At 33.4% G+C, this 57,287-nt stretch overlaps 3 protein-coding genes and 1 long non-coding RNA gene across 7 annotated transcripts; 1 reads left to right on the forward strand and 3 right to left on the reverse strand.

Moving 5' to 3' along the window:
• Window positions 1-67: 67 nt before the first annotated feature.
• Window positions 68-1,683, forward strand: LOC132741563 (uncharacterized). The gene is made up of 2 exons (XR_009627292.1): window positions 68-247; window positions 991-1,683. It is a non-coding gene; the product is annotated as an uncharacterized LOC132741563 (long non-coding RNA).
• Window positions 1,684-2,788: 1,105 nt separating this feature from the next.
• Window positions 2,789-18,907, reverse strand: LOC132741567 (17-beta-hydroxysteroid dehydrogenase 14-like). Of its 3 annotated transcripts, none has more exons than XM_060729771.1 (10): window positions 16,817-18,907; window positions 15,151-15,892; window positions 13,867-13,905; window positions 13,289-13,374; window positions 11,980-12,046; window positions 9,965-10,056; window positions 8,673-8,777; window positions 7,428-7,495; window positions 6,693-6,774; window positions 2,789-3,278 (listed from the first exon to the last, which is right to left on the reverse strand). In XM_060729771.1, the coding sequence occupies exons 2-10, from the start codon at window positions 15,251-15,253 to the stop codon at window positions 3,129-3,131; spliced, it is 792 nt and encodes a 263-aa protein (XP_060585754.1). In that variant the 5' UTR covers window positions 15,254-15,892; window positions 16,817-18,907; the 3' UTR covers window positions 2,789-3,128. The 3 variants fall into 3 exon arrangements, with proteins under 3 accessions (XP_060585754.1, XP_060585752.1, XP_060585753.1); XM_060729769.1 differs by having other exon boundaries at window positions 15,151-15,254; window positions 16,817-18,906; XM_060729770.1 differs by lacking the exon at window positions 16,817-18,907 and having other exon boundaries at window positions 15,151-15,254; window positions 15,740-16,277.
• Window positions 18,908-20,958: 2,051 nt separating this feature from the next.
• Window positions 20,959-34,652, reverse strand: LOC132741566 (17-beta-hydroxysteroid dehydrogenase 14-like). Of its 2 annotated transcripts, none has more exons than XM_060729768.1 (10): window positions 34,549-34,652; window positions 31,749-31,852; window positions 30,035-30,073; window positions 29,456-29,541; window positions 28,436-28,502; window positions 26,197-26,288; window positions 25,296-25,400; window positions 24,346-24,413; window positions 22,806-22,887; window positions 20,959-21,619 (listed from the first exon to the last, which is right to left on the reverse strand). In XM_060729768.1, the coding sequence occupies exons 2-10, from the start codon at window positions 31,849-31,851 to the stop codon at window positions 21,470-21,472; spliced, it is 792 nt and encodes a 263-aa protein (XP_060585751.1). In that variant the 5' UTR covers window position 31,852; window positions 34,549-34,652; the 3' UTR covers window positions 20,959-21,469. The 2 variants fall into 2 exon arrangements, with proteins under 2 accessions (XP_060585751.1, XP_060585750.1); XM_060729767.1 differs by lacking the exon at window positions 34,549-34,652 and adding an exon at window positions 33,699-33,851.
• Window positions 34,653-40,190: 5,538 nt separating this feature from the next.
• LOC132741568 (17-beta-hydroxysteroid dehydrogenase 14-like) lies at window positions 40,191-51,062 on the reverse strand. The gene is made up of 10 exons (XM_060729772.1): window positions 50,981-51,062; window positions 49,666-49,769; window positions 48,888-48,926; window positions 48,430-48,515; window positions 47,772-47,838; window positions 45,165-45,256; window positions 44,114-44,218; window positions 43,179-43,246; window positions 42,460-42,541; window positions 40,191-41,572 (listed from the first exon to the last, which is right to left on the reverse strand). Exons 2-10 carry the CDS (start codon window positions 49,766-49,768, stop codon window positions 41,423-41,425), a joined length of 792 nt encoding a protein of 263 aa, XP_060585755.1. The 5' UTR covers window position 49,769; window positions 50,981-51,062; the 3' UTR covers window positions 40,191-41,422.
• Window positions 51,063-57,287: the final 6,225 nt, after the last annotated feature.

Genomic DNA, 57,287 nt, shown 5'->3' on the forward strand with positions numbered 1-57,287 from the left:
GCGGTATACATATTTATTTCACAATCCATGGTCTTTTTATATCATTTTTTATCTTACAACGTTTTCAGCGTGTAATCAAGTGTTCACGTCTGCTGTCGGAGAAGTGTCGTCTGTAAAATATCCAACAGGTGCTAGACGTGAAGACTCCACGTGTGAAATTTACATCGTTGGAACTCCTGGGAAACATATTGAGATGATTTTCAATGAATTTGCAATGTCAGTGGATGGAAATGAATCATGTTTGCACGTAAGTATACATCCTATGTGAGTTTATCGGGACTTTATCTATCCCCTCTTAAAGTATGTAACAAAAGGAATCAGCAAGTACACGTCTCTTGTTTATCATTATCTATTTATATTTGTGGCGGCCATAGCTTAGTGAGGTCCCGTGTATAAGTGCTTAAACTCTTGGCACATTAAAGAACCAGGAGAAGTTTCTGACATTAGGGCATCTTTTTGTATCTTTCACAATCCTCCAAAATATAAAATGAGTAATACTCTTCTGGAGGATTCGCCCATATGGGCAACCGGTGGCGAGTATGAATAAACTCAAATACAAATTGTATATCCAAATTATTCGCCTGGTCTTGCTCCACCAAACATATACCTATTTCTTACAGTCATTTTGATGATTTCAAACATGCAATTAAGAACTTTCTAAAGATTTAAGAAAAGTAACTCATTTTTTTATATAACGGTATTAAGACCTTAAACATCGCTGGGACATGCAGGAAAGATATCCATCAAAATTCAAATTCTTTCATTTAATGCTAACAACTTATTACGAACTCTTATTTTCATTTTGTTTACTGTCGGATTTTGCTTATATTTTGCATAAACAAACACAAAGTTTGATTACGTAAAGACTTGTTGAAATGAATTTGTAAATAAGATCTTCGGAATAAAGTACCACGTTATTTTTTTCAATTTAAATCTATTCAAATACTAATTTAGACTGAAACCATGGTTTTTTGTTTTTGTTTTGTTTAGATAAAAGATATAGATGCAGACGAAGAAGAGGTTTTCTGTGGACAATTGTCTCCCTTCATGTGGGAGTCACGTGGTTCTGACGTCAGAATTCAGTATGATCAGACTTCCGGTAATGGCGGATTTACTGCTTCGTACTCAGTGAAAGACATTTAAAATATGAACTTTAGATAAATTATCGATTTGTGAAAATAAAACTGTTACCCGTGTTGCTAATGCTTACATAAAATAAATAGCCTTTATGTTTTTTTAAGTTTTCACGACAAAAGTGATGCCCTGCGTACACCGCCTCATCAAGTCATTCAGCACCTTTCATCTTCGAATTCGCTACGTTTCAATAGCCGTCAGAAAAAAAGTATATTCTTGATAATAAACTGTAGCTTTTCATTCTTAAAAAGAATACATTCAAGCAAAGGTGAATAAAGTGCTGATACAAACGTACTTATATACTAATGTGACTTTTCCTAGACAAAGTGTCTATTATGTTCTTCAGCAATAAAAAATAACATTTTTTTACACCAAAACATATACATAATTGATTATTTTGAATCATCTATGAAAGAGAGACCTTTTAATCAAATATTTTGTTCACAATGATATTTTGTTTTTGATTATTTTGTCTTGAATTATCATAGTCTTTCTTGCCCTCATCTGTCATATTGCCTTGAAATGAAATAAAATTGTCAGCCATATCGAGTGATGTTTTTGTCTCCCCCTGTCTATACCGAATACGGTATTTAGTGTGGTGCTCCAAAACTTTTTTTAGCCTCACTATTTCTAGAAAGGGTGTTGCTTTCAACCGTCATCGCAAAACTGACGAGCTGTTTAAACTGCCCTTTATCCATGGGGATTACTTTATTGTCAAATATGTTTAGGTAGATGGACAACAACAAACACACTCACTAAAAGAGATAACAGTCGAGCTAAAAACTGGTGAACAAAACAAGATCCACCGCCAGGCGGGGACCACGTTCGAATTTTTCTCACTTAAAAGTTTTATCACATTGAAGAAAGATTATTGCGCTTAAGAATATTCTCAGAAAAAAAATAACGGTCTTAAATTATAATTCGAATTTCATTTTTGCATTGTCGGTCACGGTCATTCAAAAGTTAAAGTCACGTTTGAATTAATCATCATTGTCAGTTTTGCCATAAGTGTTATTTTATCCAAGAATTAACAAAATCCATAAATAAATAACAAAGTTATGCAAACTTAATACAATTTCAATAATTTCACATTGACGATAAATGTCAATATAAGGCTAAGGTCATTTCAGAATCATTTAACACGTCAGTATATTCAAATGTGTTCTTTTGTTCAAGTATAAATCAAATCTGTGAATAGACAACAAAGTTATGACTATTTAAACAAATGTTAATAATTTGACCTTTAAAGTTAAGATTAATTAGCGGTCAAGGTCATTTCAAAATAATTCAACATGGCAGTTTAGTCATATGTGTTCTTTTGTCCAAGTATAAAACAAATACTTAAAAAATAACAAACCTATGAAAGTTAAGCAAATTTCCATTATTAATTAAACATTGAAGGTCAAGGTTAAATAAAGATCAAGGTCATTTCCGAAGACATCATGCTGATTTTGTCATATGTGTTCTATTGTCCAAGTATGAATAAAATAACAAAGTTATGATAATTTGAGCAATTTTCAACAATTTGACCTTGAAGGTCAATGTAAATCGAAAGGTCAAGGACATATCAGAATAATGGATATATCAGAATAATTCTAATTTTAGTTTAGTTATGCGTTCTTTGGCCTAAGTATCAAATCTGTGAAAATATGACAAAGTTATGAAAATGTCAGCAAATTTCAATAAGATATAATTACAAGAGTCTACATTGAAAGAAGTATTTACAAAATGATTTATTAATTGAAAAAAGTAAAACCATGTTCATACAACCAAATTCCATATATTACTTACACACCGAATACTTAAATATATATTTGTATATGCAATTCTCTTGTATGATAGATCTATATATTTTGTTCAGGTTTTTTTTATGTCAGGGGATCAACATGTATACGCGCTTGACAGAAGGTCTATAGTCAGTCTGTTTGCTTATGTTTCTGACAGCATCATTACTGATTTTACAAGTCCTTAAGATAAGTGAAGATGTCACACCATCAGCAGGGTAGTCCCGTATTTTTATTTCCGTATCCAATTTCACATCCCCCTGTACACATCAGCTCCTCTCCCGTTGTAAACGTGGCATCCACGGCCAAGAAAAGGCAAGCAAGTCCTATCTCTCGGGGTTTACCTATTCTTTGAATAGTCTGAAATAATAGACTGGAAATAACGTTTACTGCAATATTTTCCCGCTAAAAAATTCTAACATCGACTAAATCGTAATAAATCGGTCATTTCCGGAACGGTATTTGGTATTAAATATTTTTAACCTGTTTATAAGGAATATGTGATTGTAAATAATCTAATAGCCAAGATTTTGAAAAAATAACGTCCCGAAGAAAAAAAACCAAAAAAAAAACGATTTGCTGCGATATTGGCAGAGGTAAAGATGCTTTTGCGGCAAAGCATTGCAATATGGCTACAAGACATAGTAAGAAACACTGATTAATCCATATTTCTAGTTAATAAGATTAAGCTGAAATTTAACTGTTGTATAATTCACATGCCCTCCTTATAATGTACCATTGTCAAATAAAAAGAATGAAGGATTAAAATTTTAAAAAGACAAAACAAAAACTGAAAGCGTTGATGGTTTTATTTGACATGAGAATGACCGGACAGCGACAGGAAGTATTGTCTACAGAAGGTGGAAAACACGTCATCGAGTCTGATATGCCGTTATTAATGCAGGCCTCACACTGTCAGGACATTGACACAAGATGGACATAAGAATATGAAATTTTTAATATCGTGCGAAGATAGCCCCGAAATTGGTCGACAGTCTCTCAACTGCCGAAACAAGTACGATTCCTACAGAAGGTCACGCGATCGCATCAGAACCACACACGATTCTTACCGAAGGTCAGGCGATCGCATCCGATACACACACGAAGTCACCTAAAAGATGCAATTTTTTACAAAGTAGTTTACGAGCAGGACACGCGAAGGTCACACGATATGTTCCCGACGTCGTATTATGAGTACGATGCCTTCGTACGTGGTTACGAAGGCGTCAAGTGACCTTCACCTCCGGATGGTATACAACCCATGCCAACCGCGGCATACTTCAGTTGCAGATAGTATTGGGAGCTAATTTAACTACGTTTAGACTTTATTCTGACTCTTCATATTACTATCAAAAACAATTGTATTCACACAAAAATCTATGATAAAAGTGATGACTTTGATTATGATATAGTAAACTATTCACATTTATAAGGAGACGTACTGCATGCATCATCTGACGGGGTATATGTATCTCAGTAAATTAGATTCGCTAGAGCTTTTAGCAAAGTGAAGGATTTTTGCAAGCTAAATATTTTTATTACTAGCAAGCTACTCAAACAGGGCTACCGCTACTATAAATACGTAGATATTTAACAAAATTTAACAATCGTAACTTTGATTTAATCTCAAAATTCAGTAGTGATTCAAAAATGATTTAATTGAGATGTTATTTACAAACTTCGCAAGGTCTTTGGTCATTGTTGCCTTAACTAAAATTATTAACAGTTTAACCAAAAGAGGTTTTGACTCTACTTTTTTAGATATACCGCATGCTTAGTGTTCAACACTTAAAAAGTTGGTCCTTTCCTCTTTTGAATACATCTGACGGACCAATTGGATTTCTCTATGATGGACAGTTCTTAATGCCCTTTTGGACTGAATTGTTTTAATGTTCGTCTTCTGCCTTGCTTCGTCGGGCCCTTGTTGGTGATTTTTTTGTTACTCTGTCTTCCTTTAAAGTATTGAGTACTTTTGTTACTGTCATATGGGTATTCATTTATATGTACATGTATCTACATTATCATCTCGGTGTTTTACTTATTTTACCTTTTGAAACCATAACAACTGTTATAAATTTACTTGGCGGGGATTCATTTTATTTACACCATCTCGTTTATAGGAACATCGTGGGCTAAGAGTGATGTTTGGTGCACTATTAACCGGTTTAAACTCCCCATCAGTGCTAATGCTGCTGACCGGTGCAAGGCGGCGCCCCTTTTTCTCAGATGCATGTCTTTGTTATTTTATACTGTTTTGGTGACACTTTTGTCGGCTTCCCTCGTTGTTTTCACGTCTACGGTAAGTATTTGCCCTTTTGCCCCTAGTTTTATTTATTTAATGAATCAATCATTTATTTGTTTTCTTTGATTTCTTTGTCGTTTACCATTATTTCGTCTTATGTATCATTTAAGTGATAAGCCTATCCGTGGTCTACCTTGCGCCCTGTTCGTTTTTCTGGGGTCCTTTTGTGTTACTTGGTTCTTGTTGCTTGGTTGTGTGGGGGTCGCGTTCATTGAACGTTGCCTTTCCTTGTTGATATTGTTTATCATATTTGATAAAACTTTATCATACCACCCAAAGTGGGCCTGTGGGCTTCATTATGTTTTTTAAGGTGTCTTAAAAGTAACAATGCTGCTGCCTTCTTTTTTTCGGTTGACTCATCATCAAAGCATGTAATTCTGCAGAAAATAAACTGAAAATAATTGTAAATTAATTGCAAATAATGGAAGCTTTTGATGTCTCTGTAGAGATGTGCAAGAGTGACAGATGAGGAAGATGGTCTAGCCGTTTAACTGTCCACCATGATAAACATGCAACGCTTGAGCCACTAAAAATTGCTTTCTTCGGCCTCATCGTAGTCCCATCTCGATGACATCGTACCAAAATACGATGGTGACACGACAGTATTGCGGGGGCTTCACGTAGTCGTGTTCCCTTCTTTAGACTGTAGGTAATCTTCGTGTTTATTTCGTAGTGTCTTCCTGAGGCTAAACATGCTTGATTGCACCGATAATCACAAGAAAGGACGAAGACTACACGAATCGACAAGATGGCTTCACGACGGCCTTACGAAGGGCAATATTGCCATACGAATTAAACACGAAAATGAACCTTTGCAATGTCTTCGGGCAATTTTTTTGGCATGCCAAAGATTTTGGAATCGCTCACAAAGTTGCTGCCAGGGCTTGTAATATTAAGCCGGGGATCATACGATGGAAAAAGATGCCCTCACGAATGGCACGATGTTATTACGATCAGACCCGAATTTGAACATTTCCTTATTCGTGTGTCCATCTGATGCCAAATTCGGGACAGTGTGACGCCTGCATTAAAGTTGTACTGCACAGCAAAACAATGAAATCAGTTTCGTAACAGTGACACATAAAACAACATGTTGGCGTTAGGAAATCTGATTTGTAGCATAAATCAGATATGTTATCCACATCTTTGTTTGTTTGTTTGTTTTGGGTTTTACGTCACATCGACACAGTATAGGTCATATCGCGACGTTCCAGCTTTACTGGTAGAGGAAGACCTCAGGTGCCATTCCGTGCACGAAGGGGTACCTGAGTAGAACCACCGACGTTCCGTAAGCTAGCTGGATAGCTTCCTCACATGAAAGAATCCAAAGTCCCTGTCGGGATTCGAACCCACAGAGGTGAGGCGCAAGTGGTTTGAAGTCAACGACCTTAACCACTCGGCCACGGACGCCCCTCTTATCCACATCTCTTGTATCTATAATTATATCTGCATGAATGTATCATTCAACTTACATGACAACTTTCCAGCGTTGCAATAGTCTCCTTCGGCCAAACCTCGCGTAGTAATGGTGTTTCTATAGCCCCTGGAGCAATACTAGAATAAAAGTACGCATAACAATTCAGAATTTAAAGCAACATGCCTCCAGATTCATGCTTATTTTCATGACAATTTCTAAAATGTATTTAATAAGTGAGCAAAGACAATAATTTACACATTGTGAAGAACACTTGCAACCCTATAGGATACCAAAACAGGTCAAAATAAGCAAAAATAGCGCTTACTACGTTCGTAACGCAGTAGAAATATGGTATCCCACACCACATGTACATTATTACCTGAATCTTAAATCTTTTTCACTTTTCTTTAAATTATAGTACATTTTACTAGCGTTTAATTTTCTTGAAATATTTTGGCTGCTTTATTCAAAATGAACTATTTTACTTTACATGAACATCAAATAATACTATAGTTTTGATGCGTGAATTATTTGCTGTAGATATATTACACGGTAGGTATATGAAGCCAATGTCACGAGTATTATATTCGCCTCATTCTGTTGTGTATTACATTTATCGGACATGACGTCATTTTTATTGAACTTTGCTTTGCTATCGTCAGTTTATGAAAAAAGTGCAAAATAAATAAGATCTTACAAAAGAAGTATTTGGACCATCAAAATAGGGAATATATTTCTTTACAGTGAATGAATGCATTCACTTTTTTAGAATGAAGAATTCATAACTTACGAGTTCACTCTCACTCCATACTTGGCCTCGTCAATAGCCAGTGCTTTTGTCAGTGCTTTCACGCCACCCTTTAATTAAGAAAACTCAAATATAAGACAACTCAAATACGTACGTCATTATATAGTTTTATTGAACGAATATATATATACGAGTATAATTTACAAAATGTAGAAAAAATGGTAACATATGAAAAAGAACATTAAGCTTGTTTTAGCATTGCTTTAACAAATCACTAAGCTGGCTTAGTTCCGATACCGTGTTCCGCGATGGTACAATGGTGATTACGCGATTGCATTATGGTGCAAACGTGATGGTACGATGGTGATGACGCGATGGTACAATGATAAAAACTCGATATTACATCGCGTTTCCACCACCGTACCATCGCAACATCGCTATTTCACCCTCGTACCATCGTGTTTTATCATCGTGCCATCGAACCATCGCGTTTTCAACCGCCTCCGTGGTCGAGGGGTTAGAGTCGATGACTTCTAATTCAGTTACCTCTCTGGCGTGGGTTCGATCCCCGGGAGATGCTTTGGTAGTTTAGCGCGGAGGAAGGTAGTCTAGTACTGGTGTAACTCTCCAGGAACGATGGTTAGGAAACTACCCCCCTAAATGACTGAAATACTGTTGGAAAAAGGCGTAAAATGAAACAAACAAACAAACAAACTATTGCACGCTCGTGCATCGCCAGTCAGGACGAAATAAAAAAAAACACGATTGTCAAAACGGAACACCGTATTTGTAATTATGAATTGAATTTCTTTTCAAGAAATGTGTGATTTGTTATATGCAATTATTTATCATAATGTTAAAGCGAATTGGTCTATAACGGAAGATGTGCTATACCGTAAATAATTATAGTGAAAGTATTTAGTATTAAGCATAATAAGGAACCACGAAAGAATAATTCATATATGTTGTTGGAAAGTGTGACATTCATGATCCAATATAACATATCTATACAGTACAGAGCAGATAGATCAAAGTATAATTATACATTATATTATAAATATAAAGATAATTAATTGTTCTAGAAAATTGTTCTAGAAAAACCTATTACTTTTCATCATAGACTAATAAATGTTCATACTAAATAACTTAGGACTTTATCAAAATTTTTGGAAAAGAAATATTTCAAAGGAACATCCGAATAATACATTTCCATTGTTTGTATCAATGCTAGAAACAATTATGTTAATTGCACCCCTTGTAAACCAATTCACTTTATTAAAAACTTACTTTTGTAGCGCAGTAAGTTGTTGAATTCTTGAATGCAGCATTGGCACTGATACTTGATATGTTAACAATTGAGCCCTTTGTTTTTCGTAGATATGGGAGCGCATACTTAAAAAAGAAGACAATATAAACTTTCAAATATGTAACATCGCTTTTCATTGGATAATCGTGATATTTTTATATAATCTATATACACGACTGCTGTCAATTTATGAAGTAATGTTAGATTTTTTCTCAAATAATGTTATTCTGCCATACTGTATCGTAATAAAGATGCCTAACACGTTATATGGCCTAGTGAGTCGGGTTATATAAGCTTATAACGTCTTCACTTAACCATATAACCTGTCTAATAAAATACAGGCATACACTTATGGAAAATATGATACATTATTGAAGGCTATGATCTAAATATAGGTATCACCTCGGTCAATATGTCATCTGCCGGTGAATATCACATCATATTCAAATATAGCTATACATGTATGTGTACGATAACCTACCACACATAAAATCTCTTCTTGTATATTTGATAATGGTCATTGCTTTCTTGTAAATGTCTAAATGTTTACATCTGTTTTGATAACCTACCCTGCTTATCTTTTAAAACCTTCCCTTGACTATCTACCTTGCTTATATGACTGACGTTGCTCGGCTACTTACAAAATAATATAAATATGAAAACCTGCTGTTGCCTAAATAAAAACCTGTCATTGCTTATATGAAATCTACCGTTACGTATATGATCACCTGCCGTTGATAACATAGAAATCTATCACTGCTTATATGTAAACCTGTCATTGCTTATATGAAAATCTGCCGTTGCTTATATAATAATCTGTCATTGCTTATAAGATCATTTGTTGGTGCTTATATAATAACCACCCGTCGTTTTACTTGCTTACATGAAAATTTGAAGAAGCTTATATGATAATCTGCGTACATAATAATATGAAAATCGGACGTTACTTAAATGAAAACCCGTTGTTGCCAAAAAAGCCTTCCATTGCTTAAATGAAAACCTGCCGTTACCTATACATATCATAATCTGCCGTTGCTTATATGATCATTTGCCGTTGCTTATACAAAACAGCGATTGCTTATATGAAAACGCAATTTAAACCTTTTTTGATTACATACAGATGAATATCTCTTTATGATATGTCATATTATATGTATATATCATTCTATATGTGACTGATGCCTCTAAGAGGCCCAGCATTTTCAATAAACTGTTTAAACTGATATCTAATTTGTTCACGTGATAACATACCGAAATTACATGGAAAACTAACCTTGCTTGCAGTAAAATTACTAATTAAATTATCCTCTAATAGGTCCCGGAAGTTTTGTACAGATATCTCGTCAATACTTTTTGGACCATAATCTGAAAAAAAATCAGGTCAAAGGTCAATCAGTTTTCATCATATTTTTCAGTTTAGAATAAAAATCTTAATTTAGATCTTACAAAGTATTTCAATAATCAATTCTTTAAAAGCCCTATTTTGTTTATATAAAAATTCAAAAAGTTATACATTTCAAATACCGAATATAATTAAATCGTAATTAAAAAAGAAATTGTAAGGAAAATGATGACCAAGGGTTAACGGGGTAAGTGATGGTGTCTAATTGCTTAAAGCGACGATCAAATGCTCTGGTTGCAAAAATGGCGGACAAAAAAGCTTTTTGGAGTCAATGGGGCAATTTTGTTTGCTTTGAAAAAGCATTTATCACTTTATAAAAGAACGTAAAAAATAGCGATCGTCCTTTCGCATAAAATGTAAAACATATGCTCACGGACAGCTACCACCACCAACACAGCCACACCGGACCACCGGAAAAGTTATCTAAAAAAAGATCCTCACGCAAAAGATTCAACGAAAAGTCTAAAAGTCACGGCCCTGATTCGAAATGTGCAAAAGAATGGAAAAATGAAGTGCAGCCATTCAATCAAATCTAAATTAAAGCGTTTGTGTGAGCACTTTTTGTTTTGTTTTCATTTTTGTTGCAAATAAATGAAGCACTCAGAAAGGAGGGAAAGTGGACCTTATTAATATTCGGAAACTAAACCCCGCCTTCTATGGAATGTTTATGGAGCACTCAGAAGGGAGGGAAAATGGACCTTATTGATCAATATTCGGTAACTAAATCCCGCCCACTATGGAATGCTGAAGGGAGGGAAAATAGACCTTACTAATTACTATTCGGAAACTAAACCTCGAACACTATGGAATGATTATGATGATATAAATACTTTGGGCAAAACAGATTTGCTATACGGCATACGACTGAACTGTTTCTTTGCATATCCAGTTTGAACAAAACTAAATATTTTGTGCATTCATAGCTCCACTAAGGTGAAAAAGCCTGAAACACAAAAGTTGACATTCCTACATAGATTGAGTCATGCATTTATAATATACAAAATAAAGTAATTAACTCAGAATTTCTTTTCTTTTTGATGCGATTTTTAGTCTGATTGAATGAAAAGCACTGCAACATTTTTCATTTTTGTCTCAAATGGTACACAAAACTCGGATAAATATTTCCAGTCACATACAGTCGTAAAAAGACCTAAGTCGACCTGGAAATCGATCCTGAGTCGCCCGATTCACAGTCCAACGCTCTACCCATTGAGCTAACCGGACAACCTAAAGTTGGTCTTTCCTTTAAAACACTACCTATATATTCATATTGTGACATCCTTTAGTGTGTAGAATTTTATATAATATTTGTACTTTGTGTGAAGTCAAAACATGTTTATTTCATATTTACAAAGATACTATGTAGCAAATACTGGCAATTTTCAAATCTGAGCAAACTATATCAACAACTCAGTATATGTATCTTTATCGTCTTTTCCAGAATTTTCCATTTAAAGAGCATAACTTTATCGATGCAAGAATTTCAAACTTAATGTTTTTTTGGACTTGTTGACCACAAGCCCCGTCCGACTTGCACACTGAAAAAATCAAGGACATAAGAGAGATATGCATTAGCTGTTGGCGGCAATTGATTTTACCCCTGCAAACAGTGCAGACCAGAAATCAGTCGGCACATCCGGGTCATCTGATAATGGTATGCAGGCCTGTACTGTACGTTATTTAGTCACTTTTATAACCCACCCGCCCCCGAAAGTTAATGAATGGTCTTGTCCACGATATGAGATGGACGAGTCTATTTAACATAATTATCTAGCATGATATTAACTTTGTTTTTCCGATTTCCCCCGGTAGGTAATAAATGGCCTTGACCAGGATAAAAGATTGGCGAGTCCATTTAACATATTTAGCATGGAACTTGTACTTACAGCAACCAACATTGTTCACAAGGCAGTCAATTTTACCCAGCTTCTTCACGGTTTCTTCCACGCAATTCTGTAGACCAAAAACAATAAAAGTATCAATGAGCCAAATAAAACATTAAAAACTATTTTAAATAACCTAACACATATACCTATTTCCTATATAAAAAGCATTACGAGAAAAAATAGAAAGTACAAAAGACTAAGAATAATATATAACAAAATACTGACTGATACTGTAAAACACAATGTCAAACTGAGTAGAACTTATGAAAAGCGTATTTTGTCAAAATGATTTTAAAAGTTAGGAGTAAATTGGAAAGATTTTTCATTGTGTGCAAAATAAAAAACAGCCCAACAATTACAGTAAAAGAACGAAGTTGTAAAAAAATTTAAGATCAGTGGTTGGCATTTTTGCAAGTACTGGTATTTATTTATTTATGCAAAGAAAGAAAGAAATAAATACTTTAGGAACTTAAAATACCATACAGAAACCATAAAAATGAATGATGAAATATTTGCATATCCTATCTTAGACTTGTTAAGATTGATTTAGAACACATAAATCACTTTAATTTATTATCCCTCGTTAAAGTTATAGAAAAAATAAAATAGAACTACATGTGTACATGAAGTCAAAAAACGTGATATGACGACTTGATACAGCTCTCGACGGGTGCTTTATAACCTATTTTTACATAAAAAGTTTTTAAAAACTGCACACGCAGCGAAATATTAACGTAGAAGAAAGCATGCATTAACGTATAATCACGCGCGCACGCGCCGATTTTCAATGCGCCATATAAAAACGTTTTAACTGCGATGACGGTCCGGTATTCATGTCTGGACTAATAGTTCCACTTTCAAGTAAAATTGCACTAACAGGTGAGGGTTGACGAAACCCGTTTCAAAACGCAGAATTACAGTATCAAACGCTTTTTTTGCAGGAATAACGGTAATGCGCCTTTCTCGTGCATTAGCATCTGCAGAAGCCCCCGAAATAACTAAATAAATTTCTTGTCCTGCGTACTCGGGCTTTTAATCGGTTTTCATATACTTCTGCTTTAAATTTGTTTTTGGTATACATGTACTTCTGCAGATGTTAATGAAATTAACCCACTTATGCACCGCTAAGATGCGCAGTAATATACGGTGACAGCCCGATCGAAATATTAATTAAAGAGCGCAAGAAATATCAACTGTACAGAATCATCTAATATTGTAAAGTTGAAAAAAAATATATATACAGCAAATTATTCTAAAATGGCTTATTGACCCATTAGAACGACTTAAGACTAAATGACACAATATGTACCTTAACTTCTTCCTCTTTTCTCATGTTACAGTGGAAGTATATAATTTCCCCAGGTCCATCAGACTTCATGGCTTTTCCAACGTCGTCTATAAAAAGAATAGTGTGTGATATGAAAACTAAGTTCATTTGTGTCCATCTTCAACTGTAATTTTTATAAATTCGTTTACACATATGTGAACTACGTGTATTTGGGTGCGTCCGAGGCCGAGTAGTTAAGGTTGTTGACTTCAAACCACTTGCCCCTCACCGTTGTGGGTTCAAATCCCGACAGGGACTTTGGATTATTTCGTGTGAGGAAGCTATCCAACTAGCTTACGGAGTGTCGGTGGTTCCATTTAGGTGCCCGTTCGTGCATGAAATAATGCACGGAAGGGCATGCGCACCTGAGGTCTTCCCCACCAGTAAAGCTGGAACGTCGCCATATGACCTTTACTGTGTCGGTGTGACGTAAAACCCAACAAAACAAACAAACGTGTATTTGACATGGCCAATTACTGACTTTACTTACGTCAAGTTGGTTAACTTACGTCAAGTTTGGCTTCTTATAAAAAGAATAAAAAAATAAAGAATATAGTTACCATTGATGTCAAATACTGCTACTTTTCCGCCTTGTTCAACTGAAATGTTGAATGCAATAATAAGTAATGCGTTTTTGGTTTTTTGTTGTTTTTTTTTCTTCTAAATGTCACCCTATGAAAATACATGTAAACGAAATTGTGTAAGAGGAACATAAATGTACAAAATGGTAGATATACAGCGAAAACAATTTTTTGAATTCAGACTTATTCCACAGTAAATTTGGTCCATCTTGAATTATCAAAGATTTTGAATTCTCGGCATATCATCGTCACTTTCTGGATGTTTAAAGTTTGTTTGTTTAATTTTACGCCTTTTTCAACAGTATTTCAGTCATATAGGCGGGTAGTTTCCTAACCATCGTTCCTGGAGAGTTACACCAGTACTAGACTACCTTCCTCCGCGCTAAACTACCAAAGCATCTCCCGGGGATCGAACCCACGCCAGAGAGGTAACTGGATTAGAAGTCATCGACTCTAACCCCTCGACCACGGAGGCGGTCGGATGTTTAAAAGAATAAGTAAACGCTGGTGTGACAGAGACCAACATTACTCCTCTTAAGTAGTCCAAGTTCCAGTGCGCAAATGGACGAAAACGAACGTTTTTTATTTTGAAACTGTAAGAACATAAAGCTGGTCAAATAAGCGGGTTGTGACAATTTTGGCCTGAAGTTAATGTGAAGTCTTGGACTGAAAATGACAAAAGAATATTATATTCAAAAATTGAATATGACAAATAATTGGGGTTGAATTCATACAAGTTTGAAAATAGAAAAACCGTAATTTTGTCGGATAATATCCGGGACAATATTCTTTGAAACGAGCAGTGGTAGCACATTTGTCGCAAATTATGTTAGGATTTTAAATTGGTATATATGTTGAATTTTATCCCAACAGTTTAATTAGCACTGTAAGTCAAGTATCGACTGGCAATGTATCGGGACCTTATGAATGTTCCTAAAAAAAATTTTAAGTCGATTACTTTCAAGTCTTCCCACATGAAAAGCCAACTTCCCCTCAGAGGAGTCAGTGGCGAAGAAAGCAGAACATGCGATATTCTGTCAGCAAAATCTACCATCATATAAAAATAAGTGGAAGGTTCGGTGCATAAACTAAAGAACAAATAATCAAATCAGACGTTCTATTTAAATTTTCATCACATGGTTATTTTATTGTCGAGATTTTGATTTTGGTCAATAATAATTGAAAACGATTTTGAAAACGAAAAAAATGTGTTTAATTTACTTAAGGTATTTACTATATCTACATACATAAACTATCATTTACCAAACACATCAACGCAGCCTCGACCTATCCCTTGTACTCCACCAGTTACTATGGCAACTTTGTCTTTAAAACGCAAAGCTGGTTGGTTTACTGTATTTGCCATGCTGTAATTATAATATTGTTTGTAGTAGTTTCTTTTCTATTATCAAAAAATCAGATATAACTATAGCTCTTCTTACAAGTGTTTCGGTCGTAAACTGTTTGCTTTCATTGTGACTTCCGGTAGATACGGGCTATTTGCCATCCTGTTCCCGGTACTCGCTGGACACGCAATCAGTGTTCTACGATATAGGTTTAGCATAGTTAAAATAACTCTCGGTAATTAAAGGCAACAGTAAAACGCACTGCCGAGTATCTTTTAATTACACATTTTGGAAAATAAAATTTAACTAGCTATATGTACGGTATGTACTTAGTCCCATTTGAAGGATGCAGTTTTTGAACTGTTTTAGACTTGGATTCCTCTATTCTGTCTTCACCAATATCTCATTGTATTTTAATGCAGCAACTAACTTTATAAGTATTTTGATCATCATGAAGTACTTTATGATGGCGTTTTCACTTAAAAATACATATATAAGACACATACCATACGACCGCCGAGATTAACAATAACCATTTAGGTTACCCGGTTGCCGAGATAGGCTATAGCCATTTAGTTTGCCCAGCGGCCGAGATTAACAACAGCAATTTAGGTCGACCGGCCGCAGATATTAACAACAGCCATTATGTGGACCTGCCGCTGAAATTAACAACAGCCATTACGGTAAATCTGCCGCAGAAATTAATAACAACCATATAGGTGGCTCTGCCGCCGAGATTAAAACAGCCTTTTAGGTAGACCGGCCGCCGAGATTACCGACAGCTATTTAGGTGGACCGACCGCTGATATCAAAAATAGCCGTTTAGGTGGATTGGCCGCCGAGATTAACAACAGCTATTTAAGCGGACCGGCCGCCGAGATAAAAAACAGCCGTTTAGGTGGACCGGCCGCTGAGATTAACAACAGCCATTTAGGTAGTAGGCCGCCAAGATTAACAACAGCCATTTAGGTAGATCAGCTGCCGAAATTAACAACAGCCATTTAGGTTGACCTGCCGTCGAGAGAAACAACAGCTATTGATTAAGGTGGACCGGCCGCAGAGATAACCAACAGCCATTTAGGTGGACCAGGTGCCGAGATAACCAACAGCCATTTAGGTGGACCAGGTGCCGAGATAACCAACAGCCATTTAGGTTGACCTGTCGTCGAAATAAACAACAACTATTTTTGCAGAAATTACGTCACACTTTGCCACGATATCAAAACAAAACCAAATGAAACAAGATTCAATATCATGAATTATATTTAGTGTAAATTCGTATTTGAAACACCTCACTTGTTACACGTATTCATTATGATGGAAATGGTTGGCGACATGTAGCTGTTAACATGTTTTAAGAGTTTATACATTCAGCAGAAATGATTACATTTTCTTTACCTTATTGATATTTGCTACACTTAAAATTGATGAAATTAACAACTCACTGGTTTATTCTAAATTATTCTCTACCTTTACAAAATATGATATTTTAAAGATACATGTATTGCTTATTCCGCCACATTGTTCAAAAATTGCAAAAATATAACAATATTTTTTCATTAATTATTATAATAAAAACGTACTTTATGAAGCAAGTCCTCAATTATCCTATAATGTTTGTAATATCTATATATTTCTACACACGCCAGTTTCACGCTAAATGGTTTAAACATTAGACACTGGGTAAATTAAAGTTCATATCTAAACGGCGACCTTATGACCTGAACTTCGCATGGTATATTACGACATTTATGTACAAGTCTGGTATACCGCAATAAATATTTGTTTTTAAAGGGACTCCACTGAGCTTTAAAAGCATAGAAACATAACATTTATTTTTTTTTACATAAATGAGCTAGAGTACTTTAAACAGAAATATATGCAAAGACAGTTAAGAAATATACTTTGAAATAAATTGAAAATCGTATTTTTATGCTTTTCCTAGACCGATTTGAGTGAAAAGTGTTTATACGCTTTATAGTTTTGGTCATTTTTGACATTTTGAATAATTATTCTGGAAAAATGAAGTGTGCGAATGATCTGAAATTTTGCATAAAGATTAGTGGTCTAACCCTACATCAAATGGTACATGGATATAGAAACAAAATGTCAGTCCCATCATGTCAAAAAAACCTTTAGTGGAGTCCCTTTAAGAATAAATACGCTAAAATCTTAAAACGGAACAATTAAGATAGATTAAATAAGTTAGACAACAAGGTTTTTGATAAGTGCTTTTACGCTATTATTTTCTCCATTTTTATAACAAAATCCAAATATTCGATAAGTTTTCCTTTTATTTGTTTCTATACTACAAATAACGATATAAATCTATGTGTTTTTTAATGTGTTTAATGACCATTTTAAATATGCAATAATAACCAAACAAAAAAAAAATAATTCCACTCCCAGCTAGTTGTCTTTATTTAACATTACTTACTTTATCTACCAATTTTTTAAATTAGGTATATTATTTTGCAGGTGTGAACTGCATTGAATTTACACATGTTAAGCTAATTATATACATTTACCTCGAATTTGGACATAAAATTTATGACATGCTACTAATGTACAAACCTTGACATAGTTTTTCTCGTGAGTGCATAAAGGTCACATTTTGGCCAGTGTCCGATAAAGATCAAGCTTACATAATTATGGAACGTCAAACATGCTAAGTTTAACTTTTCTCCAATTATTTAAATCTACTAAGCTGTAGTTTATAGTGGCTGATTTGTGCCATGTCGTATTTACGCTCCGCTGGGCGCCAGGCGAAAACACGAAAATATGGCAAAGTGAGCGAAAATACAACATGGCACAACTCGGCACATAGAAGTTCAATAAACTCCAACGCATGACTTTCATATATGTTAACCCCCCCTCCCCCATCCTGCTGTATTTGCGTATTGTATTTGCCCTTCTTTGAATTTGGAAAATTACTTTCAAAGAGTATTTCAATACGAAAATGAAAAAAAATGATCTACCAACAGTATATTTAACCTGATGTAACGTTAGTTTTAGCAGTAATACTAACTTTTATTATGTCATGGGTAAATCTTAAAGAACAACATAATATCCACTTAAAACATTTAAATAATCTAAACTAAAATAGAAATAATGTATATTGCATGACAGATTTTAAGCTAGCAGTGTCTGTGACGGTAGTATTAAAACTGTAGAGACGCTTTTATATAGAGGCAGTACTCTATCATAAATGGGATGTTCTACATAAGAAAGGGGCTGTTTTATATCATAAAAGGGGTGTGCTACATTACAAAGGGGCTGTATTATAAAAAAGGGGCTGAACTCTATTATAAACGGGTGTGTTTTATTGTAAAATGGCTTTATTATAATAAAGCGGTACTCAATTGTAAGGCGTCTGTACTCTTTTAATAATATGCGGATGTGTGAATTGGAAAGATAGTTAACTGAATTGAATTGATATAAACTTGGCGTTCCATAATATAGGTAAAAAATGACTTATTTATAGCAGTCAAGATGGTCTCAACAGCTTGTTTAAAATTCGATCAGAAAGTTGCAATAGTTACCGGAGGGTTTGACGGCACTGGCAGAGGATGTGTCGATGTATTAGGTATGAACAATTGTAATCTACATTAATATTGTATAAGTTTGTTTGTTTTTAAGTTTAATAAAAATTAATTTTATCAGCACCATTACATTCTGTCATGAATTTAATTAAAATGTTCCCAAAGTTTTGACTGAAGTATTTCGTTATTTACTGTATGCGTGCATGAAAGAGCCACTGTTTAGTAGGAGTGTAGAAGAAGTGAGACCGAACCATTGTCTGAATTCTATATAGAGGAAATAAGTTTCATCGTCCGCTTTTTTTCATATTTTCAGTTGAAAATGGAGGGACTGTGGTTGACAAAAATGGTACAAGGGGTGATCCAGAAATTACAGGATTTACTCTCTAAAATATTAATTCTTTATGATTTTTGCATGAAGTCTGTTGTACCGAACGTAATTTAGATCAAACTGATTCTGTTGGAAATTAAAATATTCTTTTCAGATGTGTTTCGTTCTTTTATGTTTTCTCCCTCGATTATATTGTTTACAAACCCCTTTACAGCAACAATATTTAATAAAAAAGCATAAAATGCAAAAAATGAACCACTCAGGCCTACGGCATTCGTTGTCAATTAATACACATAAAAACTCCAAACCGTCTCATCCAAGTCATTCAGCATCTTTCATCTTCCAATTCACTCCGTTTAAATATCCTTCAGAAAAAAGTATATTCTTGATAATAAACTGTAGGGTTTTTTTTCTTTAAAAGACTACATTCAAGCAAAGGCGATTATAGTGCTGATACAAAACACAGCATACTAATATACTTAGTGAATTTTTCCTATACATAAACTTTTTTGACACCTTAACATATATATAATTGATTATATTAAATCATCAATGAACGAAAGACCTTTTAATCAAAGTGAGTTTTTGTTTTCGGATATTTTATCTTGAATTATCATAGTCTTTCTTGCCCTTATCTGTCATATTGCCTTGAAATGAAATAAAATTGTCAGCCATATCAAGTGTCTCCCGTGTTGTTTTTGAGAATATTTCTTTTATTAAGCAGGTTTTCTTTCTTTCTTAAATCATTTCTTCTTCTTCTTCTTCTTCTCCTTCTTATTATTATTGTTATTATTATTATTATTATTGAATTATATGAACATGGTCGCATTCTTTATCCTGATAAATTGCATCGAAATGTGATTGGAATAACGCTTTCATTCGTGAATGTATATAAATCGGTGGGTAGTGATTAACTATAAGTCATAAAATAGTACATTTCGGCTGCCGAAAAGGCGAACTTTTAGCATTTAATTACCCAAACGCCTTGTCCTTGTATATACATGTATCGAATACGGTATTTAGTGTGGTACTCCCAATACTTTTTTAGTCTCACTCTTTCTAGAAAAAGTGTTCTTTCAACCGTCATCGCAAAAAATGGCGCCCTGTTTGAACTGACCTTTATACATGGGGATTAGTTTATTGTTTATTTTTTAGATAGATGGACAACAACAAACAAGCTCACTTAAAAATGTAAACTCTGATGAACAGAAACAGGCAGGGGAGGCCTTCTAATTTTAAACACATTGGAGAAAGAATTTTGCAGTAAAAGAATACTCCAAGGAAAACACACGATCTTAAACAAATTATACATGTAATTTGAATTTCATCTTGACATTGATGGTCAAAAATCATGCAAAGGTCAAAGTCCAATTTGAATTAATCATCATAGTCAGTTTTGTCATAAATGTACTTTTATCCAAGATTAAACAAAATCCATAAATAAATAACAAAGTTATGCCAACTTAATGCAATTTCAATAATTTAACCTTGACGCTATATGTCAATAAAAAGACAAGGTCATATCAGAATTATTTAACACGTCGGTTTGTCATATGTGTTCTTTTGTTCAAGTATAAATCAAATTTGTAAATATGTTACAAAGTAATTTCAATAATTTGACGTTGAAGGTCAAGATCAATTAAAGGTCAATGTCATTTCAGAATAATACAACATGACAGTTTAGTCATATGTGTTCTTTTGTCCAAGTATAAACAAATACTTAAAAAATAACAAACCTATGAAATTTAAGCAAATTTTCATAATTAATTAAACATTGAAGGTCATTTCAGAAGACTTCATCATGCTGATTTTGTCATATGTGTTCTTTCATCCAAGTATGAATAAAATAACAAAGTTTAACAATTTAAGCAAATTTCAATAATTTGACCTTGAAGCAAGGTCAATCAAAAGGTCAAGGACATATCAGAATGATGCATATATCAGAATAATTCAAATTTTAGTCAAGTTATGTGTTCTTTTGCCAAAGTATCAAATCCGTAAAAATATAACAAAGTTTTGAAAATGTCAGCAAATTTCAATAAGATATAATTACCAGAGTCTCCATTGAAAGAAGTATTTATTAATTGATAAGAGTTAAACTGTATCCATAAAACCAAATTCCATATATAACTTACACACCAAATATTTGAATATATATTTGTATATGCAATTTTCTTGTATGATATAAATTTTGTTCAGGTTTTTTTTCTTTTCTTTTCTTTTTTTATGTCAGGGGGATCAAAAATAAATTTGTACATGTACATGCACTTGTCAGTAGGTCTAAAGTAAGTCTGATTGCTCATGTTTCTGACAGCAACATTACTGATTTCACGATTCCTTGATAAGTGAAGATGTCACAACATCAATCAACAGGGTAGTCCCGTGTTTTTATTTCCGTATCCAATTTCACTCCCCCCTGTACACATCAGCTCCTCTCCCGTAGTAAACGTCGCATCAACAGCCAAGAAAAGGCAAGCAAGTCCAATCTCTCGGGGTTTACCTATTCTTTGAAGAGTCTGAAATAATAGATCGGAAATAACGTTGCATTAATGTAGCCTTACTGCAATGTTTTCCCTCCAAAAAATATTCTAACATCGGCCAGTATCGAAATAAATCGGTTATTTCCGGAACGTTACTTTTCACGATCTTAGGTATTCAATATTTTTAACTGTTTATAACCGGAATTTAGAACAAAGCAATAAAGGATGGGTGACTAAAAATAATCTAATGCCCAAGATTTTGGAAAAAAAAACATCAATAAAGTCCGGAAATAACCGATTTGCTACGATATTGACCGAGGTTAGAATTTTTTGGCGGGAAAGCATACGTTATCAAAGTACTGAAACGACCATGAGGATTTTTGTATTTTGCTGGATTGTTTTTTCAATATCGCAGATTCATAGACTTTAGATTATAAAGATGGAAGCGTATCTCATGATGTTACTCGTTATTATTAATTAAATGATTTGCTTGATTTTTCCGGCCTTATCATTCCGTGAATTATCTTAATGTTTACAGGACTATAGATGTTCAGTTTTGAAATGTTGAGTTTAAGGCTTACTATAATTCTTTCCCGCCAAAAAATTCTAACATCGGCCAATGTAGTAATTAATCAGTCTTTTCCGAACGTTATTTTTCACAATTTTCGGTATTCAATACATCTTAACCTTTTTATAACCTGAATTAAGTACATATCGATAAGGAATGACTGATTGTAAATAATCTAATAGCCAAGATTTTGAAAAAAAAGTTCCGGAAATAAAGGATTTGCTGCGATATTGGCAGAGGTCGGAATGTTTTGGCGGCAAAGCATTACAATATGACTAGAAGACATAGCTAGAAACACTGATTAATCAATATTTTTAATTCATAAGAATAAGCTGAATTTCAACTCTTGTATAATTCAGATGCCCTCCTTATAATTTACAATTGTCAAATAAATAGAATTAAGAATTAAATTTCAAAACGACAAAACAAAAGCTTAACGCGTTGATGGTTTTATTTGACATGAGAATGTAACCGGAGACCGACAAGAAGCGTGATCTACAGAAGGTGGAAAACACGGCACCGAGTCTGATATGGTGTTATTTAAAGTTGTACTGCACACCAGTGCAAAATTATGAAACTAGTTTGATAATATTGATACATAAAACATCATGTTAGCGGAAGAAAATCTGATTTGTAGCGTAATATTCAACTTACATGACAACTTTCCAGCTTTGCAATAGTCTCCTTCGGCAAAATCTTGAGTAGTAATGGGGTTTCTATAGTCCCTGGAGCAATACTAGAATAAAAGAACGCATAACATTTCAGATTTTAAAGCAGCATGCCTCAAGATTCATGCTAATGTTCATGACAATTTGTAAAATGTTTTTTAAAAATGAATATTGTTAAGTGAGCGAAGAGAATAATTTACACATTGTAAGCATCACTTGCAACCCACGTAAATTACATAAATAGGTCAAATGTAGCACGAAACAGCCCTAACTGCGTTAGTATGGTACTAGAGATATGGTAATGAATACTGCAAAATCAATCCTAAATCCCATACAACATGAAAATTATTACTTGAATCTTAAATCTTTTGTTTTCTCTAACTTTTCTTAAAATCTAAGTTCATTTTTTCTCGAGTCTAATTTTCTTGAACTATTTTGGCTCATTTTGAGGCATGTAGCTTTAATTCTGTAACCAGTTCTTTTTTTTTGGTCTGTTCGTTTATTTTAACCTTTTCGCATTTTATTTTGACTGAGTTTTATATTACTTCCCTTTGATTGTAAACTTGAAGGATTATTCAAGCATTGGGTTTCCCGCTGTTTTTAAATATAATTGCTGTCATGTGACATTGTGATCACTCTTTGGTGAAAAGTTGGTGAATCATATATTTCATTACTTAAATTTATCTCCATTTAAATTATTATTGGTTATTCCTGGACATTGAGGATTGAGGTTAGTTGGTTTTGTTTTGCTTCAGATTTGTATCTTTTGAGTCACAAATGAGCAATGCTTTATTTGAATTAAGTCATTAATTGAGTAATCATGTATATTTGACATGTACATTGTAATCCAGATGGCTGCCTATATATCTAATAATTTGGTAATTTGGGCAACCACTATTTATTATCCTTTATTATCACAAATGTTATTTAACCATTTACAGTTAGAGCACTGTGTAAGCCAGGAGAGCAGATGAGAGTCACTGATTGTAATAGTTATTTGTATACATGTATATATGAAAACCTGATCCACAATAGGTAAATATGCTATTCTCTACATTGTTTATATAAATTCAATTTAGGTCTGCCAAATTATTACTGGCTGGGGTCAGTTAGGTCCACTCTTACTGTTAGGGCTGGAGCCCACCTGCTCACAATTCACAATGAACTCTTTTGCTTTACATGTATAGAGAATAATACTTAAGTCTGGATGCTTTGGATGCATGAATTATGTATTGTGCATGTAGTTATATATTACATGGTAGGTATATGAAGTAATTAAGTGTCACAAGTAATATGTTTGCCTCGATTCTTAAACTAAATTGTTCTTCATGTATTCTTTATCAATCGATCATAACGCCAGATAATTTGAACTTTGCTCTGCTTCGATATCTTTAGTTTATTCAAACAGTGAAAAATAAATAACATCTTACAAAAGAATTAATTGGACCATCAAAGTAGGCTTATATGCTTTTTACAGTAAATTAATGGATTCATTTTTTCTTGAAATCTAGAAATTCATAACTTACGAGTTCACCCTAACTCCATACTTGGCCTCGTCTATAGCCAGTGCTTTTGTCAGTGCTTTGACGCCACCCTTTGTAAGAACTCCAAATCATTAGTCATTATATAGTTTCATTGGAAGAATAAAACAAACAACGGTTGCATATTAACAAGAATAATTAGCACACGTATTCTCTAACAAACAAAACTTGTTTTAGCATTGCTTTAACAAATCAGAAAAGTTTCAACATGGCTGGCCTGGTTCGGTTACGGTGTTCCGCGATTGTGAAAAAATCGATAAAATTATGGTGAAAATGCGATGGTATGATGATGATGACGCGATGGTACGATGTTCATGACGCGATGGTACGATGATGAAAACACGATATAAAATCGCGTTTCCACCATCGTACCATGGAAATTTCACCATCGTACCATCGTGATTTCATTATTGTACCATCTTGTATTCATCATCGTACAATCGCGTTTTCACCATCGTATCCTCGTGCATCGCGGGTCAGGACGAAATAAAAAAAAACACGATTGTCAAAACGGAACACCGTATTCGTAATAATGAATTGAATATCGTTTCAGGAAATGTGTTATTTGTTATATGTAATTATCAATATGTTATTAAAATGAATTGGTTCATAATGGACGGTCTGTTATACCATAAATAATTATATTGATAGTATTTAGTATTATACACAACAACAAACTTGTTGCTGAAAAGTGTGAGATACATTATCCAATATTACATATCTATACAGTATATAGCAGGTAGAACAAAGTATTGTTTTTCATCATAGACTAATAAATGTTCATACTAAATAGCTTAGGACTTTATCGAAATGTCTGGAAAAGAAATATTTCAAAGGAACATCCGAATAATACATTTCCATTGTTTGTATCAATGTTAGAAACAATTATGTAAATTGCACCCCTTGTAAACCAATTCATTTTAATGAAAACTTACTTTTGTAGCGCAGTAAGTTGTTGAATTCTTGAATGCAGCATTGGCACCGATACTTGATATGTTAACAATTGAGCCCTTTGTTTTTCGTAGATGTGGGAGAGCATACTTAAAAAGAAGACAATATAAACCTTTAAATAATACTAACCTCGCTTTTCATTGGATAATCGTGATGTTTATGTTATCTATATCTACGGCTGCTGTCACTTTATGAAGTAATGTTAGTTTTTATCTTAAATATTGTTATTCTGCAATATTGTATCCTTGCATGGATGTCTAACACGTTATATGGTCTAGTGAGTCGGTATATATAAGCTTCACTTCCGTCTTCACTTTACCATATAACCAGTCAGACACCTTTACAATTAATAATGTACAGGCATACAATTATGGAAAATATGATACATTAAATATGATTGAATCAGTCAAAAAGAAAACATAATTTAATTCAATAATTTACATTTTACATAGTTAAAGGCTATGATCAAAATAAAGCTATCACATCGGTTAATATGTCATCTGCCAGTGAATATCACATCATATTCAAATATAGCAATACATGTATGTGTACGATAACATGCCACACGTAAAATGTCTTCTTGTATATTTGATAATGGTCATTGCTTATTTGTAAATGTCTGACTAAATGTATACATCTATTTTGATAACCTACCCTGCTTACCTTTTAAAACCTTCTCTTGATTATCGTCCTTGCTTATATGACTGACGTTGCTTATATGATAACCTGTGGCTACTTACACAATAATATAAAAATCTGACGTTGCTTACATGAAAACCGGTCGTTGCTTAAATGAAAACTTGCCTCGCCATTAAAACATATTTTGATTACACGAATACCCAATTTGGTCACGTGATAAACTACCGAAACTACATGGAAACTTACCTTGCTTGCAGTAAAATTACTAATTAAATTATCTTCCAATAGGTCCCGGAAGTTTTGTACAGATATCTCGTCGATACTTTTATGACCATAATCTGAAAAAAGCCAGGTCAAATCAGTTTTTATCATAATTTTCAGTTCAATAATCAATTCTTTAAAAGCTCCGATTTTTTATAATAAAAAGTCGAAAAGATATACATATATTTCAAATACCGAATATAATTAAACCGTAATGAAAAAAGAAATTGTTCAAATGTTTCTACCAAGAAAACAGATGACAGGGGGGGGGGGTGGCCGGGGGAAGTTGCTAAAGAGACGATCCGATGCTCTGGTTGCAAAAATGGCGGGCAAAAAGGATTTTTAGAGTCAGGGGGGCAGTCTTTTGCTTTATAAAAAAACGTAAAAATTCAAGCGATAGTCTTGTCGAATAAAATGTAAAACATACAGGACCGCTAGTACGACCAACACAGCCACACTGGACCACCGGAAAAGTTATCTAAAAATCCTCACGAAAAAGATTCAACGAAAGGTACAATAGGAAGGGCCCTGATTCGAAATAGGCAAAATAATGGAAAATGAAGTGTAGTCATTCGATCAAATCTAAATTAAAGCGTGTGAGAAGTTGTTTTGTTTTTTGTTGTTTTTTTTGCAAATAAATGGAGCACTCAGAAGGGAGGGAAAATGGACCTTATTCATATTCGGAAACTTAATCCCGCCCAGTATGGAATGATATGGAGCACTCAGAAGGGAGGGAAAATGGGCCTTATAAATTCATATTCGGAAACTAAACCACGCCCACAATGGAATGATTATGATCAACTAAATACTTTAGGCAAAACAGATTTTCTATACGGCATACGACTGAACTTTTTCTTTTGCATATCCGGTTGAACAACACAAACTATTTTGTGTATTAATACGATATTTTAAAGAAGCTCCACTGAGGTCAAAAAAGCCTGAAACACAAAATTTGACATTCCTACATAGATTAAGTCATGCGCATAAAATTTAAAATTGAAAAAATAAAGTAATTGACTCAGAATTTCTTTTTGATGCGATTTTAGCTTGATTGAATGAAAAGCACTTTTTTTATCATTTTGCATGTCTCAAATGGTACACAAAACTCGGAAAAATATTTTCAGTCACGTCCTGTCGCAAAAAAAGACCTCAGTCGCGTCTCTTTAAGCACACTGCATTTGAAATGTTGTCCTAATTTTCCGGCCGGTTTGCATTTTACATGAAATGCACTTTAAGTACGTTTTGTTAGGTTTTTACATTAGCAGCATTTTTTGTGCGGCGAGAATTGCGATGATGAATTAAAGAAGGCGGAAATTAACGTGCAACTGAGATTTTTTTTAACTTTAAGGACATATTTATTAGAAATTTGCATAGTCTGTACTTATAATTTGTATTGCAACGTTTTGCATTCAACCAAGGCCAAATATCGAGCAAAAAATCAATATTCAATTTAAAGATATACCATGTTCATCCTTGCGTAAAATATTTTAATCCAATCTTTAATTGAAATCTTTGAAATTCATACCGATCATGTCTAATTTAAATAAAAGAATGAATAAACTATGTAGTGAAAACTGCGTTCCCTATTACAGTAAAAAATCTGCCTGTGTGTGTAGAATTTTTAACATAACATTTCTTCTCTGTGTGAAGTCAAAATATGTTTATTTCATATTTACAAAGAGACTATGTAGCAAATACTAGCAATTATCAATATTTTCTAACACAGAATATGTTTAATTCAGTACATCTACCTTTATCGTCTTTGCAGAATTTTCCATTTAAAGAGCATAATTTGATCTATGCAAGAATTTCAAACTAAATGTTTTTCAGGCTTGTTGACCACACACTAAATGACACCCGTCCGACTTTCATACTGAAAAACATCATGGCCATAAAAGAGATATGCATTAGCTGTAGCTAATTCTATCCAAACGAACAGTGCCGAACAAGATCAGTCGACACATCCGGGTCATCTGATCATGGTCAGCAGATCTGTACTGTACGTTATTCAAGTCAATACAATTTTTTCAAATTTCCCCCCGAAAGATAATGGATGATCTTGTCCATGATAAAAGATGGACGAGTCCATTTAACATATCAAGTGTGATATTTTTTTTCAATTTACCCGAAAGATAATGAATTATCTTGTCCAGGATAAAAGATGGACGAGTCCATTTAACATAATTAGCGTGGTGAGTGTTAATTAATATTTTCTTGTACTTACAGCAACCAACATTGTTTACAAGACAGTCTATTTTACCCAGTTTCTTCACGGTTTCTTCCACGCAATTCTAAAGACCAAAAACAATAAAAGTATCAATGAGCCAAATAAAACATTAAAAACTATTTTAAATAACCTAACACATATACCTATTACCTGTATAAAAAGCATAACGAGAGAAAAAAGCAAAGACAAAAGACTAAGAATAATATATAACAAAATACTGACTGATACTGTAAAACACAATGTCAAACTGAGTAGAACTTATGGAGAGCGTATTTTGTCAAAGTATTTTTTAAAGTTAGAATTAAGTGGAAAGATTTTTCATTGTGTGCAAAATATAAAAAAAACAGTCCAACAATTACAGTAAAAGAACAAAGTTTTTTTTTTAAAAAAAGATCAGTGGTTGGCTTTTTGGCAAGTACTGTTAACTATTTATTTATCTATTTATTTATTTTTTATTTATTTATTTATGCAAAGAAAGAAAGAAAGAACGAAAGAAAGAAAGAGCTCTCGACGGTTTTAACTGCAATGACGGTCTGGTATTCATGTCTGGACTAATAGTTCCACTTTCAAGTAAAATTGCACTAACAGGTGAAAAGGTTAACGAAACCGGTTTCAAAACGCAGAATTACAGTATCAATCGCTTTTTTGCAAGAATAACGGTAATGCATCTTTCTCGTGCATTAACATCTGTAGAAGCCCCCGAAATAATTAAATATAATTTCTTGTCCTGCGTTCTCGGGCATTTAATCTGTTTTCATATACTTCTGCTTTAAATTTGTTTTGGTATACTTCTGCAGATATTAATGAAATTAACCCTCTTATGCACCGCTAAGATGCGCAGTAATATAATCACGGTGACAGCCCGATCGAAATATTAATTAAAAAGCGCCAGAAATATCAACTGTACAGATTCATCTAATATTGCAAAAGTTAAAATATATTTATATGTAGCAAATTATTCTAAAATGGGTTATTGACCCATTAGAGCGACTAAAGGCTAAATGACACTATATGTACCTTAACTTCTTCTTCTTTTCTCATGTCACAGTGAAAGTACATGATTTCCCCCGGTCCATCAGACTTCATGGCTTGTCCGACATCATCTTTATAGAGAATAGAGAGTGTTATGAAATCTAAGTACATTTCTATCCATCTTCAACTATAATTTTTACAAATTTGTATACACATATGTGCTTTGGTTAACTACGTGTATTTGGGGACGTCCGTGGCCAAGTGGTTAAGGTTGTTAACTTCAAACCACTTGCCCTTCTCCGCTGTGGGTTCGAATCCCGACAGGGACTTTGGATTCTTTCGTTTGAGGAAGCTATCCAGCTTGCTTACGGAAAGTCAATGGTTCCACTCAGGTGCCCGTTCGTGCCTGAAATAATGCGCGGAAGGGCACCTGATGTCTTCCCCCACCAGTAAAGCTGGAACGTCGCCATATGACCTATACTGTGTCGGTGTGACGTAAAACCCAATCAAACAAACGAACGTGTATTTGACATGGTCAATTACTGACTTTACTTACGTCAAGTTTGTTAACTTACGTCAACTTGGTTTCTTATAAAAAGAATAAAAAATAAAGAAAATAGTTACCATTGATGTCAAATACTGCTACTTTTCCGCCTTGTTCAACTGAAATGTTGAATGCAATAATAAGTAATGTTGTTTTTTTTTTCTTTTAAATTTCACCCTATGAAAATACATGTAAACGAAATTGTGTAAGAGTAACATAAATGTACAAAATGATAGAATACAGCGTAAAAATATTTTGGATTCAGACTTATTCCACAGTACATTTGGTCCATCTTAAATTATCAAAGATTTTGAATTCTCGGCATATCATCGTCACTTTCTGGATGTTTGAAAGAATTAGTAAACGCTGGTGTGACAAAGACCAACATAACTCCTCTTAAGTAGTTCAAGTACCAGTGCTGCAAATGGACGAAAACGAACGCTTTTTATTTTGAAACTGTAAGAAGAAAAAGCTCGTCAAATAAGCGGATTGTGACAATTTTTGCCTGAAGTTAAAGTGACAAAATTGTCAAATATTTGCCAGTCTTTGATTGAAAATGACATAAGAATATATATTCAAACTTGAATATGACAAGATTGGTTGCATCCATACAAGTTTGAAATAGGAAAGCCGTAATTTGTCGATAATATGCTATCTTGACACGAGCAGTGGTAACATTTGTCGTATTATGTATGATTTTATTGTATATATGTTGATTTACCGACAGTTTAATGGAACTGCTGGCAGTAAGCTTATGAATGTTCCCGAATTTAAGTCCATTTCTTTCAAGTCTTCCCACAAGAAAAGCCAACAGAGGAGTCAGTGGCCGAGAAAGCAGAGCATGCGATATACTGTCAGCAAAATCTATCATCATATAAAAATAAGTGGAAGGTTCGGTGCATGAACTAAAGAACAAATAATCAGGGGTCCGCAAAAAAGACGTTCCATTAAAGTTTTTATCACATGCTGATTTTACAGATGAGATTTTGATTTTGGTCAATAATAATTGAAAAACGACATGAAGGGAGGTGAGGTAACTAATCTGAAGAGCTTTTTTGTATAGAATGTGCTTATCTTACTTAAGAGAGGTATTTACTACAGTGGAATCAATACTTCAGACCACACCAGAATTTAGACTATTCCGCTATTAAGACCAATTTTTATAAGAACGGAATTTTCTGTTCTTTATGTCAATGGTTACATGATCCAGAATTAAGACAACCTCGCTTATCCACTTTTAAGACCACCAGATTCAGTCCCAATTCTTTATTTTGTTCTTTATTTGACCCCACTATTGAGACCACCGATTTAAAGTCAACATCACCTAGATCTTCAGTTGTTGTTATTATCTGCTTAAAGGCATGACACTTCATTTCACAAGGTGTTAAAAACACCTTTTATTATTAAATAAGGTGAGAAAGTAAATTTTAGAGAAGTTTAATGTTGCTTTAAGCACATTGATATTTCTTATTTGATGGATGTATTATGAACATCATATAATAACTAATATTGAAATCAGATCAAATAGAATATGATATTAAATTCTTCAGAAATATGTTTGCTTCTTATCAGATGTAACATTATAACATACTTTAATATTGTATTTGCAGGTTAAGATATATAACGTTTGTTCATACAACATGACTAAAATAGACCATGGTCATAAAGTGTGTAAGCAATAAGAATACTCACAATTAAGACCACTCCGCAATTAAGACAACTTTGGTCAAGTCCCGATGGTGGTCTTAATTGAGGGTTTTTACTGTATATCTAAATACATAAACTATCATTTACCAAACACATCAACACAGCCTCGACCTATCCCTTGTACTCCACCAGTTACTATGGCAACCTTGTCTTTAAAACGTAAAGCTGGTTGGTTTGCTGTATTTGCCATGCTGTAATTATAATAATTTTGTAGTAGTTTCTTTTCTATTATCAAAACTTCAGATATAACTCTAGCTATTCTCACAAGTTTTTCGGTCGTAAACTGTTTGCTTTCATTGTGACTTCCGGTAAATACGGGCTATTTGCCATCCTGTTCCCGGTGCTTGCCGGACACGCAATCAGTGTTCTACGATATTAGTTTAGCATAGTTAAAATAACACTCGGAAATTAAAGGCAACCGTAAAACGCACTGCCGAGTATCTTTTAATTACACGTTTTGGAAATTAAATTTAACACGCTATATGTACGGTGTGTACCTGGTCCTATTTGAAGGAAGCATTGTTTGAGATGTTATTGACTTGGACTTCTCCCTTCTTTCTTCATCAATATCGCAATGTATTTAAATGCCACTAAATTTAAAAGTATTTTGATCAACCTAAAGTATTTTATGCTGGTGTTTTCACTCAAAAATACATAATTATATAGGACATATACCATACGACCGCCGAGATTAAAAACAACCATTTAGGTAACCTGGTTGTAGAGATAAGCAACAGCCATCTACGTTGCCCAGCCGCCGAGATTAACAATAGCCATTTAGGTTGCCCAGCCGCCGAGATTATTACAACAGCCATTTAGGTGGACCGGCCGCCGAAATTAACGACAGCCATTTAGGTGGACCTGCCGCCGAAATTAAAAACAGCCTTTGTGGTGGACCGGCCGCCGAGATTAACGACAGCCATTTAGGTGGACCGGCCGCTGAAATTAAAAACAGCTGTTTAGGTGGATTGGCCACCGAGATTATCGACAGCCATTTAGGTGGACCGACCGCTGAGATTAAAAACAGTCGTTTAAGTGGACCGACCGCCATGATTAACAACAGCTATTTAAGTGGACCTGCCGCCGAGAATAAAAACAGTCGTTTAGGTGGATCGGCCGCCGAGATTAACAACAGCAATTTAGGTGGACCTGTCGCCGAGATAACAACAGCAATTTAGGTGGACCGGCCGCTTAGATAACAACAGCCATTTAGGTGGACCGGCCGCAGGCATTTAGGTTGACCGGCCGCCGAGATTAACTACAGGCATTTAGGTGGACCGGCCGCCGAGATTTACAACAGCCATTTTGGTTTATCTGCCGTCGAGATAAGCAACAGCTATTAATTAAGGTGGACCGGCCGCAGAGATAAACAAAAGCCATTTAGGTGGACCGGCCGCCGAGATTAACAACAGCCATTTAGGTAGACCGGTCAACGAGATTAACAGCAAATGTGGTTAATCGTAGTATAAAAACCAGAATATCACAAAATGCCTCTGCCATATCACAAATTGTCTCTGCCAATTTATACAGATATGTGAAATATATGTAATTGGATGGCTGATGCATAAAGACAAAATAATGTTGTCTTTATGAAATCTTTGCAGAAATGACGTCACACTTTGCACCTAGCCTATTTCACGATATCAAAACAAAAACGAACAAAACAAGATTCAATGTCATGAATTATATTTAGTTTAAATTCGTATTTGAAACACCTCACTGGTTACACGTATTCATCATCATTGATTATGATGGAAATGGTTAGCGATATGTATCTGTTAACATGTTTTACGAGTTTATACCACCAGCAAAAATGATTACATTTTCTTTACCTGATAGATATTTGCTACACTTAAAAATTGATTAAATTCACAACAAGTCACTGGTTTATTCTAAATTGTTCTCTACCTTTACAAAATATGATATTTTAAAGATATAAGTATTGCTTATTCCGCCACATTGTTCAAAAATTGCAAAAATATAATCATGTTTTTTTCAGGAATTATTATAATAATAACGAATATAATAATAACTTACTTTATGCAGCAAGTCCTCAATTATCCTATAATGTTTATAAAATCTATATATTTCTACACACGTCAGTTTCACGCTAAATCATTTAACCATTAGACACTGGGTAAAGTAAAATTCATATCTAGACGATACCCTTATGACCCGAAATCGCATGGTTTATCTACAAGTCTAGTTCCCCCGCAATAAATATTTGTTTTTAAAAGGGACTCCACTGAGGTTTAAACGCTTAGAAATATAATATATGATTTTTTACATAAATGAGCTAGAGTACTTAAAACAGAAATATATGCAAAGATAGTTAAGAAATATACTTTGAAATAAATTGAAAATCGTATGTTTATGCTTTTCTTAGCCTGATTTGAGTGTTTAAACGCATTTTTTTTACATTTTGAATAATTATTCTGGAAAAATGAAGTGTGCGAATGATCTGAAATTTTGCACAAAGATTAGTGGTCTAACCCTTCACCAAATTGGTACATTTAAATAGAAACAAAATTTCAGTCCCATCATTTAAAAAAAAAACCTTTAGTGGAGTCCCTTTAAGATTAAGTACGCTAAAATCTTAAAAGAAATATTAAATTAGTTAGAGAACAAGGTGTTTGATAAGTGCGTTTACGCTATTATTTTCACCATTTTTATAATAAAACTCAAATATTCGATAACGATATAAGTCTATGTGTTTTTTTAATGTGTTTAATGACCATTTTAAATATGCAATAATAACCAAACAAAGAAAGAAATGTTTCCACTCCCAGCTATTTTAATATGATTAATTTAATTCTGCCACATTGTTAAAAAATTGCAAAAATATAGTCATGTCTTTTTTTCAGGAATTATTATAATAATAACGTACTTTATGCAGCAAGTCCTCAATTATCCTATAATATTTATAATATCTATATATTTCTACACACGCCAGTTTCACGCTAAATGATTTAAACATTAGACACTCGTCTGGGTAAATCAAAATTCATATCTAGACGGCGACCTTATGAACCGAACTTCGCATGGTATATTACCACATTTATGTACAAGTCTGGTTTTTTGTTTTTAAAGGGACTACACTGAGGTTTAAAAGCCTAGAAACATAACATTTGAATTTTTTACATAAATGAGCTAAATTGAAAATCGTATTTTTATGCTTTTCTTAGCCCGATTTGAATGAAAGGTGTTTAAACGCTTTTCATTTTGGGTCATCTTTTTACATTTTGAATAATTATTCTGGAAAAATAAAGGATGCGAATGATCTGAAATTTTGCACAAAGATTAGTTTGTTTGTTTGTTTCATTTTACATGTTTTACGCCTTTTCCCAACAGTATTTCAGTCATATAGGCGAGTAGTTTCCTAACCAATCGTTCCTGGAGAGTTACACCAGTACTAGACTACCTTCATCCGTGCTAAACTACCAAAGCATCTCCAGGGGATCGAACCCACGCCAGAGAGGTAACTGGATTAAAAGTCATCGGCTCTAACCCCTCGACCACGGAGGCGGTACAAAGATTAGTGGTCTAGCCCTACATCAAATGGCACATTTATATAGAAAAAAATTTCAGTCTCATCATGTCAAAAAAAACCTTTAGTGGAGTCACTTTAAGATTAAGTACGCTAAAATCTTAAAACGGATCAATTAAGAAAGAATAAATAAGTTAGACAACAAGGCTTTGATAGGTGCTTTTACGCTATTATTTTCTCGATTTTTATAACAAAACCAGAATGTTTTCCTTTCATTTGTTTCTATACTACAAATAACGATATAAATCTATGTGTTTTTTTAAAACGTGTTTAATGACCAGTTTAAATATGAAATAATAACCAAACAAAAAAAAGAAATGTTTCCATTCCCAGCTAGTTGTCTACATTTAACATTACTTACTTCATCTACCAATTTTAACATAAGGTATATAATTGTGCATGTGTGAACTGCATTGAAAACTCTTAAAAGTTTAACTTTCCTCCAATTATTTAAATCTACTAAGCTGTAGTTTATAGTGGCTGATTTGTGCCATGTCGTATTTTCGCTCCGCTGGGCGCCAGGTGAAAACACGAAAATATGGCAAAGTGACGACAAAGTGAGCGAAAATACAACATGGCACAACTCGGCACATAGAAATTCAATAAACTCCAGCGCAAATCATAACAAAGCTGTACTCAATTGTAAAGCATCTGTACTCTTTAATAATATGCGAATGTGTGAAATGGAAAGATAGTTAACTGCATTTAATTGATATAAACTTGGCGTTCCATAATAAAGGTAAAATTATGACTTATTTATTACGGTCAAGATGGTCTCAAAAGCTTGTTTAAAATTTGATCAGAAAGTTGCAATAGTTACCTGAGGGTGTGACGGCATTGGTAGAGGATATGTCGATGAATTAGGTATGAACATTTGTAATCTACATTTATATTGTATAAGTTAGTTTGTTTTTAAGTTTATTAATCATTAATTTTATCAGCCCCATTATAGTCTGTCTAGTCTGTCATGGATTGAATTAAACGGTTCCCAAACTTAAGACAGAAATGTTTCGTTATTTACTGTATGCGTGCATGAAAGAGCCACTGTTAAGTAGGGGTGTAGAAGAAGTGAGACTGATCTATGAATGAATTCTATATAGAGGAAATGAGTTTTATCGTCTGCTTTTTTTCATATTTTCAGTTGAAAATGGAGGACTGTGGTTGTGCTCAACAAAAATGGTACGAGGGGTGATCCAGATTTAACCGGACTTACTCTCTAACAAATTTAATATTTAGAGGTTAATACTTGGTTGCTGCTCGCCATTATGCAGTAATGTCCCGAAGATGTGCATAATGGTCTGAGGGCCGCAGGCCCGAAGGACATTATGAACTCGAGTATTAATGTCTTTAATAACTATGTCCGAAATACGGCGTTTCGACATCGCCGCTAATCTTGGTTGTCGCCCTTTCTAAGAAACGGACAGTTGTCAATGTAAACAAATTCTGAGTATCTGTCATACTGTACAGTTTAACACTCCGATTAACTTAGAAAACAAGACAACACAAAATAAATATAAGAAAATGTTGTTTTATTGTTGTTTTTATCGGTAAATACAGAATCCTACTCTTCACATCTTTTGTGAGAATACGTTTTGGATCTAGTGCCAGTTTTTTTTTATAAAGTTGTGTGTTTGACTATCTAGGTCTAAATGCGAACGATCCGACCTTCCGTACAGTCAATTTAAAATCGTTTTTGGAATTTCTGAGGGTCCAGTATTGTCTCGAGTTTATAAATCTTCAATGATAAGCTTTGCTGATTGTGATTAATTATGTAATTTAAACTTTAAAAAAATGTGTGCAAGTGACTACGGTTCATTCAATGTCAGCAGCCATCTTGAAAGTCACTGAAAGTTGATTACGTCATTCTGCACGTGCGGTCATTCACTCGCCCATTATGGAAAAATAATGCCGAGTAGCAAGGCGGCCAAAATTGCATAATGACCTACACCTTGCCATAATGGCCCTGAAATACCCTAGATTTTGTTACTATATATAGTAACATAGGTATTAATTATGATTTTTGCATTAAGTCTGTACCAAGCGTAATTTAGATCAAACTGATTCTGTTGAAAATTAAAATATTATTCTTCAGATTTGTTCCGTTCTTTTATGGGGGAAGTCATTTTTCATTCATAAATTGCTATTTTATAGCTGATTTTGAACATAATTAGGACTGCGCATTTTGGCGCCAGTTAACGTCAGTTTGAAATGACGTCATTAACGTCTTTTTATCAAAGTTTCAATGTCATAACGCTTTCCGTTATCAAACAACAAGCCGGACATCGTCTCCGCTAGTGTTTTGACAATGGCGTCACATCAGTATCCAGAACAGCGCGCAATTATTAAATTTTGTTGCGAACTTGGTTATTCACCTACAAAAAGCTCGTATATGTAACAGTTTTGTAAGGAATTATTATGTTCCAAATTCTAACACTCCTCGTGATTTTGAACTATAGACAAAGAAGAAAAAACGGTTTAAACTTCTAATAAACACTGGTTAGGGACTACTTGTATATGCGGCTGTTATGTTTTCTCCCTCGATTATATAGTTTACAAACCCTTTTAAAGCAACAATATTTAATAAAAAAAAAAGCATTTTCACTTCCGCTTTAATGCGAAAAAATAACCACTCAGGCCTTCGTTGTATATTACTACGCATCAAAACTCCAAACCGCCTCATCAAGTCATTCAGCATCTTTATTCTTCCAATTCGCTCCGTTTAAATATCCGTCAGAAAAAGTATATTCTTGATAATAAACTGTAGGGTTTTTTTTCTACAAAATAATACATTCAAGCAAAGGCGATAAAAGTGCTGATACAAACCACAACGTACTAATATACTTGTGTGACTGTTTCCTATTTTTGACACCAAAACATATTAATAGTTGATTATATTAAAATTTTAATAACCTATGAAAGAAAGACCTTTTAAGCATATAATTTGTTCACAATGATATTTTGATTTTGACTACTTTATCTTGAATTATCATAGTCTTTTCTTGCAATCACCTATCATATTGCCTTGAAATGAAATAAAATTGTCAGTCATATTGAGTGATGTTTTTGTCTTCCCTGTTGTATTTGAGAATATTTCTTTTATTAAGCAGGTTTTCTTTCTTGCTTTATTATTATTATTATTATTATTATTATTATTATTATTATTATTATTATTATGAAAATAGGCAAAGCCTTTGAACGGGGAAATCGGTTATAAAAATATCGTTATATTTTTTTACATTTTCCGTTTTTAAAGTGCAATTCGGTATTTTATACACTGCTTCCGTTTATTCTGGTTCCATTTCCTATTATGGTTCCCATAGAAGTGCACAGGAGACCAGTCTACGCATCCGTTTTCAATCACAATTCCTCGGCTTTTATCCTTATCTTGTAATTCGAAAACTTGCGATTGGTCTATTATCCAAATTTGCAGTACTTCCGGCGAAAGTTTTCAAAACCATCACTATCTTGCAGGTACTTGCGTTACCGCAAAGCGTGCATTATTTAGAAGTTTTAACATAGTACATTTCGGCTGCCGAAAAGGGCGAACTTTTAGCATTTAATTACTCAAGCGCTTGACCTTGTATATACTGAATACGGTTTTTAGTGTGGTACTCCCATTATTTTTTTAGTCTCACTCTTTCTAGAAAATGTATTCTTTCAACCGTCATCGCAAAAACTGGCGACCTGTTTAAACTGACCTTTTTCCATGGGGATTACTTTATTGTTAATTTTTAGATAGATGGACAATAACGAACAAGCTCACTTAAAAATGTAAAATCTGATGAACAAAAACAGGCAGGGGCCTCGATTTCTAAGTTTAAACATATTGAAGAAAGAATATTGCAGTAAAAGAATACTTCAAGAAAGCAAACGGTTTTGAATAAATTATTCATGTAATTCGAATTTCATTTTTGACATTGGCGGTCAAAATCATTCAAAGGTCAAAGTCATATTTGAATTAATCATCATTGTCAGTTTTGTCATAAATAACAGCCACTGGAAAATTTTTGCACTACCGGGAAAATGGCAAACTTCACCTACCATATATACTTGCCCTAAACACTTAAAAATCATTTCATCTGATAGATTTAAGGTTAATTATAAATAATTGACTTCATTTAAAGCTTTATTTAAAAAAAATCTTATCAAAAAATTGTATTTTAAAAAATTTGTCCGGCCGGAATTTCATGTATTACGCCCGGAATTATGCTGTCCGGGCGGAATTTATTTATACTCCATTTTGATTTTTTTTCCAATATTTTTATTTACCCCAACGGGAATTTCAATTTTTCCATCAACCCTTAAACTATAAAAATCACCATTAATACATCCTATAATGACTTTCTGACTAGTTTTGAAGAACTTATTCGCTTAAATAAATAAAAAATCCCACCCACTTTTAAAGCTGGAAAATATTCCAACAGGATTTTTACAGAATAATTTTAATAAGTATAAATCGATGATAATTAAAGGGAAATGATAATTTCCGATAGAAATTTACATAATTGCACACGCTGAATTACCAATAAGGTGTTTTGAAAAAATGTAAATCCAATTATTTTTGTTGGAAAAAATTCCAACTGGATTTTTTTTCCATTAAAAGTTTTTGGAAAAGAATCCAATTGGATTTTCCTCAATTGATTCATTTTCAAATGATTCGACAGTTATCCATTTGGTTTTCTTTTAATAAGAGATAACGAATTTTATATATATATATATATATATATATATATATATATATATATATATATATATATATATATATATATATATATATATATATATAAATATATATAATAATAATAATAATTATAAGAAGAAGAAGAAGAAGAAAAAAATTCGATGATGCGATTAAAATTTATATAATCATTTCTTTTATTCATTATTATTATTATTATTATTATTATTATTATTATTATTATTATGATGATTATTATTATTATTATTATTTATTATTTTTATCATTATTATTATCATTTTTTTTAAACTGACCTTTATCCATGGGGATTACTTTATTGTTTATTTTCTACATAGATGGACAATAACGAACAAGCTCACTTAAAAATGTAAAATCTGATGAACAAAAACAGGCAGGGGCCTCGACTTCTAAGCTTAAACATATTGAAGAAAGAATATTGCAGTAAAAGAATACTCCAAGGAAGAAAATAAAAACGTTTTTTTATAAATTATACATGCAATTCTAATTTCATTTTTGACATTGACGGTCAAAATCATTCAAAGGTCAAGGTCACATTTGAATTAATCATCATTGTCAGTTTTGTCATAAATGTACTTTTATCCAAGAATAAACAAAATCCATAAATGAATAACAAAGTTATGCCAACTTAATGCAATTTCAATAATTTAACCTTGACGCTTAATGTCAATAAAAAGACAAGGTCATATCAGAATTATTTAACACGTCGGTTTGTCATATGTCTTCTTTTGTTCAAGTATAAATCAAATCTGTAAATAAGTAATAAACTAATGGCAATTTAAGCTAATTTCAATAATATGACGTTGAAGGTCAAGATAAATTAAACGTCAATGTCATTTCAGAATAATTCAACATGACAGTTTAGTCATATCTGTTCTTTGGTTAAAGTATAAAACAAATCCTTAAAAAGATTATAAACCTATGAAATTTAATTAAATTTCCATAATTAATTGAACATTGAAGGTCAAGGTAAATTAAAGGTCAAAGTCATTTACGAAGACTTCATGCTGATTTTGTCATATGTGTTCTTTTGTCCAAGTATGAATAAAATAACAAAGTTATGACAATTTGAGCAAATTTCAATAATTTGACCTTGAGAAAGGTCAAAGTCATATCAGAATAATTCAAATTTTAGTTTAGTTATGTGATCTTTTGCCAAAGTATCAAATCCGTAAAACAAAATTATGAAAATGTCACCAAATTACAATAAGATATAATTACCAGTCTCCATTGAAAGAAGTATTGATTAATTGAAGAGTAAAACCGTGTACAAATAACCAAACTCCATATATAACTTACACACCGAATACTTGAATATATATTTGTATAGGCAATTCTCTTTGTATGATAAATATTTTGTTCAGTTTTTTTATGTCGGGGGATCAATATGTATCTGCGCCTGACAGAAGGTCTATAGTCAGTCTGATTGCTCATGTTTCTGACAGCAACATTACTGATTTCATGATTCCTTGGTAAGTGAAGATGTCACACCATCAATCAACAGGGAAGTCCCGTGTTTTTATTTCCGTATCCTAGTTCACATCCCCCTGTACACATCAGCTCCTCTCCCGTTGTAAACGTGGCATCAACAGCCAAGAAAAGGGAAGCAAGTCCAACCTCTCGTGGTTTACCTATTCTTTGAATAGTCTGAAATAAATGATTGGAAATAGCGTTGCAATAAAGTAGCCTTACTGCAATGTTTTCCCGCCAAAAAAAATTTCTAACATCGGTAAGTATCGTAATAAATCCGTAATTTCCGGAACGTTACTTTTCACGATCTTAGATATTCAATATTTCTGACTGTTTATAACCGGAATATACAGATAAAGGATGAGTGTTTATAAATAATCTAAGACCCAAGATTTTGAAAGAATAACGTCCGGAAATAACCGACATGCTACGATATTGACCGAGGTTAGAATGTTTTGGCGGGAAGGCATACGTAATCAAAGTACTGAAAAGACGATGATGATTTTTGTATTTTGCAGGATTGTTTTTCCAAACATTTTAGACAATAAAGATGGAAGCGTATCTCGTGATGTACTCATTACTTATCATTTATAAAATGATTGCTTGATGTATCGGGCCTTATCAGTCCGTGAACTGTTTTAATGTTTACATACTTATAGATGTTCAGTCTTGAAAGTTAAAAATGTCGGAATTTAAAAAGAGGAAACACTACAATTTTTAATAAGATATTAAGCTGAATTTTAACTTTTGTATAACTCATAATTAAAATTTCAAAACGACAAAACAAAAGCTAAATGCGTTGACGGTTTTATTTGACATGAGAATGTTACCGGAAACCGACATGAAGTATTGTCTACGGAAGGTGGAAAACACGGCAACGAGTCTGATATGGCGTTATTTTAAGTTGTACTGCACACGAAAACAAAAAAAATAATGAAATCAGTTTGGTAATAGTGTTACATAAAACAACATGTTTGCATGAGGAAATCTGATTTGTAGCATAAATCAGATATGTTATCTTAAACTCTTATATCTATATATCTGCACAAATGCATTCAACTTACATGACAACTTTCCAGCGTTGCAATAGTCTCCTTCGGCCAAACCTCGCGTAGTAACGGTGTTTCTATAGCTCCTGGAGCAATACTAGAATGAAAGTACGCATTACAATTCAGAATTTAAGCATTTTCATGACAATTTTTAAAATGTATTTAAAAGTGGATATTGTTAAGTGAGCAAAGACAATAATTTACACATTGTAAAGAACAACCCAATTAATTACCAAAACAGGTCAAAATAAGCAAAAATAGCGCTTACTACGTTCGTAACGCAGTAGAAATATGGTATCCCACACCACATGTACATTATTACCTGAATCTTAAATCTGTTTCACTTTTCTTCAAATCATAGTCCATTTTTCTCGAGTATAATTTTCTTGAAATATTTTGCTGCTTTAATTCAAATGAACTATTTTACTTTACATGAACATCAAATGATACTAAAGTCTGGATGCATGAACTATTTGTTGTAGTTATATTACATGGTAGGTACATGAAGTCAGTGTCACGAGTATTATTTTAGCCTCAACCCGTTGTGTATTTCATATATTATTTTGACGTCATATTTATTGACCTTTCCTTCGATATCGTCATTTTATGAAAAAAGTGCAAAATAAATAAGATCTTACAAAAGAATTATTTGGACCATCAACGTAGGGAATATATTTCTTTACAGTGAATGAATGCATTCATTTTTTTTTCGTAATGAAGAATTCATAACTTACGAGTTCACCCTCACTCCATACTTGGCCTCGTCAATAGCCAGTGCTTTTGTCAGTGATTTGACGCCACCCTTTAATTTAGAAAACTCAAATATAAGAAAACTCAAATACGTTAATCATTATATAGTTTTATTGAACTAATATACATATACGAGTATTATTTACAAAATGTAGAAAAAAATGGTAACATATGAAAAAGAACATTAAGCTTGTTTTAGCATTGCTTTAACAAATCACTAAGCTGGCTTAGTTCCGATACGGTGTTCCGCGATTTCATTATGGTGCAAACGCGATTGTATGATGGTGATGACGCGATGGTACGATGGTAAAAACTCGATATAACATCGCGTTTCTACCACCGTACCATTGCGACATCGCTATTTCCCCCACGTACCATCGTGTTTTCATCATCGTGTCGTCGAACCATCACGTTTTTACTATTGCACGCTCGTGCATCGCCGGCCAGGACAAAATAAAAAAAAACACGATTGTCAAAACGGAACACTGTATTTGTAATAATGAATTGAATATCGTTTCACAGAAATGTGTAATTTGTTATATGCAATTATCAATATGTTATTTAAAGTGAATTGGTCCAAAATGGAAGATCTGCTATACCATAAATAATTATTTTGAAAGTTTTTAGTATTATAAATAACAACAAACCACCAAAGCATTATACATGTATGTTTTTGGAAAGTGTGAGATACATGATCCAACATTACATATCTATACAGTATATCTGGAACAAACAATTACTTTTCATCATAGACTAATAAATGTTCATACTAAATAACTTAGGACTTTAACGAAATGTTTGGAAAAGAAATAGTTCAACGGAATATCCGAATAATACATTTTTATTGTTTATATCAATATCTGAAATACTTATAAAAATTGCGCACTATGTAGACCAATCCACTTAAGTGAAAACTTACTTTTGTAGCGCAGTAAGTTGTTGAGTTCTTGAATGCAGCATTGGCACTGATACTTGATATGTTAACAATTGAGCCCTTTGTTTTTCGTAGATATGGGAGCGCATACTTAAACAAGAAGAAAATATAAACTTTCAAATATGTAACCTCACTTGTCGTTGGATAATCGTGATATTTTTATAATCTATATACACGGCTGCTGTCAATTTATGAAGTTATGTTAGTTTTTCTCAAATAATGTTGGTCTTCCATACTGTATCGTTATTAAGATGTCTAACACGTTATATGGTCCAGTGAGCCGGGTTATTAAAGCTTCATTTCCGTCTTCACTTAAACATATAACCTGTCCCTAATAAAGTACAGGCATACAATTATGGAAATATGATAAATTAGATATGGTTGAATCAATCATAAAAGAACATATTATCTAAATCCATGATTTACATTGTACATTGTTAAAGCCTATGATTAAAGTATAGGTATCACCTCGGTCAATATGTCATCTGCCGTTGAATATCACACCATATTCAAATATAGCTTTAGATGTATATGTACGATAATTCTTGTATATTTGATAATGGTCATCGCTTATTTGTAAATGTCTGACTAAATGTATACATCTATTTTGATTACCTACCCTGCTTATCTTTTAAAACCTTCCCTTGATTATCAACCTTGCTTATATGACTGCCGTTGCTTATAATTATGATAATCTGCGGCTACTTACAAAATAAAATAAAAATCTGACGTTGCTTATATGAAAACCTGCTGTTGCCTAAATAAAGACCTGACATTGCTTTTACTTATATGATCACCTGCCGTTGATTACATGGAAATCTGTCATTGCTTATATGAAATCTACCGTTACGTATATGATCACCTGCCGTTGAATACATGGAAATCTGTCACTGCTTATATGTAAACCTGCCGTTGCTTATATGAAAATCTGCCGTTGCTTATATAATAATCTGTCATTGCTTATAAGATCAATTGTCGGTGCTTATATAATAATCTAATTTGGTCACGTGATACCGAAATTACATGGAAAACTAACCTTGCTTGCAGTAAAATTACTAATTAAATTATCCTCCAATAGGTCCCGGAAGTTTTGTACAGATATCTCGTCAATACTTTTTGGACCATAATCTGAAAAAAAAATCCAGGTCAAAGGTCAATCAGTTTTCATGATATTTTTCAGTTTAAAATAAAAATCTTAATTTAAATCTTTCAAAGTATTTCAATAATCAATTCTTTAAAAGCTCCGATTTTTTTAATAAAAAGTCAAAAAGATATACAAACATTTCAAATACCGAATATAATTTAATCGTAATTAAAAAAAGAAATTGTAAGAAAAAAGATGACCGGGGCTGAACGGGGTAAGTGATGGTGTCTAATTGCTTAAAGCGACGATCAAATGCTCTGGTTGCAAAAATTGCGGACAAAAAAGCTTTTTGGAGTCAGTGGGGCAATTTTGTTTGCTTTGAAAAAGCATTTATCACTTTATAAAAGCACGTAAAAAATATGTTAGCGATCGTCCGGTCGCATAAAATGTAAAACATATGCTCACGGACCGCTACCGACAACAACACAGCCACATCGGATCACCGGAAAAGTTATCTAAAAAATCCTCACGCAAAAGATTCAACGAAAAGTCCAACAGTCAGAGCCCTGATTCGAAATGTGCAAAAGAATGAAAAGGGAATTGCAGCCATTCAATCAAATCTAAATTAAAGCGTTTGTGTGAGAAGTTGTTTTTTTTATATTTTTGTTGCAAATAAATGAAGCACTCAGAATGGAGGGAAAATGGACCTTATTAATATTCAGAAACTAAACCCCGCCCACTATGGAATGATTATGGAGCACTCAGATGGGAGGGAAAATGGACCTTATTAATTAATATAATTCAGAAACTAAATCCCGCCCACTATGGAACGCAGAAGGGAGGGAAAATGGACCTTATTAATAATTATTCGGAAACTAAATCCCGAACACTTTGGAATGATTATGATGAATTCAATACTTTGGGCAAAACAGCATACGACTGAACTGTTTCTTTGCATATCCGGTTTGAACAACACTAAATATTTTGTGCATTCATAGCTCCACTGAGGTCAAAAAGCCTGAAACACAAAATTTGACATTCCTACATAGATTAAGTCATGCATTTATAATATAAAAAATAAAGTAATTAACTCAGAATTTCTTTTTCTTTTTGATGCGATTTTTAGCCTGATTGAATGAAAAGCACTGCAACATTTTTCATTTTTGTCTCAAATGGTACACAAAACTCGGACAAATATTTCCAGTCACATACAGCCGTAAAAAAAACCTAAGTCGAGTCTTTTTAAGCACACCGCATTTAAATTTTAATACTAATTTTCGAGCCGGTTTGCATTTTGCATGAAATGCATTTTACGTATGTTTTGTTTGGTTGTTAAATTAGCAGCATTTTTGTTCGGCTAGAATCGTGATTATGAATTAAAGAAGGCGGAAATTAAAGGACAACTGTGGGTTTTTTAACTTTAAGGATATATTTATTCGAGACTTGCATAGTCTGTACTAATAATTTGTATTGCAACGTTTTGCATTCAACCAAGGCCAAATATCGAGCAAAAAAGATATACCATGCTCATCCTTGGGTAAAATATTTTAATCAAAACATTTATTGAAATCTTTGAACTTCATACCGAATATGTCTAATTTGAATATAAGAATGAATAAGTTATGTATTTGAAGCTGCGTTCCCTATTACAGGTCAAGTAAAGTTGGCCTTTGTATGGTGGTAGTAGTTTTCACGACGGATCACGGCAGTAAGTCACATTGAATTTACCAGAGCAGAGTTCAGCCACCGTATCGTTCCTGGGCAGGCTGGCAGGCAGTCTACCAGTATTAGTTGCTTCCACTTTCGCAAGGAACAGAACTTCTGTAAATGCCAAAGCAGAGGTACAGTGCGAATGACCGTAGAAAAGATTTCATGATCAATCACGACGAAAGTGACCTGCACCGATTCATAGTCCAACGCATTACCCATTGAGCTAACCGGAGAACCTAAAGTTGGTCTTTTTTTTAAAAACACTACCTACATATTCATATTGTGACATCCTTTAGAGTGTTGAATTTTAAACATAACATTTCTACTCTGTGTGAAGTCAAAACATCATTATTTCATATTTACAAAGATACTTTGTAGCAAATCCTGGCAATTTTCAAATCTGAGCATCGTATATCTTTCATTCAGTATATCGATCTATCTATATCTATCTTCATCGTCTTTTGTAGAATTTTCCATTTAAAGAGCATAACTTTATCAATATAAGCAAGAATGTCAAACTTAATGTTTTTAGGCTTGTTGACCACAGTGGAGCTCCGTTAATGGCAACCGTCCGACTTTCATACTGAAAAAAATCATGGCCATAAGAGAGATGTGCATTAACTGTAGCTTATTCTATCCAAACGAACAGAGTGCCGACCAAGATCAGTCGGCACATCCGGGTCATCTGATCATGGTCTGCAGATCTGTACTGTACGTTATTCAAGTCAATACAAATTATTCAAATTTCCCTTGAAAGATAAAGACTTGTCTTGTCCAGGATAAAAGATGGACGAGTCCATTTAACATGTTTCGCATGGTAAGTGTTAATTAATATTTTCTTGTACTTACAACATCCAACATTGTTTACAAGACAGTCTATTTTACCCAGTTTCTTCACGGTTTCTTCCACGCAATTCTGTAGACCAAAAACATCCAAAGTATCAATGAGCCGAATAAAAAATTAAAACAACTTTAAATAACCTAACAAATGAATATATACCTATTTCCTATAAAAGCATTACAAGAAAAAAAAAAAGTACAAAAAACTTGGAATAATACAACACGGGTACAACAACAAAACACTGTTTGAATTAGTGAAACAATGTCAATTCTTATGAGTGTAACTTATGGAAAGCTTAACATTTAAGTAAGTTGTTAAGTGGAAAGCTTTTTTTCTATTATTTTTGCACAAAAAATATAGCCCAAGTATAACAGCAAAATAACAAAGCCGTTTGGCGCTTTGTCATGTTGTCGGTAGCGCTAACACGACGCACGAAAGCGTTCCAAATCAGCCATCATAGCAATGCGTCTTTTTCGTGCATTAACATCTGCAGAAGCCCCCGAAATTATTAAAATTTCTAGTCTTAAAATTTGTTTTCGTATACGATGAAATTAACCCTCTGATATTACACGCCTAAGATGTGCAGTACTATAATTATGGTGGCAGCCCCTTCGAAAGATTAAATTTAAAAGCGCCAGACTCATCTGATATTGCAAAGATATGTACCTTAACTTCTTCTTCTTTTCTCATGTTGCAGTGAAAGTATATTATTTCCCCCGGTCCAACAGACTTCATGGCTTGTCCGACATCGTCTGTAAAAAGAATAAATAGTGCGTGCGTGAAATGAAATTTAAGTACATTTGTATCTATCTTCAACTGTAATTTTTATCAATGCGTTCATGCTTTAGTGAATTTAGTTATTTTATACATCTGTGCTCTAGTGAACCACGTGATTTTATACATCTGTACTAAAATTAATCACGTGTATTTGACATGATCAATTACTGACTCATCGTGGGTTACCCACGGTATATATTCCGTACATACTATATACTACTAGATAATGTAGTATGTACGGAATATATACCGTGGATAACCGACGATGTTACTGGCTTAAGTCAAGTTGGTTAACTAACGTCAAGTTGGCTTCTTTTTAAACGATAAAAAAGTAAAACAATAGTTACCATTGATGTCAAAAACTGCTACTTTTCCACCTTGTTCAACTGAAATATTGAATGCAATAATAAGTAATGTTGTTTTGTTGTTTTTTCTTCTTCTAAATTTCACCCTTTAAAAATACATGTAAAGGTACGAAACTATGTATTTTTGTGTAAAGTCATATATATAAATGTTCAAAATGGTAGAATATAGTGTAAACATATATTGAATTCAAAAAAAATTATTTCCACAGTAAATAAGGTCAAAAATTTTGAATTGTCACTATCTGGATGTTTAAAAGAATCAGTAAACGCCGGTATGAGACAACCAATTTTTTTAAGACTGTACTAACGGCAAAAACGTCGTCAAATTGCGGAAAGTGACATTTGTGGTCGAATATTTGCAAGTCTGAAGCTGAATGTAACCGAATTGATGCCAGTCCTAGACTGAGAATGACAAAATAATAAATGCAAACTTGAATGTGACCGAATTGGTCAAATTTATGCCAGTCTTAGACTGAGAATGACAAAAGAATACATGTGCAAAATCGAAAGTTACAAGATTGGTCGAATTTAATTAATTTTGAAATAAATATCAAAGAATATGGCGTCCGCGAATCAGACCTTATATTCAAGATTTAATCATATACTGATTTTAATGCGAGATTCTGACTTTGGTCAAAAATAATTGAAAACGACATGACGGGAGGGTAAGTAACTAATCTAAAGAGGCTTTTTGTATGAAATGTGTTTAATTTAAGTAACAGAGGTATTTACTATATCTAAATACATAAACTTCATTTACCAAACACATCAACACAGCCTCGACCGATCCCTTGTACTCCACCGGTCACTATGGCAACTTTGTCTTTAAAACGTAAAGCTGGTTGGTTTGCTATATTTGCCATGCTGTAATTATAAATTTTTGTAGTAGTTTTATTTCTATTATCAAACATTCAGATATAACTTAAGCTTTTCTCACATATTTTTCGGTCGTAAACTGTTTGCTTTCATTCTGACTTCCGGTAAATACGGGCTATTTGCCATCCTGTTCCCGATACTTGCCGGACACGCAATCAGTGTTCTACGATATAGGTTTAGCATAGTTAAAAATAACACTCGGAAATTAAAGGCAACCGTAAAACGCACTGCCGAGTATCTTTTAATTACTATAAATATAATATATATAATTGGCTATATGTACGGTATGTACTTGGTCCCATTTGAAGGAAGCAGTTTTTGAGTTATTTTAGACTTGGACGCCTCACTTTTTTCTTCACCAAGATCTCACTGTATTTTAATGCAGCAACTAACTTTATAAGTATTTTGATCAATCTAAAGTATTTTATGCTGGTGTTTTCACTTAAAAATTACATATATAAGACATATAGCATACCAACGCCGAGATTAACAACAACCATTTAGGTAACCCGGCCGCCGAGATAAACAATAGCCATTTAGGTGGACCGGCCGCCGAGATAACCAACAGCCATTTAGGTAGACAGGTCATCGAGATTAACAACATCCATTTAGGTAGACCGATTGCCGAGATTAACAGCAAATGTGTTTAATGGTAGTATAAAAACCAGAATATCACAAATTGCCTCTGCCATATCACAAATTGTCTCTGTTAATTTATACAGATATGTGAAATAGATGTAATAGAATGGCTGATGCATAAAGACAAAATAATGTTATCTTTATGAAATTCTTTACAGAAATTACGTCACACTTTGCACCTAGGCTAAGTCACGCTATCAAAACAAAACCGAACAAAACAAGATTCAATATCTAGATAATTCAAGTCTAATTTCGTATTTGAAACACCTCACTGGTTACACGTATTCATTATGATGGAAATGGTTGGCGATATGTAGCTGTTAACATGTTTTTACAAGTTTATACCACCAGCAAAAATTATAACATTTTCTTTACCTGATTGGTATTTGCTACACTTAAAAATTGATTAAATTCACAACAAGTCACTGGTTTATTCTAAATTATTCTCTACCTTTACAAAATATGATATTTTAATATGATTAATTTAATTCTGCCACATTGTTCAAAAATTGCAAAAATATAACCATTTTTTTTCAGGAATTATTATAATAATAACGTACTTTATGCAGCAAGTCCTCAATTATCCTATAATGTTTACAATATCTATATATTTTTACACACGTCAGTTTCACGCTAAATCATTTAAACATTAGACACTGCGTAAATAAAAATTCATATCTAGAAGGCGACCTTATGACCCGAACTTCGCATGGTTTATCTACAAGTCTAGTTCCCCTGCAATAAATATTTGTTTTTAAAGGGACTACACTGAGTTTTAAACGCTTAGAAATATAATATATGATTTTTTACATAAATGAGCTAGAGTACTTAAAACAGAAATATATGCAAAGATAGTTAAGAAATATACTTTGAAATAAATTGAAAATCGTATTTTTATGCTTTTCTTAGCCCGATTTGAGTGAAAAGTGTTTAAACGCATTTTTTTTACATTTTGAATAATTATTTTGGAAAAATGAAGTGTGCGAATGATCTGAAATTTTGCACAAAGATTAGTGGTCTAACCCTTCACCAAAGTGGTACATTTAAATAGAAACAAAAGTTCAGTCCCATCATGTCAAAAAAAACCTTTAGTGGAATCCTTTAAGATTAAGTACGCTAAAATCTTAAAGAAAGATTAAATTAGTTAGACAACAAGGTGTTTGATAAGTGCGTTTACGCTATTATTTTCTCAATTTTTATAATAAAACTCAAATATTCGATAACGATATAATTAAGTCTATGCATTTTTTTTAAAACGTGTTTAATGACCATTTTAAATATGCAATAATAACCAAACAAAAAAAATGTTACCACTCCCAGCTAGTTGTCTATATTTAACATTACTTTCTTTATCTACCAATTATTACATTAGGTATATAATTTTGCAGGTGTGAACTGCATTGAAAACTCTTAATTTTCATATATTAAGCTCTTATATTCATGTACCTTAAATTTGGACATAAAATTTATGACATGCTATTTATGTACAAACTTTGACATAGTTTCACTCGTGAGTGCATAAAGGTCACATTTTGACCAGTGTCAGATAAAGATCAAGCTAACATAATTATGGAACGTCAAACATGCTAGGTTTAACTTTTCTCCAATTATTTAAATCTACTAAGCTGTAGTTTATAGTGGCTGATTTGTGCCATGTCGTATTTTCGCTCCGCTGGGCGCCAGGTGAAAACACGAAAATATGGCAAAGTGACGACAAAGTGAGCGAAAATACAACATGGCACAACTCGGCACATAGAAGTTCAATAAACTCCAACGCATGACTTTCATATATGTTAACCCCAACCCTCCCCCACCCTGCTGTATTTGCGTAATGGATTTGCCCTTCTTTGAATTTGGAAAATTACTTTCAAAGAGTATTTCAATATGAAAATGAAGAAAATGATCTACCAACAGTATATTTGACCTGATTTAACGTTAGTTTTAGCAGTAATGCTAACTTATGTTATGTCATGGGTAGATCTAAAATAACGACATAATATCCACGTGCTCATAAAACATTTTAATTATCTAAACTAAAATATAAATAATGTATATTGCATGACAGATCTTAAGCTGTGACGGTAGTATAAAAACTGTAGAGACGCTTTTATAAAGAGGCTGTACTCTATCATAAATGGGATGTTCTACATTAGAAAGGGACTGTATTATATTATAAAAGGGGTGTGCTACATTACAAAGAGGCTGTATTATAATAAAGGGGCTGAACTCTATTATAAACGGGTGTGTTTTATTGTAAAATGGCTTTATTATAATAAAGCGGTACTCAATTGTAAAGCGTCTGTACTCTGTGATAAATTATAAAGGGACTGTACTCTATTATAAAGGGGCTCTACTCTATTATAAAGGGGTTGTGCTCTATTATAAAGGGGCTGTACTATATTATAAAGGGACTTTGTTTTATTATAAAGGGACTTCGAGGCTGTACTAATATTTTAAAGGCATGTGCTATAATAAAGGGAATGCTCTCAAAAATAAAAGGACTATACTATTTTATAAAGGTGCTGTATTATATTATTAAGGGGCTGTACTCTATTGTGATGAGCTGGGGTCTACCATTATCAATGGCCCATACGCATCAAGTGTCATGTTACCAGATTGACCATTGCTGCAATGGGTCAATATACAATTTGGTTACAGCAAGTATAAGAGCTTAAATTAAAGATCTGATAATTGGAAATTTAAATAATAATCTTCACACCTCCTTTAACAATTTGTAATAGTGGCTATAATAATATGCGAATGTGTGAATTGGAAAGAGAGTTAACTGAATTGAATTGACATAAACTTGGCGTTCCATATATAGGTAAAAAATGACTTATTTATAACAGTCAAGATGGTCTCAACAGCTTGTTTAAAATTCGATCAGAAAGTTGCAATAGTTAATAGTAATATTTAATTCAATAAAAATTTCCGCTGGACAGTGAGCTCCCCATAATTCTTTGCAATAATCATTGCACTGATTCAGGGCTGTAACCTCTGCCAGCAGTTTACTACAATTTGAAAATGGTCGGTTTCAACAGGTGGCGTCTTAACGTCCGAAAATGAGAGAGTTTTGCTCCCTAGCACCGGATCCGAACACAGGTTATCGGCGTGGGACCAAGCCCTACCCCTAAGGTACCACCCCCCAGGACCCACAATACTACCCAAATATACTTCAATACATTCAAAATACATGTCAATACAAAATCAAACAATTCTATCAAAAAATATAATACTGATACTATAAACTATGTAGTTTATAGTATCAGTATTATATTTTTTGATAGAATTGATTCTAAATGTGAAAGCCCTGAACGTAATTGAGCGTAGCAATGTCTGAATTTCCTGATATTTAAGATAGATATATAAGTTTCTTGGTCATAATTGTTTTTAATACGATTATACAATGAGAGACAATCACTAGAATCTAACTTGCTATACCATCCTTGCAAATAATTATCCTTAAGTCTTTGACAAAACAAATGGAGAAACAATCTTTCATTTTGAACTCCTTGGTTCAACCAAACGTGCCCAAACCCATTACTACATAAGAGATGTTCAATTTCATTTGCCCAATTAAAATATTTAGCACATGTTGTACTTGAAAGCATTCTATAACAAATTTTTACATATCTGTCATTAGGTAATTTCAATAATTTGAACCAGTACTTTATGCAACGCATGGCAGATTCTACATAAATTGGATAACGACCACAGTCGCCTAATACTACATTATTACTAGATGTTCTATTTGAATAAGCTCACAATTTTCACGGGTTTTAAAACCCCATAATTCGGATCCATACAGAAGGATCGGTAATATTTTGGTATCAAATAATTTAAAAAATATGTTTGAAGGCAATTGTCCATAATCATACAAAGAAGAAAGTAAAGAAAATAATACTCGTTTAGCTTTCATTGCAAGTTCATTGCTCATAATATTTAACGACATAGTGGATGTAAATGTTACTCCAACATAGGTAAAAGAATTAACTATTTCAAGTTGCTGATTATTATAATAAAAACATTCATTACGCGCTAATCGACTGCCCTTTTTAAAAACCATGACTTTTGTTTTTGATATATTTACTTGCAAACAACTAGACTTGCAAAACGTTTCTAATACATTAAGTTGATATTGTAAATCTCTAACTGTTTGTGCAATCAAGGCTACGTCATCCGCAAACATTAGCAGCCATATTGAAATTTCATTTGGCATTATCTGTATACCTTTAATTTTATCGTCATTGTTCATCATAACTGATAATTCATTTATAAAAAATGAGAACAATTTCGGCGAAGCCAAACATCCCTGCTTGAGGCCCATCGGGCAATTAAAATAATCGGAGATTTGACCGTTAGAACGTACACATGCTTTTACATTATTATACATAGCAATAACAGAATTTAAAAGATTTCCCCTTATATTAGCATTGTAAAGTATTTGCCAAAGCTTGTTACGATTGACAGAATCAAATGCTGTTTTGAAATCAACGAATGCAACATATAATTTGCCCCTTTTCTTTGAAAGTGCCATGATTTCAATTGGCATGGGCGACTTGTGTCTTAATGTTTGTTCTGCTACGTAGGTATCATGTCTGTATTTTGACAAAATGAATGTAAAGATGTATACTATCAAATAACTATACCAGGAAAAATAAATATGTTTATACAGAAATGTTTTTTCCCCCTTTTCCTAGTTTAGAAAGATACCTTGAGCTTTTATTTATGATTTGTGTCATAGTTTGGGGACCTTTCTGTTGAAAATGTGTCAGAGTTAAATTCATTACATATACATGCACAGTGCGTTAACTGGAGTGCAGGCACTCCAGAGCATGCCCATTGATTGACTCATTTTTGCTGGGGTTTACTTATTGTGACGGCAGAGAAAGGGAAAGCGATAGAAATATCATATTCAGATGCTCGTTTATTGGTTACTTTTTTTCTGGTTTTTTTTATTGTGACAACAGAGAACGTGTTTTTATGTTTGACTATGATACAAAAGAGAAAGAACATCAACACACTCGGCAATCTGATAAATACTCGGGGGGGGGGGGGGGGGGCTACGGCCCCTCGTACAAATCAGATAGCCTCGTGTTCCGATGCTCTTTCTGTTACATATTGTTCTCCGAAGGCTTTAGTTAACTAGTATCAATGTTAATCTTTTCTCAATTTTTATTCAAATGGTCATTTTCTCAATTACAAATGTATTTATTCTTTTGTTGAAGTGAACGGCTAGCATTTACATGTTAAATGTTTAGCCAAATGACGGAGCTAGGTTGTCAATTATGTGGTTTATTCACCGAATGTATTTATTTTAACACTGTCTGCGTCAGCTAACAATCAGCAATTAATATGAAGGTTATCCTATATATAAGGCTATAATAAATCCGCTGAATTTCATATATGGACATATCCATATTCCATGTTTGGAACTGCCCATTTACAATATCAAGTTCAAACAATATTAATTTTATTTCCAAATTTTAAAACATAAATATACATAACAACCAGAAGACATTGTTAAACAAATAGTATATGTAAGACTGACGATATAAAATATTAAGATAATTTAAGAGGTAAACAATGCTAATGACTTTATGACTTAATAAAATTCGGGAGATGATTTGAAAACAAGTTCAAGACATAGATTCATTTCCTCAGTGGGTTGGAAAGGATGACGGCTGACTCGTCAAAATAACTTATAATGTTTTAAGATATGAATTTACAAATAAAGTGATAAAATTATGAATATTTGGATATCTAGATGAAAATTTAAGTTCGTACTTGCCAAGACTCCCAGGAACTCTGCATTTTGTGGGGCGCAAAACTTTTAAGATCACGCCCGGCAGACCAATGGTTAACATTTTTATTTAAGTCCGATTATAAGAAAAGCTCGTGTAGCTGATATTAAACACTTTTGATGCCGCTTTCTGGAACTAGGCAATAATGGTGACATTTGAGGAAACATAGTTGTGACCCGATTAGAGTTCGAACCAACGATCTTTGACTTGAGCGGCAGACACTTTCACCACGTGGCCACCCTCCTTAATTATAAAGCAACCAGGGCTTTATACGGGGAAGTCAAAGACCGGGCCCGCGAAGCGGGTCCGGGCTTTGGCTTGCCCGGCTATAGACTACACGTGTATATGTAAAAGAAAATCAAATAAAAAACAATTAAAAAATATATAGAATTCTATATCTATCAATGAAATTTTCAGTGTCAGTTCTAGTCGGGCGCCGCCATTTACAATGTAACTCAATGATAATAGGCGGGGTATTCCGATAACGGAACAAATCTCAACTTTTCGGATAAATGATAATCGTCGAGTGTTCCGAGTGAAAACTGAAGCGGTGCATGTAATACCGAATAACACCTTTAAAACGGAAAGAATGAAAGGAATTTTTAACGACTTCCCCGTTCATAGGCCTTGCCTAATTTCATATTATATGCTTTGCAAATGGTCTAACTGCAAACATGGTGAATGTACGTCGAGTCGAATAATCAAACAAAGACAACATTGTGATAAAGAAGGACATTTCAAGGAACACTTAAAATGATTTGGTTTCAAATCCGCAATTTAACTATTATGTTCCTAGACACTAGAAGATATGCGCATGACGCGTATCACGTCTCAGTCAGCGCCATGTTCAAGTAATCTTTTTTCTGAAACGTGTCTGAATTGTGAATATTTACCTGTGGTGGTGGTAGTTTTCAGTCCGGATCACGGCTTTAAGCAACACTGAATTTACTAGAGCACAGTTCAGTCACGGCATCGTTCATGGTGGTCAGGCTGTCAAGGAACTGAAATTTGTGTGCATAACCAGAAATTTAAAGAGGTATATAATGCGAATGACCGTAGAAAG

Source organism: Ruditapes philippinarum, unplaced genomic scaffold, assembly GCF_026571515.1.
Source record: "Ruditapes philippinarum isolate M1 unplaced genomic scaffold, ASM2657151v2 ctg1149_1_1_1_1, whole genome shotgun sequence".
Lineage (NCBI taxonomy): Eukaryota > Metazoa > Mollusca > Bivalvia > Venerida > Veneridae > Ruditapes > Ruditapes philippinarum.

Coding starts and splice junctions, on each gene's coding strand:
- LOC132741567 (XM_060729771.1), bottom strand. CDS start 15,253: ATGGCAAATACAGTAAACCAACCAGCTTTGCGTTTTAAAGACAAAGTT. Junction 13,375..13,866: donor AGCAGTATTTGACATCAATG/GTAACTATATTC, acceptor TTCTTTTTATAG/ACGACGTTGGAAAAGCCATG. Junction 8,778..9,964: donor GTAATTTTACTGCAAGCAAG/GTTAGTTTTCCA, acceptor TTCTTTTTTAAG/TATGCGCTCCCATATCTACG.
- LOC132741566 (XM_060729768.1), bottom strand. CDS start 31,851: ATGGCAAATACAGCAAACCAACCAGCTTTACGTTTTAAAGACAAGGTT. Junction 26,289..28,435: donor TGTAAACAATGTTGGTTGCT/GTAAGTACAAGA, acceptor GGCTTTTTTCAG/ATTATGGTCATAAAAGTATC. Junction 24,414..25,295: donor CAACTTACTGCGCTACAAAA/GTAAGTTTTCAT, acceptor GTTCTTACAAAG/GGTGGCGTCAAAGCACTGAC.
- LOC132741568 (XM_060729772.1), bottom strand. CDS start 49,768: ATGGCAAATATAGCAAACCAACCAGCTTTACGTTTTAAAGACAAAGTT. Junction 47,839..48,429: donor GAAAAGAAGAAGAAGTTAAG/GTACATATCTTT, acceptor TTTGGTCTACAG/AATTGCGTGGAAGAAACCGT. Junction 41,573..42,459: donor CAACGCTGGAAAGTTGTCAT/GTAAGTTGAATG, acceptor CATTTATTTCAG/ACTATTCAAAGAATAGGTAA.